This window comes from Pantherophis guttatus, chromosome 2, assembly GCF_059756535.1.
Source record: "Pantherophis guttatus breed Tessera chromosome 2, ASM5975653v1, whole genome shotgun sequence".
Lineage (NCBI taxonomy): Eukaryota > Metazoa > Chordata > Lepidosauria > Squamata > Colubridae > Pantherophis > Pantherophis guttatus.
In genome coordinates, this window is record NC_142064.1 from 100,526,532 (window position 1) to 100,587,479 (window position 60,948).

The 60,948-nt window shown below is 37.2% G+C and overlaps 1 protein-coding gene across 1 annotated transcript; it reads right to left on the minus strand.

The window, feature by feature from the left end:
* Window positions 1–22,827: 22,827 nt before the first annotated feature.
* Window positions 22,828–56,353, minus strand: LOC117661776 (transient receptor potential cation channel subfamily V member 6-like). The gene is made up of 15 exons (XM_034410901.2): window positions 55,515–56,353; window positions 43,831–43,928; window positions 42,847–42,969; window positions 41,349–41,489; window positions 40,367–40,465; window positions 39,611–39,786; window positions 38,515–38,661; window positions 32,890–33,102; window positions 32,139–32,225; window positions 30,903–30,979; window positions 30,292–30,457; window positions 29,628–29,694; window positions 27,730–27,998; window positions 24,069–24,175; window positions 22,828–23,316 (listed from the first exon to the last, which is right to left on the minus strand). The coding sequence occupies exons 1-15, from the start codon at window positions 55,649–55,651 to the stop codon at window positions 23,046–23,048; spliced, it is 2,178 nt and encodes a 725-aa protein (XP_034266792.2). The 5' UTR covers window positions 55,652–56,353; the 3' UTR covers window positions 22,828–23,045.
* Between the last annotated feature and the right edge of the window lie 4,595 nt (window positions 56,354–60,948).

The following is a 60,948-nucleotide window of genomic DNA, read 5'->3' on the forward strand; positions in this document are numbered from 1 at the left end:
TGGGGGTCAAAATTATACTTTCATTCAACGTCTTTCAAAGAAGCCTTGCAGCCTTTGAAGCAAGAGGTATAGTACAGAAGTAAAATGGATAACAATGGAGCCAAACCATTGCTGGGATATTGAAGTAATATAATAACTTTATAATCGTGCCGTAATGGATTTTTTTTTTTAATTTGATTTATATGCTGCCCTTCTCCAGAGACTCAGGGCGGCTTACAATGTGTTAAGCAATAGCCTTCATACTTTTGTATATTTATACAAAGTCAGTTTATTGCCCCCATAAACTGGGTCCTCATTTTACCTACCTTAGAAAGGATGGAAGGCTGAGTCAACCTTGAGCCTGGTGAGATTTGAACTTGCAGTAATTGCAGGCAGCAGATGTAAGTGGATGTTAATTAGTCTGCTGAGCCACCAGAGCTCTTCTATTTTTATTCGACTACTTGCATTTCAGAGAGAAATTGAAATGAAAATATATAGCCAGTAATACAATTGGCAGCCAGGAAAATTTAAACCCTGATTATAGCTTGGTAAGAAAATGTAGAAATCAGATTTATATATCCTTGGAATGATCTTCTTTCCTCAAGGGGGTCCTCGTAGACTCGTGATTGTATCCAAAGAGCAGGTGACAGTCGTGGCTTGGAGGTCTTTTGCACAGATTTGTGTTGTGCAACAGTTGTGCCCATTCCTGGATCAAGAGGCTCTTCTCACAGTCACTCATGCCCTGATAACCTCCCAGGTGGAGTACTGTAATTTGTTCTATGTGAGGCTGTTCTTGAAAAGTATTCAAAAGCTCCAGCTGGTACTTAATGCAGTGACATGGGGAGTTACATCTGCCCCTAGAACAGCACATGTTACATTTCTGCTCTGTAGCTGAATTGGTAGCCATTTACATTTGGGGGCAATTTGTTCACTTTTGGAAAAAACAAGCATACTCTCTTCCCATAGAATAAAGTGCAATGTTAGACGAAATGTAGTTTGATCTCTAACACAAATAGAATGCTTCTGAAAATTTAACTCCTCTCTTTAATCTTTAACATTCATGGACTTGATTTATAAGATGAATCATCTTGTTACCTGGCCAACAACTTTTTCCAGGTTTATTCTAGAGAATAACACCATTAAAGAGATGTTATGGGTAAAACATACAATTGAGCATTGTACTCTTTAACCTGCCTCTAGCTTTTAATAAGAAGCCTAAGACTCTTATGTCACCTAAGGCCAGAATCCAAGTTGCAATGCATGGTCTTCATTAGTACACATTCATAATATGTAGAATCATGGACTTTGCCAATTATCCTTGCTGTCATTATCATCATTATCATCGTCGTCATCGTCATCTGTTGTATCTTTAAAACATTTAGCTATTTAGAAAGGTCCAAGCAAAGTCAAGTGAAAGTAAAGAAGCATTCCTATAAGGGCACCATATACTGTACATTAGCAGAGTTTCTAGCGAGGAACAGATGCTGTTAAAATTTCTGCTCCTCTGTTCATCTCTCGACTTGGAGTTAAAATTAGGTAAATATTGCCCCAGGCTTTTCTCCAGAGTTTTTTATTTGTAATGCAAAAGTGAAAAGGGAATCAAAGTGCATTGGATTTAGTTTGTTAAAAAGGTGCAAAGTTGGGAATATGTGAATGTACTATGGTGTATCCAGGGCATGAGAGCAAGGGACTACCCTAGGGGTGTTATTCAGCAGATTCTGACAGGTTCTGGAGAACCGGTAGCGGAAATTTTGAGTAGTTCAGAGAACTGGCAAATACCACCTCTGGCTGGCCCCAGAGTGGGGTGGGAATGGAGATTTTGCAGTATCCTTCCTCTGCCACGCCCACCAAGCCACGCCCACAGAACCGGTAGTAAAAAAAGTAGTCCAGTGGTAGAATTCAACCACTGGACTACCCTGCTCACTAGACACATTTAACCAATTTGAACAAATGTTGGAGTGAATATTGGCTTCTTCCAAAACTGCATCTAATTATTTATTTATTGTTCCAGACAAAAAAAAAAACTACGTTTAAAATAAGAAGGAAGCTGATCAATTTCTGTTAGTCATAGCTATTGCTAGAAATTTGATCATGTTTATATGGTAGTAGTTGTCTAGGTTAGGTTTTGCAGAATGAAGACTGTAATTTCTTAATTAGAAGGACAATTAAATTTTCTGATATTAGGATTTATAAGTGCCAGATGTTATGTATGATCCAAATGGGCAATGGATTGTTGACTTAATCTCTGCATCTGACCAGACACATATACAATTGCTGCATAGGAGGCTTATATCTTTGTCTGTAGAGGAAAAAGTTGGATTTTGAGGAAGCAGGATAAAGCCACTTGGATTGTATATAATATGGTGATATTCTGCAGAAGAGGATTAAAATAGGATGGTAGACAAGTGTTGAGGATAGAATTCTTCTTTAGAAAGGTTCATAGTGATGTCATTTATACAAATGTTTAATAGTAAGGGAACAAGAGTGTTTAACTGTTTAACTTAATCTAAAGATAGGGATGGGGTGGTTAAATCATCACTTCAATTGCCTTTAATCTGCATTGTTGTATTTTAATATATTTTGATTAACCTGAGAAGGTGACTATCAATGGATGTGGCTAATTTACTCCATAGTCTCCTAAAGAATTGTGTGAAGACTGTCCTTAAATCAATAAAAGTGTCATAAAGGGTCCCTTTGATAGGGCTAGAACATTTTTTGTCTAACTCTAAATGGTGGAAAATTACACATGGAACCATGGTGGAATATCCTGATCTAAAACCTGCTTGTTCTTTTCATTTAAAAAAAAATATTTATTGAAATTCCAACATTTAAAAACACAATACAAAAATACAACACAAAAAGAAAAAAAAAGAAAAAACATTAAAAAAACTGTCAGATGTAAATGCCTTATTCTCCAATGTGTAAATAGTGTACAGACAGGGTATCAGGGGTTAACTTATTCTTCACTTCTTAATGTATTCATAATTCACCACTCCCACATATAGCTCCACCCATTGTATATATAAGGAGCTACCTACACCATTTCCCTCGCTTCTATCTGTGAATATTCAGTGAATATAGAATGCCTAATGTAAATAAAGAATATATAGTTAAATCTTTAACTCTTGTTGATCTTATTGAGTCTGATCCTGAAAATATTGCAACAAACTGGTAGCAGAGGATGGTTAATTGACTCAATAAAAAAGCTTTAAGATGTCTAAGAAAGATAGGCCCAACACCAGGGCCTACAGCAAAGAAATGGAAACGGAACAAGAAATAATCAACGAATCCACCAATGCAATTTCGAGAGAATCCGAAGAATACACCACTGAAGACGAAGAAATAATTGATGACCAGGAGGAAACCGAAATAGGAAATAACGAACTCAGGTCAGAGATATTAAAACTATTAAAAAGTCAGAAGAATGATGAAAGCCTCATCGCGAACCTCCAAGATATGCTGAAGAACAGCGGAGCAGCGAGAGAGAAAAACATCACCAATGAAAAACCCAAAGATCCAAAAATAGTGAGTAATATGACTGCGGAGAAAATCATTACAAAGAAGAAAAACGATGATCCCGCGCAAAAATTTGAATGGCGGCCATCTTGGTTTCAACCGGCCTCCAAGATGAACGAAGCAGAGCCAATCAGCAAGCTCAATTCAAAATTTCTGGCGCGAAAAATATTATCAGACAACGAAAACAAATAGGAAGATCCAACAAAACACCAAATAAAATCAGCGATGAAAACGCTCTTTGCTGCATTTGGGCCAAAACTGAAAATTACTAAAAAGACACCAAAAAAGCGAACGAGCAAGCCAATGCCTCAAGACCTGCCCGCTCCCATCCTGACTACTAGAACGCTGACGCCGGAACCCAGAGAGCCCTGCCGATACCGCCCTACGCCGCAGACCGAAGCAAGCACCAACGCTCTCAATAGAAGAGGAAGAACAGCCACCGTCGCCAGAACCCCCAAAGTCGAACCAGAGACCGACTCATCTGAAGAAGAGCAGAGCGAGCAAGCCACAATGAGGAGAACCTTCCACGACGACGCCGAAGAAGAAATGAGCAACGCGCATGCGCGAAACTACGCTGACGATCCGGGAAGACATGAACAGGAGAGAAGATCATGCAGACTCGTAGCGAGCATCCCCACGCCGTTTTGCAATTTTCTGCATTTACGAGACCACGGACTACCTCAGGTTGTAAGTAATGAACCCAATAATGTCGGAAATTTACCCAGTGACTTCCCAAAACTAAGGGTTGATGGCATTAATTTACAAGAATGGTATCAACAGCTCCAGGTTGTCTTTATGAAGGAAAACTTACTGTTTTTTATCACTAGTCCCCCAAAAAGACCTTGGACACTAAAAATAGATTGTTTACACCATAGAGCTTTTTTCTTAATAATATCTAGTGTGTCTCCTGCAATGTATCACAGCATTAAGCCAAATTTGACTGTTTCAGAAATTATTCAATGCATGTTTAATTTGTTTCACAGTGACAGTGTAGCCACCACCACAAGGATATCTAAAGACTTCTTTTCATCTAGGATAAAACCAGGGGTTTCCATAAGTGAACATTTAATATCTTTGAACAAAATAAGAGCTGAACTGCATTTGAGGGGGGAGGTGATTTCAGACCAAACAATGAAAAGTGTCATTATCAACTCACTTGATCCATCATGGGACAATTTTATGTCACATTTAGACACAATCAATCTAGGGTATTTATCCATAGAAAGTCTATCTAACAAATTGATAACAGAAGATAATTCTAGAAGGAATCGTTCTAACAATCACACAGAACATAAACCATATAGGAAAGTAGCTCTCCAAGAAAAATATAGTGGAACATTTAAATGTCATAATTGTGGATCCAGGGAACACAATAGAAGAGATTGCCCAAAATTCTTAAAAGAAAGATATAGATCAGAATACAGAAACAAATACGATTATAGACAGCCTTCCATAGAAAGGCATAGATATAGGAGCCCACCAAATCACAGAGAGAATAGAGGGGGCAGAGACAATTCAAAGGATAGAAAGTCTGGTTCACTGAATGGATTAAATAAACAAGACAACACTAACACACAACAAAGTGAGAACAATAATTGGCTTATTGATTCTGGAGCAACTAATCACACCACTAATAACAAAAGTATATTGTCTTCATTTGCAGAAGATAAATTTGTAATTAAGGTAGCTAACCAAGAAAAGGTTCAAGTATTAGGTAGAGGAAATGTAACCTTACCTGGTTTAGGAAAAATAGAGGGGGTATTACTAATACCTGAAATACCTCATAACATATTAAGTGCCATAAAACTAAGCAGAGATTCTGACATTAACATTGTCTTTTCAAAAGGAAAGGCAACTTTGGAAAAGAATAAAATAAATGTAGGCACTGTGGTGACTAAAGGAGGACTACCTTACCTAATAACAAAAGAAAAATGGTTACATAACATTGATTCAAATATGGAAGATTGTATTGAGATAGATGATGAGAATGTTAGCAACAGTGACAATGATGAATGTAAAATATCTCATGATCACACAGATGCACACAACGATAAGAAGCCAAAGATAGGAAAACCAATTCATGATGAGTGTGCTCACATATTGCATAGGAAGTTAGGACATGCCAGTTTTCCTGTAGTGCAAAAAATGACTGAACACGCAGAAGGTGTCAAAATAAAAAATTGTGAAAATTATCTGGAATGCTCAGTATGTAAATCTACAAAACTAAAAACTAGTCCCAGGCCAAAAAAATCTACCAGATCAACTAACAAAATTTTTGATTTAGTACACATGGACTTAGTTGGTCCATTAACCCCATCAATCACTTATAGGAAACGTTACTTCCTGACAATAGTGGACGATTATAGCCGCTATGGATTTGTTTACACATTAAAACACAAAGATGAAACATTTCAAAAATTTAAAGAATTTTACAAACGCATAGAAACACAACACAACATCAAAATAAAACAAATTATGACAGACAGAGGATGCGAATTCATGTCTAAAGAATTCTCACAATGGTTAAAAGACAAAGGAATGTTACATTACACATCTAGTCCATTTTCTCCGTTCCAAAACGGGATTGCAGAGAGAAAAAATTCCACATTACAAACCATGATTAGATGCACATTGGAAGATGCTGGCTTAAGCAAACAATTCTGGTCAGAAGCCTTACATTATTCAAATTACACACAAAATAGAACATGGTCCAGCATTATAAATAAGACACCATATGAAGTGATGTATAATAGAAAACCAAAATTAGCACACATGCATATATTTGGAGTCACAGCAGACGTACACATACCTAAACAATTAAGAAGAAAGGGAGAAAATGTGTCCAGGAGACTCAGATTTATGGGATATGAGACTGGCACTAAAGGATACAGATTCATTGATAGTAACAACAAATTTATAGTCTCCAGAACAGCTGTGTTCCATGAACAAGCTAACTGGTCTAAATTACATCTTAATGAGATATTCCCAAATAAACATGAAGATACAAAATCTCATGAGAAAGGGACTATAGAAAAACAAAATATCAACAAATATAGAAACAAAACTAAAACTTGGACAAATAGCCAACTCAAAATAAAGACAGACACACTAACAAAAAAGGAAGCAAGATATTTGCATGATAACGATAGTAAACCCGAGAAAATCATTAGAAACACCAGAAATCAAATGCCAAATAAATACAAGGATTATGTAATGCACATGAATGGTGAACCAACAACACCCAATACATACGAGGAAGTGTTAAAACTTCCTCACGAAGAAAAAGAAAAATGGGAATTAGCAATGAAGAAAGAGATGGAAAGTTTACAAGGACTAAATGTATTTACACCTGCATCTGCACCTAAAGATAAGACAATTATTGGTACCAGATGGATATATAAAATTAAGAATTTAGAGGGAGGAAATACTCTATACAAAGCTAGATTGGTTGCACAGGGTTATGCACAGAAATATCCAGAGGACTATACTGACACGTATTCCCCCACTGTAAGAACAGAGAGTGTCAAAACAGCTCTAGTGGTAGCTTCAGCACTCAATCTAGATGTATTCCAATATGACATACAGACTGCGTACCTACACGCAAAATTAGATAAAGAAATATACGTGAGAGCACCTCATAGTCCATACACAAACAAAAATGAGACTTGGTTGTTAAACAAGAGTTTATACGGGCTAAAACAATCTGGTAAACGGTGGTATGATTGTTTAGTAAAAGTACTTAAGACCATGGACTTCAACGCTACCACTGCTGATAATTGTTTCTTTGTCAAGAGGGGTGATGATTACATTGAATTTGTATTGATTTATGTGGATGACATTTTATACATAGGAAAACATAAAGAAAGAAGAGAAACTTTTGTAACTAAACTAAATGAACATTTCTCATTGAAATCTTTAGGCAAGGTAAACAAATACCTTGGTGTCCAAATTAATAAGACAAAAAGGGGATTCAAACTTACCCAGAGAGATAAGATCATAGATCTTTTAAATAAATGCAACTTAAACAATGCCAAACCTTGTGATACCCCTATGCAAACTGACTTTCTAAGGAATTCTGATGAATCTTCTCCCGAGTTCAAGGACAATACATTCTATAGATCAATCATAGGTTCACTCCTTTACATATCTAATTGGACTAGACCGGACATCGCTTTACCACTCAATTTATTATCTAGGCATGTCAGCAAACCAACAATGTACCACTGGGAAGCTGTTAAAAGAATTTTAAGATATTTAAAAAGTACACTAGACTTTTGTTTAATGTTAGAACCTAATGATATTAAAGAACCAAAGCTTACGTGTTATGCAGATGCAGATTGGGCTGGAGACACCTCATGCAGAAAAAGCACATCTGGTTATGTATTTCTCTTAAATGACTGTCCAGTTTACTGGTACACTGGTAAACAAGAACTAGTGGCTACTTCAACAACAGAAGCGGAATATGTTTGTTTATCCAAGGCCGCAAATAATCTTGTATGGTTTAATGATTTAATTTCAGATGTCTGGAAAAAACCTGCTCTGCCTTTTGTTATGCATGAAGACAATAAAGCAGCCATTGAAATATCTAGATCTGATGCCATTGGACAAAGGTCCAGACATATAGATATAAAATTTAAACATGTGAGACAATTATCTCAGGATGGATTTATTAAAGCAGTGCATTGCGACACTTCAGAACAATTAGCTGATATATTAACGAAGCCTTTACCTTCTAAACAGCATAAATACTTAACCTCTAAGTTGTATGTTTTGTATTGTCCTGAATCTGAATGTAACTGGTGTTGTATAACGAATCGGCATTTAGAGGGGGATTTGTCAGATGTAAATGCCTTATTCTCCAATGTGTAAATAGTGTACAGACAGGGTATCAGGGGTTAACTTATTCTTCACTTCTTAATGTATTCATAATTCACCACTCCCACATATAGCTCCACCCATTGTATATATAAGGAGCTACCTACACCATTTCCCTCGCTTCTATCTGTGAATATTCAGTGAATATAGAATGCCTAATGTAAATAAAGAATATATAGTTAAATCTTTAACTCTTGTTGATCTTATTGAGTCTGATCCTGAAAATATTGCAACAAAAACATAGCAAAAATTTTCCACTAATAACAGCTTTTCTATATCGGTATCTCTATCATTGCTTGTTCTTTTCAGATATTTTCTGAAAACATCAAATCTAAATGTTTATGGTATAAAAATTTGTCATAGAGTTTGCTAATCATTGACATACAACTAACTGGGTTAAAATTGATTTGGTCTATCACTTTTTGTATATTGGGAAAGTGATAGAATTAAGTTACTCTTTGATTGCAATAATGAGTTATTAATGGCAGTAAACAGGAAGACTAAAAGAGAGGCCAACCAACCAAGATGTATTTTCAGTATTTTGGCAAAATCCAATTTTTTTACCAGGACCCTTGTCTCTTTAAACTGAGAAATTAATCTGAATCCAAGAGATAATTGTGGCTTTTTCATATATGCACACATTCAAACTCAAACATTTTTTAAAAGGGAATGTCAACTGTGATTTTCTGCATCAGAGTTCTAGAAGGAACTTATCTCTTAAGGTCTAAGCCCTAAAATTATAATTTGCCACCAGAAAAATAATTATAGAGCGTCTCACACCTAAAGTCATTTGAGAAAGTGGCTGTATAAATCAAATGAATTAATGAATGATTAAGTACATAAGTAAATGAAGTAATCCTTCATGAAAGAACAACTGCACTGAAGCACTAGTCCAATTTTAATTTCTATTGTAAACATTGTAAGCTGCACAATTTCTGCCTACTTATACCTTCCTACAGAGACAAAATAAACCCCAAAACAAACACTATGTATAAGAAAATGCAAACAAGCAACAAGTCAGCAGTTAAAAATTCCTTAAGACATGCATGGAAATACATTTTATGAAATCGGTACAGTTTCTTCTTGAGACCAAGAAGTTAGCTTTCCCTTCAACAAGGAGACCTCAGTGAGGAAGGATCTTAGCAGACCACCTAAGATAATGCAGCAGAAAAAGAGGCTTTTGAATTACATAGGACCCAAAATTAGAAATCTAAAAGCCAAAAGAGGGACTTTAAACTGAGCCCACCAACAAAAATACACTGACTGGCATTTTTCTAGACTGACGTGTTGATAGGATTGGAACAGAACATTCCTATTAAAATTATACTTATTATATCCTGTATTAACCATTTCAATGGCAACCTCATTAATCATTTTTGAAATGTGTTTTTGAGTCTTCTGCTTTCTTTCCCAGCTTTGAAATATTCATAGAAATTTACAACATGGTCTTGTTTCTCACTAGAAAGGCAATTCCTTCAAAGTACATAGTGAAGGAAATAGGGACAATTCAAGAATGCTCACCCAGCTAAGAATAGCTGGTATCTGGAAACTATCCGCATAAGTTTGAAACAACTATTTAATGACATAACAACTTCATTGAGATGTGCTTGAGCATGATCAAATCATATCAAGGACATTCTGTGTCACCAACTTATTAAAGGAATGTGTCAGAAAGAAATACACAATTTATTTGAGATGCAAACACCACTCCATAATTTAATTGGAATAAAAGCTGTGTCCTTGTAGCCTTCCTTGATCTGTCTTTCTGAAAAAACAAAGACCCAATTCTAATATTATGCAAATGTGCAAGAGCACCATGACTACGTGAGACTTAATTCAATTTGATCAGGCAACTTGATATATAAGTGTCACTCACATATACATCACTGACTTTTCAGCTATTAGTATTAGCAGGTATATTTGCACATATCTAGAAGCACAATATCTACTAATATCAGATCTAACCACAGTGAGTATGTTTCTAGAAGAATGGCTCTTAATCTTTTCCCATTCAAGCTAACCACAATGACCAAATTTGGATTCATGCCACCCTGAGACAGAAATAAATGGCCTGTAAATACTTTACTAGTTATGAAGACTGTCATGATGTACAGTGAACAAACTGGTTGTCATTGCAGGGATTATTGTTCAATGAACTCTATGCAGCTTGAAGTGAGTGGTTGAAAAGTGAACAAATACAAGATGACATTGTGGGATTCAAGCTCTTTTAATTAATGTTAAAGATAAACCACTTGCTTCTTTCTCTTCAGCAGAGTTTGTTTACCAAGGAACTATATCTCATGAAAAAAAGCAGTATTTGCTGAATAAATTAAATTGGTATTGAATCCGCCTTGCTAGCCCCCAAATCTTGTGCTTTAAATATCCATCATCAACACCAACAACAGCAACAATGAAAACAATGACATATTGTCATGATTTGGAGACATTTAAACCTTTTCTGGATGGTATTTCCCCCATCCTCAAATTGTTAGTTTGAAAACAGGTTGCTCTCTGGCTTTATGACCAGAAGAAACTTCAACTAAAACAGCAACAGCTGTCATAAAATGAGGAAGAATTCAGCCCCATTCATGTATGTGTCTCCTTCTAGCAATTGAACTCCAGGAGCCCTGGATTTTGACTATTGCAATAATTCCTACCAAGTTAGGAATTCAGAAATAATTGCTAGGTTGAGCCTGGGAGCAGAGCTGGATGGGTCTGGTAGATTATAGGAAAAACATGGAATTTGTTTCTTGGTTATTTGGTAAACAATTGGCTATTTCAGAACCAATCATTTGGTTAATAATTTGTTATTTCAGAACCAATAACATCTGGCAAAACAATGTTTACTACCAAGATCAACAGAATATTGGCTAACTGGAAATCATGGGTGCCTGGGCTGCAATTTTGCAGCTTTTTTTTTGGATACAGTGACCTAAAATGATTATATTTTACCTTTCAGATTGCGCTAATATTTTAGTGTATTGTTACACACGGAAACCGCTCTGGTCTTAAAAACATGAATCTTGGGACACCGGTTGTCCCGAGTGCCTGAGGCTAGAACTGTAAACAGAACAGCCCAAAGGCCATTGGGTGCAGAGATGGGAACTTTCCAGGGTTTATTGGGGGTGGATCGCCTGCAGTTGGGGAGAGGCAAGTAAGTTACAGTTTACCCCTATTGCCCTTAAGGATCCAGTTTGCCTAGAAGATAGGTTTGCACTCCATTACCTTCAACAGAAAGGAGTATTTAATGACAGACTCAGCTGGCTTGGGTGGGTTTTTTTGTGTTTTTTGTTTGTTTTGGTTAATTTATTGCATTTACAATGTTTGCCAAGTCTCTTGTAAAGGATTCAGAAGTCGAGGAAAATGAGACCATTTAGATTAAAAAAGAAGAGAAGGAAAATGCAGTTTGGCTCTAAGTCTAAGTTCTTTGGTAAAGATCATAAATCATACTATCACCTTAAAATGTCACCTGACTTCATTTTTCCTCCCATTATGCTATAATCAGGTCAATCTTATCATTTAGGTGCTCCATTTCTGGACATAATCTGTGTTTTCTGGACAATGATGAACATGCCCTCGATACAGGATAGAATGTATAAAAATAGCTGGTATCTACAGCTATTTTTAACATGGGTAATTTTAAAACTGCCATTGATGTAGAATATAAAATAGCATGTCTTCTAGAGCAAATGATTCCACACTTTGATGAGCTTCAAATGATTTTGGTTGGTTTTGGTTGACTAGTTGCCTTTTTATATGCAGGCCAGAGGTGGTATTCAGCAGATTCTGACCAGTTCTGGAAAACCGGTAGCGGAAATTTTGAGTAGTTTAGAGAACGGGTAAATACCACCTCTGACTGGCCCCACCCCCATCTATTCTCTGCCTCCCGAGTCCCAGCTGATCGGGAGGAAATGGGAATTTTGCAGTAACCTTGCCCTGGAGTGGGATGGAAATGGAGATTTTACAGTATCCTTCCTCTGCCCTGCCCACCAAGCCATGCCCCGCCCACAGAACCAGTAATAAAAATTTTTGAATCCCACCACTGATACAGGCATAATACTTCCTGTCAATTGTATAATCATGCTAATTTTGGGGGGAAAGTTAGACTGAGAGAAAGGAACTCATTCAAAGTCATTCAGTTAATTTCATAGCTAAATGAAAACTTCCCAAACATTATTGAGCTCTTTTATCATTACATTCTACTAGTTCTCTATCATACTCTCTTTCTCCATTATGCAAAATACTGGGTATATCCTAAAATCAAGTGAGCAAAAATTTGTGTTTTGTTGCCTAAATCACTTTGCATTTCTGTTCTTCCTTTGCATTTTTTTTTTTTTTGGTAAATTATAAACCATTGAACAAGGAACTTCTTTTGTTAAAAAGCTGCTTAATCCTTACTGCATTTTAGGCATTTTAGACCCTCCTTAATATAAACAAAAAGAACAGGTCTAGTTTCCCCAGATTCCATGGGGAGAGTCATAGAATAAACAGTGTCGCACACACATACACACAAAATGGCACTACTTCCGTTATTGGGAAACAAGTGCCCCAGAAAACAAGAGATTGATCCAGGGACCTCTAAATGACCCACAGACTTCTGTGGGGATTCCCAACTGCAGATTCTTTCTTTTTCCGCTTCATGGACAATGGCTTTCCCTTGAATGTCAGTTGGATAAAGAGAAGTGCTAATGTTGCTGTTGTTATTATTATTAGCATGCATGAAGGAAGATTGGTGTTAGGGTGATTGAAATGCAGCACAGAGGAGGGCTTGTCATGTTGAGCAAGCAGGGCTACCCGCCCAATATTTATGCAAGACCTAGTGGAACTCAGGGCTTCGTATTGTTAAGAATCAAGGCTTCATATTCTTATTTTCTATTGAAATTTGAGCTTATACTTCAGCTGTAATGCTGTGTTATCTGCATTTCAGTACCAGGCTAAAAAAATTCCCGACTGAACTCTGGAGCAGTGCTTGGAACTGAATGATAAGAATGTTGGTGTGAAAGGATAGTAAAGGTTGTTTAATCCACCTGTGTCCAACTCTTTCATAAATGTATGTTTATGTCACATGTATATTTGCTTTTCTAGAAGTTAAGAAGTGAAGGCAGTAAGTTTTAAATAAGGACATCAGATTGCTAGGGTTTTGGGGGGTGGGGGAGAGGTTGGTTGTGCCATCAGAAGCTCTCAGTATGGTAGAGTGGAGGTGGCTGCTGAAGAAAAGAAGCTAGAAGAAAGCTAACTAAGAGGAGAGCAGAGGGGAGGAGGGGAGGGGAGAGTGGCGGAGAGAAGAGGGCAGGGGAGGACAGGAAAAGAGAGGAGATGCTCTGAAACAGCCCTCCAAAGTGATGTTTCTGAATGCTCGGGAGATGTCCAGGAGAGAGAGTAGATGAGGGAAGTCAACAAAGTATACATGGCAATAAGTACATTATTGAGACCAATTAATCCAGCATGCAAGAGATGTGAAAGGAGAAACATCCAAAGTAGGGACCCTTGGAGGAGGGGATCAAATATATTTTTCTATACTGTGTTTTTATTGTTTGCAAGCTGCTTAGAGTCACTGTGGGCAAATAGGTGGTTCTCCTCCTTTCTCTCTGACCGGTCGCAGTCCATGTTGACAGTGTTGTGGCTCCGACCCCCGAGCCCATCTTATCGGAGGAAGAAGGCTCCGAACATGAAGGAGAGGAGCCGGCCAGGCCTCCCTCTCCAGGCCCCTCCTCTCTGGCTATGCCTCAGGTGTCTGCCGAGGGAGAGGAGATTGGCCAGGAGCCAGGTGTCTCCGAAGACAGCGATGACAGTGATATGTCGTTCCTGAATCCACGCCAACGAAGGCGAGATAAACGTTTGTAGCAGATGAGGAGGCGTGCCAGGGATTAAGCTGAGTCACTGGACCACACCCCACAGGCTATATAAGAGAGTGTGGTGGCCATTTAGACTCTGTGACGGACAAAGCTAACTTCTGGCTAGTCACTTTGTACAACGCCTGAATCTGCTGAAGGTTTCTGTTTGAGCTGGACTGTTTTGAAAACTGTGTGTATTTGTTGGTGATTATCTGGTGGAGGAAAACTCCCTCTTCTTGAAGTAAAGCACTTGGCAGACGGTTATCGTATTGCTGCCAAGTTCCTGATAACGAACCTTGTGTGTGCCAAGTAATTCTTTAACCCCCGGCTGGCTGTTTGTGTGTGTGCGGGGACAGGGACAGAACAGACAGGGGGCAGAGGTCGACCCCGAGGCCCCTTCTTTGTGGGGTGCCACAAGGGTCGGTCCTCTCGCCCCTTCTGTTCAACATTTATGTGAAGCCGCTGGGTGAGATCATCCGTGGTTTTGGGGTGAAGTACCATCAGTACACTGACGACACTCAGCTGTACATTTCCATCCCGGACCACCCCAATGATGCCCTTGAAGTGATGTCCCGGTGCCTGGAGGCTGTGTGGATCTGGATGGGGAGAAACAGACTCAGGCTCAACCCATCCAAGACCGAGTGGCTATGGTTTCCGACATCCCGATATAGTCAGTTGGTTCCATCACTGACTATTGGGGGTGAGTCATTGGCCCCCACGGAGAGGGCTCGCAACTTGGGTGTCCTCCTGGACTCATGGCTGTCTTTGGAAGAGCACTTGATGGCCATGGACAGGGGGACTTTTTATCAGATCCACCTGATTCACCAGTTGCGTCCCTTTCTGGATCGGGACTCGTTAAATACAGTCACTCATGCTCTCGTTACTTCCCGCCTGGACTACTGCAATGCTCTCTACATGGGGCTCCCCTTGAGAAGCACCCAGAGGCTCCAGCTGGTCCAGAATGCGGCGGCGTGGGTGGTTATGGGAGCGGCGTGGTGCTCCCATGTTACCCCCCTTCTGCACGAGCTGCACTGGCTCCCGGTGGTCTTCCGGGTGCGCTTCAAGGTTTTAGTTACCACCTTTAGAGCACTCCATGGCATCGGACTGGGGTATTTACGAGACCGCCTTCTGCTACCAATAGCCTCTCACCGACCAGTACGCTCCCATAGAGAGGGGCTTCTCAGGGTGCCGTCGGCCAAACAGTGTTGACTGGCGGCCCCCAGGGGGAGAGTCTTCTCTGTGGGGGCACCTACCATCTGGAACGAGCTTCATCCAAAGATACGGAGGATCCCGGATCTGTGCACGTTTCGTCGTGCTCTCAAAACATTTTTATTTCAGCAGGCTGGCCTGGCCTAACTCTCCCTTTTAAATTTTTAAATTGTTTAATTTGTTTTATAAATTGGGTGTTTTAAATTTGTTTTTGGCCAAAATATTTAATAATTTTAATGGATTTTTAATGTTTGTATTATCTGTATTTTATCTTGGCTGTTCACCACCCTGAGTCCTCCGGGAGTTCACCGCCCTGAGTCCTCCGGGAGTAGGACGGTATAGAAATTTTATAAATAAATAAATAAATTTTATAAATAAATAAATGAATAAATTATTCAATTATTCATCCTCAAAGGGAGGATGCTTTTATCCTGTCCAATAAACTTTTCTTTTTTAATTTCCATTGGTGTCTTAACTATAAAAGAGAATGTAAGATGAGTCTTGAGGTTCCCTCTTTGGGTGAGATTCTTTTTATCAGAACATTCTGAATAAATTATAATAAAATTATCTTCCTATCTCAATCTGTTTTGTTGGACTCTGCATGAGCCTAAGGCCAGATTTGACCATCACCCTTATGAAGATACAAACTGATAAAGGTAGAATTTAATTAAGACTGAACTCCCATAGCAAGATGGGGAGAAGTAAGTCTTTCTTACTTTCAGACTGGCTTGGTAGAGACTAGAAGTGGAGGGAGGGGAAGCCAAGTCAGTTAATGTTATGGCTCACCAAACTCACAGTAGCTTTAGGGAGAGGCAGCAATAAAAAAAATAACCAGCAATAGTGTGATAATGGATACCATCTCAGGTGACTGGAGGAAAGTGCCAGAAACTGGGCTGCATTGTCAAAACCAGTGGCATACAGGGGCACAGCAACAGTGAGAGATGAGTGCTAAGGAAGGCTGGTAACTCTGTCTTTATGGTGGGCAACAGACTTCATATTTAATTCATACTTATCCATGACATTCACTACATAGTATTTATTATTATACAATACTGTATTGCTTTGCAAGCTGTTGAGATTTATTTCCCCCCGTTTCCAAGGATTTCTTCATCTACTTTACATAAATAAATTTACAGAGAATAACTTCCTTTTGTTACTGGACCCTGCTGCAACTCCTGTGGGACCAAGATTCACATTCTTTCTTAGTCATAAAGTTTACCTTGGACATGCTGATCTACCTTGATAGGATATACTGTAGTAAAGATGCAGTGAGGGAAGGCATAATGCTGCATGGGCTCTTATGAGGAAGACAAGTAAAAATATATCTAGCTAAATAAAATTCTCAACATTCTCAACATTCAGCTCATAATCCAATCTGTGAATAACAGACCAGGTAGGCATCAAATAATGAGCATTAATTTGTGAACAGGCCCCAAGGGATGAAGAGGTAAGAATTTGCAAAATGCACATGCATTTTGACTTGACCTATTAGAATCTGAGCATTATTCTGACTGATTCTGTGAAGCTGAACTGGATCCTGAAGTCATTCAGGTCTAAATGTTGATTACATGTAGAATCAACCTAAACATGTAGGTAAATTGAGTAGCAGAACAGAGTTGATGACGGTGATGCTAAATTATGCACAACATAAATGGCTCTAGATTACCCACAAAGGCAAGTAACTCAGTAATTGCTATCATTTACAAGATGATAATATGTCTTAACATAAAAAGTAAACAACCTATCCATCTCATGCAAGTAAGATGGAAGATAAAAAAAAGACGTCAGCTGGGAGAATCCTGGGTGAAGGTTAGATTGCTGCTACCTCAATTAGGTGTGATTTAATATGATTCTGCTATGATTTTGTTGCAGCAATAAACATGCAAGCCCAGGTAGTCTAGTGTGAAAAGCTTTCTTCTCATCTTTCATATCACTTTCTTCTTCCACCTCAAACAGATGTTGAGAAACTGTAATATAAAACTGAATAAGAGAACTTTCTGGCATCTTAACAAATTTTCAATTTATTATTATTCCCATCTTTTGACCAGTCTCTGGGGAAAAAAAGAATAAATCATATCACACATATGGCTGCAAGCAAGCTGAGGGACTGCTGGAGCCTATATCTCTGTTTCAACTCTGTTATTCTATGATACAATGACCATATATCCATTGTAGGATATATGGACAGCTATTTATTTCAGAAAGCTATCCTTTAGATTTATTCATTTTTCAATAACTCACTTTCGTCCTTTATTTTGAACATTTAACTTTTGTGGTATGAATGGTACCACTTAATGCAGCTTTTCATATTCATGTGGAAAAATATGGAAATTGAATTGACTTTTTAAAATAAATTTCTGTATATTGTTTGATATTTAGACATCTTTATTAAAATATGCATTTTGGAAAGGTTTTGCTCCTGAATTAAAGTAAAATTATAAACATAAAAAAGTGCAATTCTATGAACTTCTTTGTCTCTTTTTCAAGCTTGTCCTTTATTTTTTCAAAAAAATAAGCTCACTATACATACAGAACATTAGGTTGAACAGTTTTTCTCATTTTGGATTAATAATTTATATAAATATTCTTTCTTCCTTCCTCAGTCTAAATAGGTTGTATCATTCTAAAAGTCTGCCATTTCTATTTTATTTATCAGAAGTTGTGTCTCTGTTTTGCTTAAAAGGTTTTTTTTTAAAGAATAATATGCATTTACCCAAGAAATAAATATAATACAGAAAATAGGTAGATATATTCAAGAAGGTTCAATAGATTTATTCTGAATATTTTTATTTTGTGGAACATGGACAACACCACCAAAGATAATTCGCTTTTTTAAAAAAACATTTTGATCAAGGATTGTTGATTTCTGGATATTGTTTATGCACATACTTTGGGATTATCTCACTAGGAGAGATTTGAAAACTTTCCAGTTAAGACTCCTGAGTACTACTGAATGAAATGATAATGTAGCAAAGATTTGTTTTTTGAACTTTTTTAAATAATGTGTGTCCTCCATGCAGGTTAGACATAAGTGCTGATTTTCTTAAACAAAGCCTACTGTTAATAGCTTTTACATATTATAGATAGAATCATAGAATCATAGAGCTGGAAGTTTCCTCTGGGGTTTTATAGACCAACCCTCTGCTCAAGGCAGAAGCCTTATACCATTCCAGTCAAATGGTTGTCCAATCTATTTTTGAAAATCTTCAGCGATGAAGCATCCACAACCCAGGAGGCAAGCTATTCCATTAATTATTCTGTCAGAAAATTTCTCCTTACTTTAGATCTCTTTTTAACAAGGTTCCACCTATTACTTGTCTTGCCTTCATGTGCCCTCAAGAATAAATCAATCCACTTACTTTGTGACAGCCCTTCAAGACAGTTGCCATCCCACCCCCACTCCTTCTCTTTGATCTCTTTGATACCTAGGTTCTTCAACTGTTCATCATGATTTAGCTTCCAGACCCTTTATCGTCTTCGTTGCTCTTTGTGCACTTTCCAGTGGCCCAACATCTTTTTTGAATCGTGGTGACCAGAACTGTATGCAGTATTCTAAGTATTGTCTTGACTCTATCCCTCTGTTGATGCAGCCTAGGACTGCATTGGCTTTTTGGCAGCTTGTAAGCATACTGCTGGCTTACTAGGGTGATCCAATAGCAATAGCAATAGCAGTTTAGATTTATATACCGCTTCATAGTGCTTTACAGCCTCTCCAAGCAGTTTACAGAGTCAGCATATTGTCCCCAACAATCTGGGTCCTCATTTTACCGACCTCAGAAGGAATGAAAGGCTGAGTCAACCTTAAGCCTGGTGAGATTCGATTTGCCAAACTGCTGGCAGCCAGTGATCAGCAGAAGTACTGCAGTACTGCACTCTAACCACTGCGCTACCGCAGCTACTAGGGTACCTAGATTTCCTGCTTAAAAGTGCAGGACCTTACTTTTCTCACCACTGAACTGCATTTTGTTGGATTGGGCCCAATGTGCAGGTTTATCAAGATCTTTCTAAATCTTGAGTCCATCTTCCAAGGTGTTAGCAATTCCCCCCAGCTTTGTGTCATCAGCAAATTTGATGAGTTCTTCTATCCCCTCATATAGATCATTTATGAAGATGTTGAAGAGTACTGGGTCCCAAGACTCAATGTTTCCCTCCATTAGATGTAGTTCCGTTGAGGACTATCCAGAGTTCAGTAGGTCAGCCAATTATAAATCAATCTGATGGTGGTACTGTCTACCCCACATTGTTCTATCTTACCAAGAAGTAGGTTGTGGTCAAATGCCTTGCTGAAGTCCAAGTATACTACATCCACAGCGTTTTGCTGACCCATTAATTTATTTTGTCAAAAAAGGCTTGTCTGATATGTTTTTAACAACCCATGCTGGCTTCTAGTAATCATCTTGTTTGTTTCTAGGTGCTATCCAATCCTCCACTTGATTATCCTTCAGAAAGTATTCAGATGTGTTTGGCTGTTAAAATTCTCCAAGTGACGTGCAAAACTGTGAGAAAGCTTGTTCTTCAAGTCACACCATTAAAATATATATATCACCAAAAAAACAATTGCACCATACAGAAAACATTGGATGAGGCTTGTATTAAAAATGTACATATTGCTAAAAATTATGATGTAACATATATACAAATAGATAGCTATTTCTACAGAGCTCGAATACACTGGGCTTTTTCATTTGTTATTAGTGGCATTCAGAATACGCCCTGGCTTAGTTGTAAAGTTCAATTAATTGAAGGTTTTGAAATGGCTTGTGGCAACATAGCAAAGTCTTTAAAAATTGCTAACTCATTAGGAATCAAATTATATGTGAAATCTTAACACGATTGTTGTAACTTCCTAATTTAGACCGCAACATATTTTGTAGTATAAAATTATACATTTATTTTGATTGAATCTCAAATTTTATTAAATGCTTTTAGCAAAGTGTAAAAAATGTCTACATTAATATGACACACAAAAGTAAGAAAGTGCAACTTCAAACAAAATGAACTCAGAAAAACCAATCTACAAATTAAAACAATTGTTTGTATTTATATTAGCTTAATTTACTATAAATGATTAAACCGTTGGGAGCAAAAGGGATTAACAATGTGATCCCTTTAGACTCATTTCCCTTGAGAGCTAGGGATGGTTAAAACAATATTCAGTTCCTCTAAGGCAAATCTTGATAAGCTTCAAGAGATTTACAATGTGATTTATATTCATATCTTTCTGCTTACTTCATCAATAAATCATATTTCTATATAAAAAATGGAAGCCTGAAAGTTAGCTCAAAGCTGCTGCAAATTTGCATTGCATTGGACATCTTCTGCCTTGATTTAAGATCTCAGCTCAATGTGCCATTTTTTCTGGATTATGTTACTTTCGACTTGATTGCTGCCTTACTAAAAAAAAAATCACCACTGATAAAATCCTGTATCTCCAAAGGCTGAACGTTAGAAAGAAGACTGAGCTGAAATTATGCATTCTATTCCTGTTAGGCAGCAAGATTATATTTTAATCAGTGGATATTCTAAAACATAATTTCCTGGCAGAGTCCAGGAAAAAGGACCAATGCCACTACCCCAAATATCCTGGTATCCCATTAATTACATCATAGATGAAGTGAGCCATGGTGCAGGCCCTTGTTCAGTCATGCAGTCCTTGGGGGTCTCTGAGCTTGATTATTCGCTTCCTTTATTTTGTTTTATAGTTGTTTTATTAGCAGACTGGGTAACATCTTCAGTGCTTGTCCAATCATTTCTTGTCCAAACCAATGTTCAAACTAATTCAAATCCTTGTCCAATCACTTGGAGAAACTATAAATCTGTGCCAGCTAGAGAAATTACTAAACTACGAATAACCCTTAAGGAATTTCTTTAACTAATACTTCATTTGAGAGAATATGAAATCAGAATATTAAGGCATGAAATGAAATTGCCTTTCAAACTCCCTAAAGCATCACAGATCAGTTTTATACATGTGCAAATTGTATTTTCACAGACATATAGTGCAAAATTCTATAAAGGAAATACATATAACCATAACTAATCAAGACTTGTTCAGTTCATCACAGTGATTTGACAAATCTCCAACTTCAACTTGAAGAGGTAGTTTCTCAACTTCATCCTTGGATTAAAAAAATTCATCCCCATTTCTTTAGAAATCCTTCCCTCACCCCAAGTCTGAGTTCAGAGAGGTTCAGAGGGGGCAGAGAGGCATCTTCTGGGTTTGAAACCAATTTAAGTGGCACCCTCCCAATCCAACATTTAGTTGGCCTCTGAAGGTAGTCCGAGAATGCACTCATAGCTTTCTTTTCTCAAGCCCAACCAAGGGCAAGATCATTCGTAGCAGTACCAAGCATCCAGGAACCCTTGGCCACCGTGACAAACCTTAACATACAGCTGGAAATTCCTGAGTTGCCAGACATCTGTGCATAGAAAATGCATTTTTGTTATGGAATGAGAAGCCAACTTATCCTTGAAGGCCAGAGCCAAATTCGTGCAATAGTAGATCAAGCAGGAATCAGACTGACAATGCCTGAAAACTGTATGCTTTGATGCTACATAGTTCAGGTCAATATACGAGGGCAATCGAAAAGCAAATATGACCAGTTAGAACCGTCGCTCATTGCTCCTGCTACAAAGGAATTGGAGTAACTTTCCACTCAGCTGCTGGAAAGGCAGTAAGTCATTAATTTGCTTTAAGTGATGAAATATTGGCTTTTTCCTTCTGGAGTAAAGTTTGAAGTGATAGCTAGAGATAAATTAAAGAAACACTTGCTTTGTTTCACTTTATATTTGGAAAGATGATCTTTTCAAGTTGGATTCGTAGGAAAGGCCATCTTTGAACCACTACTTTGGAAGTAGAGACTGCGAAAAGAAGCCCTCTGAAACATTTCACTCAAATTAATTGCAGTTATTTTTGGTTGAGTAAAAATGTTTAGTATTACTTTGTATTCCACTTTAAACAAATCTTGATGCCTTCTTAAGGAAACACAATACTTTTGGGAAGTTCAGCTACAAAGGTGACTTAAAGTTAGGGTTTTAGTTAATTAGGGTTTTATTTTTAGATTTCCTCTAAGCAAAATTCTGGTCCTGTATAATAGCTGTCAAACAGGTCAAGAGTAGTAACAGGCTGGATTCCAAGCCAGCAAGAATAAACAGAGGAGGCTGTATATTAATACAATTAAGTTTGTAAACCTTTTCGTTATTCCTCTCCCCAAGGGAAATATTAGAATTCAGTTCAGCTAAGAAAAGAAATCCTATCATATTGACTACAAAAATTGTACCCGGGATAAAATTCCATGTCACCTATTTAACTTAAAGTGCATTGGAGTCCTATATAAAAAAACAGTAACTTTTTTTCAGTCCTTTTGGTGGAACTGACACTCAGCTTCTTAAAAAGTTTCTGGATTGCTAGAAGTTAGCTAGTTTGTTTATTTTTTTTCTTGCTTTAATCTAAATTTTCTGCAGAGTTGGTCCTTCAGAGAACAAGGGAAAAGATGAACTGAAGCCATCTGAACTGAAGACAGAAGTCATCCTGAATCCTGAGATTACTGCTCCCAGATCCCACCAACTACTGGAAGAATTTGTGAAGTAGCCCAAAGCACCAGTAATGTGACCAGTCATTCAAGAGGCATATCATACGTGATAGATCTCTTCTTCCAAAGCGTGATTTACTTCCCCACGAAGGTGGCTGAAGGTGTTGTTCCGCAGGATTTGCCAACCACGGTGGAAGCTACTTAGAGTAGTGCTTCGTGAGACCGATGGAGATGTTTCTTTCTTGAATCGGAAAGGTTCGGGTTGGTATAGTTTCCCAGAATACTTATCAAAATCCTCTTTGTCTTGGTTTTTAAATGCTTCTGCATAGCGTAACATCTTGTGCTTGCTGATATCCAGACGCTCTTCCACCCTGTGAAAAGGAGAGCAAATAAAAGTAATGACTTGTTTATTTTAGAGACCACCCAATTCCAGATGACCCTGGGTAGCCTACGTCATAATGAAAAAAAATCCTAAAAGAACAAATGCCACACTCCCACCACTAAAAACTTAATGAAACTAACATGGCAGGTTTAGCCAAGATCACTCATTATGAAAACAGGTTCAAGGCCAGAACTAATCAATCTAACTCTCCAGCAAGCATTAGACTCTGCAGCCAGATTCCAGATTTTGCTGCCGTTGATAAAGCTCTCTTATTATTCAGCTCTCCAGGTCTTGAGCCACAAAAATTCTGGTTTGAACCTAGGACCCAGTTTTGATAGCATGGGAATGGGTGTACACCTGTCTGTAGGGCATGTAAATCTGGACTTTGTAATAGTTAGGCAACTTGAATCCCGCAAAGTAGAAAGCAGTAATAGAATTACTGGACCGGGTTTGTATTATTATCCTCTGACTTCACATTTGAGTGCCAATCTCAGATTCTGTCCTTAGTTAGAAAACCTAATTTCCAGATTGAGATTCAGTCACTGACATTTTCAAGTAAAAAACGAAAAGCCTGTATTTAAAAAGCTGGATATCAATTTAGCAAGAATTAAACAGATTATCTGTATCTGCTTGGTATAAACAGCTTTTTATGTTCTTATATCCATGTGCCTAGATATATTTCATTAACTATACTGGAGACTATTCCTGTAGGCAATATACAACTAGGTAAAAGGAGTTCACCTGAGAAACCATTTGTCTCCTAACCCATACTCTTGGCCACAAATACCAGAGCGAGGCCAAAGACATCGCGGGAGTTTCCGTTCAAGCATGACTGTAGTAGCAACAACCTGTATGAAAGCAAACAGATTAATTCAACCCTGCTACAAAACCAGGTAAACTTTTGTATTCAAAAATAAAATAGAAAATGGTTCAAATACATCATTAGGTTTAATTTATTAGAATTCAGTATGTGGAACCAAAGTGGAAAAAAACCCATACAAATGGGACCAGACACAAAATCAGAAGCAACCATCTATTTTACAGTGCAATCTTCTGCTACAGTTAGAGATAGACAAGTACTCAAGATGGTTTATTTGGGAGTCTTGATCATCATCTGGCTAGGTGATTTTTTTTCATGCTCTATAAGGCACCAGCCTCTGGATCAATCTGAGGCAGCAACTGGTCCAGAATGTGGCAATAAGATTTTTGGTGGGCAGTCCATCCTTGCACAATAACATCTCTCCTAAAACAACCTCTGGGCTCATTTCAAAATGTTGATACTGACCTATAGAGCCTTATCTATGTAGCTCTAAGTCTTATCAGGCACTGCTTTGTCAGAATTAAATCCACCCATCCTGTGGGAATATCTCAGGGAGGGCTGGAATTAGGGGACATGGCAATTCTACATCCCCAAAGTTTGTAAAGCTCTCTCCCCATAGGATTTTTAAGATGACTAGAGATGGTCCATTTTACTAATCCTTCAATTGTACTAAATGCTAACGGTGTTGAGAGTCTTTTGATTTGGTAGGGAATAAAACTGTTTTTTAAAAAATTAACAAATTCTGTACTGTAGTGGAGGCTTCATGTGAATATAAACAATTCAGCTTTTGTAAAGGGAAGCTGAGTTTTGAGGGAAATACCCATAATACAATCTGCACACAGCAGGTAGAGCCAGGTGCACTTGGCTTAATGGGACTCCTTCCACTTCACAATCACGTTCAGTAGCAAATGTGGTTATGCTTGAATTAGTTTTTTATTATCTCTGTGAAGTAGTTCTATCTTTATATATTTCATACAAACAAACAGTTCTTCAGATTTGTTTAATTTTGCATGCACTGAATAAATATTGGTATTCAGTTAAAACCACAAGCTAGCAAGTTATGTAAAATAAAGTTTCATGTATAAGAATTCTCGCTGACATAATTAGATTGTAGGCATGTGATTTCAAACTGTTCAGATTTCAGCTCAAAAGCCATAGGCAAAAACATCCTGAACATAAAATAATCCTTTTGTGTGTTCCAAATTAATAAAATACTCCATGTTTTGAAGTTTCATCTCCAGTGAAAGAATGTTCTTTGATTGGTTAGTTTTTTTTTTAAAACCCTCCAAACCAAGAAGTCTGGTAAGCTAATAAGGCAAAGGCTGCATCCCCGTTGTCTTTATCTAGAACTGGTTGAGGAGGGAAAGGGAGAAGTGAGGGAGAATTAGTTAGGCAATGTTCTGAGATTAAGAACATTAAGTACATGTTATCCTATAGCAAAATTAATTGATTGTTGATAATAGAATGTTATTGCTCTGGGTTGTCTTAGCATGTGCACTGTGCTGCTGTACTATTTAGCTGTCAGGTTGCCAAATGGAAAAATTAGGTTGCCTTGATTTTTGAGATTTACAATGGTTACCAAGGGCAAAATGTATACATTGCTCATGTGCATTAAGTAGATACTCTCTGTGTGTGTGTGTGTGTGTTTGTGTGTGTGTGTGTTTGTGTGCATTACCTACTGGAATATGTTTTTCCTTTGTTAATGTTGTTTGTAGGCTGTGTTGAGATTAATCTATTGCTCTTGCTTCCTTTCTTGAATCATTTCTGTGGCTGTTTGTGCAAGGATGACTGCACAGTCATCCTTAATAGGTGATTCTGTTATGTGCTATGAGAGGGTTTTTTAAAAAAATATTAAGTGGCCAATTTTTCTGTAGCCTTGATGATAGGCACTCAGCATGAATTACTATGCATTCTAAATGGGTGTTCCCAGGATGAAAAATACGGGGTAGAAGAGCTTGCTTTGAGTTTCTTTGTTCCCTATGGTAGAACACCCAAACTGATTACTGGTTTTTGAACACAGCCCTCTCAAACATATTGATAGAACATTCTTATAAAAAATGTTTCATCTTCTCAAAACAATTTCTCCCCTTTCATGCATAGGACAAGAAATAATTCTCTATATTTAGAGGGGTGGGGAGAGGAAGATAGATTAGACTTTATTTTCTGGATAGTTAATTAATCTGTAACAGAAAAGAATTTGACTGACAAAGCATAATACCACATGAAGTGGCATTTGTAGTTTGTAGAGTACAACATGGACACAGCATTACTGCATTGGCAGGAATGAGAAAAAGGATATGTGGGAATAATCACAGTTGTATATAAGTATCTTTCAAATTGGTCCATGGCATTGGACCTGGGTACCTTCGAGACCGTCTTCTGCCACCAGTAGCCTCCCACCGGCCAGTCCGCTCCCACAGAGAGGGTCTCCTCAGGGTGCCGTTGGCCAAATTATGCCAGCTGGTGACACCCAGGGGGAGGGCCTTCTCTGTGGGAGCCCCTGCCCTTTGGAATGAACTGCCCCCGGAAATACATAAGATCTCCGACCTCCGGGTGTTTCGCTGCGCATTGAAGACCCTGTTGTTCCACCAGGCCGGGCTATCAATGTAAAGATTTTAATTGGTTTTAAATGTGGGATTTTAAATTTGGGGGTTTTATAATTGAGCCAATTATTTAATAATTTTAATTATTTTAAAATTTTGTTTGTCTTTGTGCTTTTAATCAGGCTGAGTTCTTCGGGAAAAGGGCGGTATAGAAATAAAATTATTATTATAATTTTATATTATTTTATTTTATAAAATAATTAATTTTATATAATAATTATATTATTATTATTATTAAATTAAAATTATTATTATAAATTAAATTATTTTTAGCTTTAACTATTCAAAAATAACCTCAACATTACATTGTGTTGTTATGAACAAATTGAAGACTTTTCAGCTATTAAAACTGCACGGACCATAAGCAAAAGGGAAATGGATTTGAATGTAATACATAGAGGTGAGTTCCACCATGTTTGCTGTTTGTTGTGAGCCTGTTACACAGGTTGCAGCCTTGATTATAGAAACTAATTGTGAGGTCTTTAGATTGTCTCTGGACTCAGTTCTTTAAACATGAGTACACTGTCATTTCTTCTTTCACTAGCCATGCATAACGGATCTGAATCCTTAAATTTTTCATTCATATCTGCAAGCCTCTATGCTGAAAAGTATGCATCCATTAAATGAACTGGAATGAATTAGAAAGTGTTAACATTAAATTAGCATCCAACTAATAGTAGTGGCATCCATAACAAAACTTTACAGCATAAGGGCATATCAGTATTATAATTTTATCTTAACATAGACTAGTTTATTTAATTGTTATGATTTCTTCCAAATATACTGTATTGGAAAATTATAAAAGATAATTCTGGGACACTCCAATCCCTTTTAGAGTCACAAACCCCAGAAATGCTTAATTGGGAGCCATGGCAACTAAATCAGTTGCAAGGTGGTCTAAATTTCCACTGCAGACATGTCCAAAGCTGCAAAAATATATGACTTCTCAACAGACTGCACTGCATGACTATAATCTCACCTGTGCTCGCCAAAGCTCATCCCGTTCATTGGCTACTCGCCAATGAGTATCACCCATCATGGCAATGAACAGGTTGAGCATGAGCAAAGCAGCAATGATAGCGAAAGCAGCATACACCACACAGAACATGAATGGGAGATCCACATCATAGTTGGCTGGCCCATCTATGATGGTAAGGAAGAGCTCGAACGTACTGAAGAGAGACATGGGATAATTGTAGAATTGTCCCAGATTGCTTGGATTTTCTGTCTGAAAGATGATGTAGAAAGCTGTTGATGAAACAAAAATGAGGAGTCAGCTACATATACATAGTATATACACTCACACACATACAACCGGATAATGGCATCCACATCTTCCACTATTCCTTTCAACTACTTTGCCACAAGAATCTTAATTCCTTATCTATCTTTCTGCTGATGTTTTCTCTATGAGTTTACTTGTCCTGAAAGTTAATAGCCTCTCTTAATTCTCATGAAAAATCTAAGGCCGGCATGTAAATTCTTTTCTTTCTCTTCCATAACTTGAATAACTGGATGCTGATATTCAACATCCAGAATATGGATGCTGAATATGCAGAAGTCCCACAAAAGCAGATGAGAAGCAGGCAATTTTAAACAAGTGATATGCAGATATGGATGAAAAGGAGCAAAATCTGTCATTGGGTGTGTTCGGTAGGCAACAATGTGCAATAGTATATTTTCTAAAAATATATAGAGAAGCCAGAATAACAGAAGGCTCAGGGTAAACCATCATCTAAAATAATGGCTTTTAAACTTTGTATCTTAAGAACATTCTGTTCTTAAAAAATTGCACAAGAAACCTCAGTACATTTCCTATAGAATTCCCAAACATAAGAACCATGCTAGATTAGAGCAAAGGATCTGTTCTTCTCAGTTTTAACAATGGCCATCAAAAGATTGACAACAATTTATTCTGCTATTTATTCCTCCATTTCTTCCACTAATATTCAGGAGCATGTTGCCCCCAAATTATATCACATTTTGGATGAATTCCTTTTAACAATGGCTATCAACAGACAGATAACAATATTTCCTGCTATTTATTCCTCTATTTCTTCCAGTGATATTTAGGAGCATATTGCCTCCCCCTCCAAATTATAGTGCATTTTGTTCAAAGAAGACACCAGTCAATATTTCTAAGTTGGTATACTGATCACACATGGACGCGGTGGCTCAGTGGCTAAGACACTGAGCTTGCTGATCAGAAGGTTGGCAGTTCAGCGGTTTGAATCCCTAGTGCCACGTAACGGGGTAAGCTCCCGTTACTTCTCCCAGCTTCTGCCAACCTAGCAGTTCGAAACCACGTAAAAAATCCAAGTAGAAAAATAGGGACCACCTTTGGTGGGAAGGTAACAGTGTTCTGTACGCCTTTGGCATTTAGTCATGCCGGCCACATGACCACGGAGATGTCTTTGGACAGTGCTGGCTCTTCGGCTTTGAAACAGAGATGAGCACCGCCCCCTAGAGCCAGAAATGACTAGCACATATGTGCGAAGGGAACCTTTACCTTTACCTTTATACGGATCACATTCATTGAACGTATGTCCAGCACTTGAGGCGCACGACAGTGAAAACTCAGCATTGAATACCAAATAATTTATGTTTTAGATTGCATTATCTGCTATTGATTGCTTGCTATGGCACTCCTTTAAAATTCCATAAAATTCCAGGGTTCTTATGAAAGCCACCGCTATTACAAAAACATGGGTACAATTTTTTAAAAAAACAAAACAAAAAACCTGGAAATATATAGGAAAAAATTTTTTTCACTGGAGAAATGACTAGCATAATAAGGACATTAACAGATTCTCAGACTGCATATTCAAAGAATACTGGGATAATTCTTGGAAGTTCACATCTTCCTTTAGAGCTCACCTGAGGCAAAGCCAAATATGACAACGGCCATTAGCCCACAAAAACGTATAAGGTCACCAAATATCATCTGCAGAGAAGATAAAACAATAATGTTATTATGTCTAACTTTTCTCCAGCTCTCCTTTTCCCACTATTGTCTGACCTTTAAATTCTCAGTTCCAATTATTAGAAAAGGGGTACTTCTGAGAGAAATTCAAGTAGTTCTCAATTTACAACCAGTCACTTAACAACTATTCAAAATTACACTGGGCCCACCCAAAAGCTACTTACAACCCATTTTTGAAGTTACAATAGCCACACACACCCTTGCAGTCATGTGATTGCGTTTTGGCTGCTTAGCAACCAGCTCAGCTTTACAGCCATTTGCAGCATTCCTTGCCATTGTGACAGAAATTGTGACATTTCTTGCCAGTTTCTGGTGTTGACTTCCAGTTTCTGACAAACAAAAAATCACCCACTGGGGAAAATTAGTTGGTTTAATCACTGCGACATTTGCTTAACAACTACCACACAAACAATTGCAAAACTGATTCAGTCATGCAATGCCTTGACTTATGACTGCATCACAACCATTAATTGTAGGCCCACTTATAGTTGTAAATTGAGGACTACCTATGGAATTCTTTCTCAGTTTGACTTCAGTTTTTAGCTTTACTTTCCTTACCTTCTGTATCATGATGGTGAAAGGCCCAAGCATCTGAAATCCTCGTGCAAAGTACATGACGTTGCACCAGCCCAACACCAGGGCAAAGGACATGGGGACCACTTCACCTTTTGTGCTGGTGAGTCGCATTACCATGGTTATCAGGATCACACAGGCATATGTGATGCTGTAAATGGATAATATAACTAAGTGAAAATGAGTAATTAATTAATACAACCTAAAATTAATTAAGATAGAACTGAGCCCTAAACATACATGAGCAGACAATACATGTAAATATATGCTCATGTGCATTCACAGAAAGGAGAGTGCCTCTTTGTTCCCTTTTGCTGGAACAAGGTATTTCTTGTGAAAAATTGTTTGTTGTCAATTTTAATGTATCTCAAGTTGAAACATCTGAGGAATTTCAATATTTTCAGGAGATTCAGAGGTCAACCCCGCCAGACAGAATTTAAACAGATGTTAAGAGACACAAATTTGCAAAGAAAGAAATCTAGATTTGAAGCAGATAGAAATAGAAGGAAAAAATGGTGAAAGGAAAATTACAGAGTGGCAGAATATATATAAGAAAAAAAAGAGTATTTGTGAGTTTTGGAATTGTAGAGTCTCACATTATTATGTGAAAAGGTCCTCCCAGGATGGTTTGTCCAAAGTACTTTGTAGCTCCAACTCTTAGAATATCTGGAATCTATTAAAAAAATGAAATATATATCAAAAGTTTATAACCAACTGAGGACTGAAATCATCAATGTGCTGAGTCTACCTCTAGAAATTGACTCAACGGTACAGAGAGTTCAGAACATATTTTGTGCCCAAGTCAAGGAAAAAATAGAGAAAAACAAGCCATTATGAGGACAATGTTGTTAATACAGGTAGTCCTTATGACCACAATTAAGCCCAAAATTTCCGTTGTTAAGTGAGACATTTGTTAAGTGAATTTTGCCCCATTTTATGACCTTCCTTGCCATAGTTGTTAAATGAATCACTGACAAATTAGTAATCCAGTTGTTAACTGAATCTGGCTTCCCCATTGACTTTGCTTGTCAGAAGATCATTAAAGGTGATCACATGACCTTGGGACATACCAACAGTCATAAGATGAACCAGTTACCAAGCATCTAAATTTTGATCACATGATCATGGGGATGCTGCAAAAGTTGTAATTGTGAAAAACGTTCATAAGTCACATTTTTCAGTGCCGTTGTAACTTTGAATGGTCACTAAGCGAACTGTTGTAAGTCAAGGACTACCTGTACCTGACATGATTTTATAAAGAGAAACCTATACACTACAACTATCAGCAATCAAAAATGTCACCTGCTTTTCAGTAGTTAGCAACACCTTGATAAGTCAGTGATCTAAACTTCACGTTAAGAGTAGTAATTTTGCAGAATAAAGACATTCAAAAAATATTTTAATATTGGTGATTAAACAAGCAAAATGTGAAAAGATGTTAAAATGCTCCAAACAGGGTACAATTTAAAATATAAAATGCCTTAAGCCTGTAAAATTTAGTAAGACAGTGATTTTAAAAAATGGATTCAATTATTTTATTACAGTATATGCAGATCCTGCTAACAATTACTGGCTATATTCATCCACAATCAGCTCATCTGTAATTATTTTAACTATTTCCAAAACAAAAATTAACTCTGGATACTTCCCAATAGGGAAGTCAGAAGTACAGGTAGCATAAGTAGCATCATGTTTTTCAAGACAATTATATTGATTTCAGATAACATATGATTGCTTAGGTATACAGTGTCTCTCCAATGGCAGATAGAACTGCCAATCTGGTATATTTTAATGAAGATCAGTTTAATAGAACTTTATTCTTTTGTCCTTACCTCTAGGAGTAAAATTGCCATGGCTCCTATCACTGTAATTAACTCTCCCACAAGCCTGAGTTGATCCTCATATGTCAGATATGATTCCTAAAAACAGGAAAGTGTCCTAATTAAGGAGATGTTAGAGATCTGAAAAATCTGGAACTGGTGTCATCAAGACGTTTAATTTATTTAGTGTAGTTTAATTTAATTATTTCTCTTTTGGCAGCATTGTTTTGATAGTGAAACTGTTATTGGAAAGGTGAACCAAAAGATGATCTTGCGCAAGTAACGTGTATTACCCCACCCCCAAATCTTTGCTGAAAACATAGAAACCAATACTGTAGGCCAGTGAAAAAATAAGAATAGAATCTTTCCTTTGCTACCTTGCTTTTATAGCAGGGAGTGTTGTAAATAAATGCTAATTTCCATTTACAGACTGAAGAGGTACAGTTGAATACCAGGAAAGATCTTCCGTTTTTTAATCTTCCATCTAAGAAATGTAGATTATTTGTCCTTGGATCAGGGGAGAATGACTCATTCAAGAAAGGCTAGTGAAAGCCAGAGCCTTGCTGGCAAATTCAGTGATTTTTTCCCCCTTATCTTTAAGCTGTTCTCACAATTGAGGCAGCCTTTGTCTTCACGGCCTCTTGGAGCATTTTCAAAAAGAGTTTTTGCAAAGTTTAAAATTCTTCTGTGCAGCATTTTGAAAACAGTTATTTTACAATTTGCCTAGATTCACAGAGAAACCGGTAGTTATACACCAATATACCTGCAATGTTTTCTGCACAATGATGGTGTTATCCCGCTCGTTCGTTCGATTATCTGAGCGATTTTTCAGTGGTCTATAAACGCAGCACATGGTAAAGCAAATCATATAGAGGACATAAAACAAAGCCAGGAAATAGAAATAAGGGCGCCCATATGTGTTCCACTTCAGGTTCACAAGTTCCTTCACAGGAGTAATATCTAGGATACGGCGAGCCTGGAAAGAAGCGGCAGGGGAAAAAAAACCACCTGGTAATTAACTCTAAAAGTCCCACATTTCAAAAATCAGCCACTGGTGTGGTCCTAATAATATTTTCTTTCAAATTTAACTTAATTTTATATATTGGGGGCACTTATATACCTTCTTTCACAAAGAACTGCAAGGCAGTATTCCAAGAAAAAAAAAATTAGAAGATAAGATTAAAAACAGGAGAAAGACATGTGAACTTTCAAAAGAAAGGGTATTCCTTAATTGGAGAGCACTTGGGAGAAAAAAGATCTTCATGCACTCCTGATAAAACTATGCATCTTCTTTCAAAAGGCCTCTTCTGCAGATCAGCAGGTTCATAACAAGGCATGCAGTTTTAAAGATATTTTGAATTAAGTCCTCAAACCATTGGCAATCAATGGATGTCTTTTAAAATAGAAGGATGTGATCATTGGACAAATGATTGCATAAATGTCAACCCTGAAGCTGACCTGACGGAGGCCATTATGAGGCTTCAGTGTTGCCACACTGGAGCTGAGGGATAGGGAGGGGGGAATAACCTGACAGTAAATGAAATGAAATGAATATGAAATTGGCATTCTAATTTTTTTTCATGCTGAACTAAAGCCTTTAAAGAAAATAAGTTCTTAGAAAATATGTGACTTCCAAAGGTGTGAATGCAAGAGCTAAATTAAATTATCAAATTATTACATCAATTACTGGGATTATGGAGTGGGAAGCTTCTATAGTACTTGGGCTTTCTTAGTTTAGCCATGGATTGGGGGCTTTTTGCCATGAATTTAATTGATGAATTACCTTACTTGGTGGTGACTATCCTTTTCCTTACATAATCCTTCCTAATACTTAATATGTACACTTTAATCCTACCTGAAAGTTAGCCTAAGTACACATAATGGTTATGGTTCATACGTATCTCTTTTGACCCTTCTGATTCTGGTGCATTTCTGCCTGGCATCTAGCATTTGGCACATGCATATTCAATCTATATCAAAAAGCACTTTATTTAATAGTATATTTTGCAAAATCCTGCACATTAGTATGTAGACAATATACTTGTCAGTATATGCTAAAAAATGATCCATAACATGAAAAAGCATGTCTTTGGAATTTAAAGAAACCTCTAGACCATATTCTTATTATATATTCTGTAAATGAATATGAAATTGGTTAAAGGGTTCAATGGTTTAGTCCTTTTAGCTAGTTTTGTGCTTGAGTTTTTTTAAAAGCAAACTCTCCTGCAAATATTACTGTACTGTAATACAGTAATAAAATATTACTGAACTGACAATCATCAGTGTTTTCCAATGAATGTACCCATCAATAACTTTGTATTGGATTGATCTGTCACTTCAATTGCCTATCGTATAGTAAGAACTCAGCAACAATTTATATAGTATATTTATGAACTAAACAGCCCTTTGTCAAATACCCAATCCAGCAAACTGGTGTTATGTTTGAAAACTTTTTTTAACATAGATGATTTGATTTATAAAGATACCTCACTTTTTTTCAGCAGGTATGTCCCTACTAGAGCTCAATTTGTTATACTTTCCTCATTCGTCAGGCACTCTCACTGTTTTATTTAAGTTAATATGTATTTTAAGGTCTCTCCCTCTATCTTCAAATCAACTGCTTGACAATATGCTGAATTGATTAGCCAATGATAAATAAGGGGATTTTTAAAAAAAGAATTGAATACTTTATTTGATCAAGTGTAGTTAGTCACACAAGGAATCTGGTCTTTGATAAAATTAGATTGAGCAATCTTGGCAGGCCTGGGCCAGATGATTAGCTCCTCTAAGCTCTCACTATTTTTTTAAAAGATTGGATATCATTTATTTCCTGAGTCTCACTCTGTCCCTGCCTCCGAATCAGAATTTATTCTTATTACTGGTATTTTGTTTTGCATTCAAATGTCTATCTATTTGTATTTCAATTCATATAACTTTCAAGATGGGTAATATTGTGGGGCCCAGAGTCTGACATCTGTATATTGCAATCACTGATTACTTAGTATGATCCATTATTTTATTATCCCAGGTCTCCTGAATGCAGGGAAGGAAAACTAGTAGATCATTCATTTATATGGAATTGTTTACATTACGAATCATGCCTACCCATGACTATGAAATTTGATTACAGTTTGAAATGAAACCTGAACTGCAAAGCCATGTTTTGCTCTGACCAATAAACAGAATCAGAAAGCTTAATTGAAGGTATATTTTCTAATCACAGTTTGAAATAACAAATTATGTAATTAGGTGTGATGCGCCATTATAATCAGAATGCTAAGTGGATGGATGATGCAAGTCATATTATGACTTAGAATTATATGTGAATCATATAAATCCTTATATTACATGATTTGGTATGATGCTAATATTAAACTAATTAGATCAGTCACCTTTTTCTGCATTAGAATTTTAGAATTAACTTTGATGTATCTTTAGAGAGAGATGATAAAATGTAAATGTACTTTTAACTGCTGCTAAGAAGATTCGGAATGACTTCTATTTATTCTATTTTTCTTCTTTTCTACATTTTTCTTTTTTTCACTTTTTGATTATTTTTATTTCTCTTACGTTGAACTTAAAATTTGTACTGTTTTTACTCTGTCGAAAAACTTCTTTATATATATATATAAAGAATTTTAGGATTAATTTACTGCATTCTAAACTACGGATCAATACAACAAATATTATTCACTGAACTCAGTTACACTTGTAAAATGTATATCATTTGCCTGGCATAAGAAGAAGGGGTGAACTGATTCTATTTTAAACACACAAATTAATAAATTTGCCAGCTTCCTTTAAAATATTAAAAAATATATGTTGCTAACTTCATACATATGCTAAGGAATGGGTTTTCTTTTTTAAGTAAGCTGAATTGAAATAAACCAAGGCTTATGGCAATCTATGAGTCTAACCAGTGTAGAGCTACACTCCTCAATGGATAGTGTCTGGGATCTGTAATGACACTCAATGATCAGTCCTAAACCTGAAATTGACAGAACAGGGGAAAGATTAAAAATTTATTTAAGATGTGGAATGATCCCCAGTGAATAAAATATATATATAAGGACAGAAATTTGAAGTGAATTGTCTCATTACTCAAGAGTGCTACCATCTGTGAATATGATTTTAACTAAATGCAGTTACTTTTTTTCTGATTATGTTTATGGTTTGAAGAAGTCAAAAGCTGTCAAATGTCATATATAATCTTCACAAAAGTAAAGTTGGAAATTGGTGTTGTAAAGTTAATGATGACCGTAAGTTGTTTTAAAAAAAAGAACCTTCCCATACGCTTCACAAGTTATTAAATTTAACATGATGACAGCCAGATAGCACATGCAAAATCCAGTATGGTTAACAAGGTCTTAGTAGGCAAAACAATTTATCTTTCCAGGACAATTGATCTGTTTTGTCAGTTACAACCAGAGATGGAATGAACAATTACAAGGTGGCAAAGTTGACTAACAATGGCTTACTAACATTTGAGAAAGCGTGATCCTCAATGGTATCTCCATCATGCCAGGAATTAAAACCAAGAAAGTTTGAATTCAAAGTAAATTATTTATCTCTGAGCTACAGCCCTTGCCTTAAAATAAATAGAGGGTGCTACAATGCTTAAGTTATTACCAAACAAACTATAAAATAATGGCAGGATATAAATCTCTTCACCATCTACAGTTCCATAAAGACTTGTGAAGCTTTTTCTATTTTGGGAATAACATTTCAGAGACTAAAACACTTTACTGTACAGTTGCATCTCTTGCATCCTTAAGTACAATGCAAATTTGGAAAGTGGGGGTGGAGGAACACAAGAAGGGGCTTTTTGGCACAAGGTCAAAAGGCAAATTACAACTTTGTAATGAGAAGTTAACTACAGGAAACAAATAAACGGGCGGGGGGATTCAAATAAGGCTAAATAAAGGAACGAGTTCCAGATTAATCTTTATCATATCACTAACTCCATTACAAACAGTAATACTGTTAATGTTTTATATAATTCCTGGGCCCTTAAATAAATCCTGCTGAATACTAGCCATCCAAGTTCTGTGGAACTCTGGAACCTAGTGTTGGGAGAGACAGCTTCAAGTCCACATTGACCTAGGGAACTGGGTGCACTGAGCCAATCCTTTTTCAACCCAACCTACGTCAAAGGGTTGTTTTGGAGAAGAAAAATCTGGAGGTGGAAACATTGTGTAAATCACCTTCCCACTCCAGGAAGAAAGCTGTTATATAAACAAAATGAACCAATTAACTATACATTATTTGAAGGAAATTTTGAACTTTCTAGGATCATTTTCAGAAATGAATGAAAAATAAAATTAGCAAACAAATAGAACCCCATGCAACAAATTACTTTCTATAAATCAAAGAATTATATAGTGGGCTCTTCTAAATTGTTATTTTAAAAAAAAACATCAGATAACATGCTGTAAATACAGAAGGAGCAAATTTTAAAATAGGTGATTTATGTTATGAATATTTTGACTACAGTCTAATTCTTTATTTGAATGAAAAAATGTAACAAGAGTACAGGAGGTTTAGCTTATTCAATCAAATTGTCCACCTGTTGTATTAGTAATTGTAATCAAGATATTAGTAATCTCCGAGACCGCCTGCTGCCACCGACGACCTCCCATCGACCCGTGCGCTCCCACAGAGAGGGCCTCCTCGGGGTGCCATCAGCCAAACAATGCAGGCTGGTGACCCCCAGGGGGAGGGCCTTCTCTGTGGGGGCTCCCACCCTCTGGAATCAGTTGCCCCCTGAGATAAGGAGAATCCATGACCTCAGTGCCTTCCGCCGTGCCCTTAAAACCTTCCTTTTCCAACAAGCCGGGCTGGCCTAATTCTTTTTAAGTGTTTTTAATTGTTTTGTTTATTGTTTTAATTAATGGGGCCAAATTTATATATATTTTTAACTGTATTTTAATATTTGTATTTGATGTTTTTATTTGGCTGTTCACCGCCCTGAGTCCTCAGGGAGAAGGGCGGTATACAAATTCAAAAATAAAATAAAATAAAATAAATAAAAATAATTGTACAATTTGCATTGAAAGACTTTTCTCTTAATCTGATCCCTGAAGTCTGTGATGTGAATTCCATTATCAGAATCTCAGCAATCTTTGCTTCTTCATCAGCTGGACAAAAGGTTCATAGACAATGCAATTTATATGAACATCTAGGACAGGGGCCAAATTGGCGGCCCGCAGGCCAGATGAGTCACATGCAGGCCACACCCACCCCAGCTCCACAAAGGAAAAAAGTCACGAAATGTCACGTGATGTCGTGAGTTTGACACCCATGATCTAGGAGAACATTCAAGTTCCTTGTTCAGTAATCAATAAGTCATCATTCTACAAAGATTAAAAGTAGCTGAGCTCCATAGTACCTCTCTTTTCTTTGTTGATACAACAAGTTCCAGAAAAGATTGGTCTTCACCCCAGGAATCAATTTCTGTAAGGTCATAGAGAATGGTAGTAATAGGTCCCAAAGACCACATTATTTGTTTACGCTTTAGCAAAAGATGCTGGAACATCTGAAAAAGAAAAACAGCACAGAATTGTTTTACATCAGATTGCTGATAAGATTCAGTATTAGAATGTATTAAAGATGGCATTGTGTTTCAAAATAAATCAACTCTGGACATTGGAATTGGATGAAAGTGCAGAAATTCTGAAATACAGCCTGAATGGTTCAAAGGGAAATAAGCTTTTAGGATCCAGAACTTTATCCATCAGGATCTTGATTTATCCATTAGGATCCTGATTAAAGGCACTGATCTAGAAACTAGGAGTCTGTTTTCTAATCTACCAAAACCAAGTCTTGCTTTAGATATGAAGTCAATTGTATGACCTTGAGCCAGTCATTCTGTCTCTCTTTAACCCCTAAGAACAAGGCAATAGCAAAATCATTTCTGAAAAACCATGCCTGAAGGGAGCTAGTCCATATAGTTGCCAGGAGTCAAGACTGACTTGAAACAACACCCAAAAGAAGAAAAAAAAAATCACATTTCCATTAAGAGAAAGAGGTGTTCATAATAAAAATAAATTTGAATTACAATTACATCAGAAAATGATCTGAAGGAATAAGATTTGCTTATACTACCATGAGTATACTACTCAGACTTAAATAAGTACCAAGTATGTTATTATATAAATGAGACTTGGGTTGTATATTTTCCTTCCATTCCTAGGTAAAACATGAAACCCGTAAATGGAACTTTAAATTTTGGTGCTTTGTATATGAAGAAAAAAGGATCTAAATTATGAGCCTGCTACACCACCAAACAATAATCCACAACAATCCAATATTTAACTTCTGAATCTGGCTTTTGGTCTAATTAGTATTTAATGTCAGGGAGCCCAATATAAATGTTTAGGGCTTTTCTGAGGAGAAAACAAGATATTAAAACTAATTATATTCTTAAAATTCTCCCCCCCTCCAAAAAAATATTCCCATAGGGATCAACTAAACCATGTGCTCACCACAGTGTTACCCTCAACTCCAGCCAGTTTGAATGGAGTAAGACCTTCATTGTTGGGAATCAAGTCCAACGGTTCCAAGTTCCCTTCTTGTTTGTCATAGGAAAGGATGAGATTGTACATCTGGCATGCAAATGTCCTGTTTGGCTGAAGAACTAGAATGTGAAGAACCGTGTTTCCTGGAGACAAAACAATGTGAGAACTGCTCTTACACCACTGCACAATTGGTTAATACTTACTGAATTAATCCATTTTAGTAATGTCTCACAAGCATTATTCAGATTTTGTTATTAGCTCTTCATGAACACAAGTTTCATTTTTATATATCCATTTTGAATCAGTGGAATAAATTTATTGGTGAGGCTGAGAACTGAGGCATACTTTATTATATAGCATTTTGACAGAGGTGTGTTACAGAGAAAAAGAAAAATAAAACACCAAAAAATTCCTAAGAATTAAAAGATAACTACCCTGTTTTCCCCCAAAATAAGACATCCCCTGATAATAAGTCCAATCGGGCTTTTGAGCGCATGGCAATAAGGCCAAGCGCTTATTTCAAGGTTAAAAAAATATAAGACAGAGTCTTATTTTCGGAGAAACACGGTATTAAAAAAACATATTAAATGCTGTTATATAATTGTACGTAAGTGCCAAGTGTTTGATTACTTAATGGTCTATCAAATTCAAACCAGGTATAATTCCTTATTGTTTCTACCAAAAACAATCTATGTTTTTACATGTTGATTGTGGGCATCTTACCTAGAGAATCTTGTGCCCTGATATCAGCTCCATTTTCAATTAATAGACGAACAATCTCCTCATTGCCCACACAGGCTGCAAAAGATAAAACATGCTCCCCTATGGAAGAATTTGTGAGGGAAAACAAAATTAAAACAAAGTTTCAGTAATGAAATAAAAAACTATTCTGAGACTCATAATTAGGGTTCACTGTTTAGCTGATTCCATTTATGTTGGAGGATCAATGAATAAGTAGCCCTTGACAAATCAGTTTTCATTAAATAGTTTTCTTTTGTTTTGTACTTTTAATATGAGAGCTGCGTATTTAGGAAAGCCATGCCTCTGCATACATGATCTAAATAAAATAATGTATTGAATCCAGACTAACCTTAGGGTTCACGGTAGTGGGATTTAAGATATTATTTCAAGGATTCTTCTTTAATTACATGTTGTCCTCAATTGATCAAATTTGTGGCTGTAAGTCAAATCACCATGTGACTAGGCTCAATTTTACAACCATGTTTATGATGGTCATAAAGCAAATCATTACGGTCATTAAAATTGTGTACTTGTAAATCCAAATTCAGCTTATCCAATAGACGTTGGATAATGGAAAATGGAAAAAAAAGGTCACAAAAAGTGAACAGGTGACTTGCAAGATATTATTATAACTTGTCATAAATGAGACCTGGTTGCTGAAATGCAGTCATGTGACTGCATACTGCAGGTCTTTTTTCCAAGGCGGTCATAACTTTGAGCAGTCATTAAATGACTGGCCATTAAGCTGAAAATTACCTGTATGATTAAATATTGATTCATCCCATTATATTTACTCATTTGCAGATAAAACCAGTCTAAGATTTCTTTACTAAAGTGACAGATCCAGCAGTAACAGGAGGGATAGAAAAGAACTTTTGAGGAGCAGAGCTAACTCTGTGGAGCGCTGACTCTCTTCTGCTAATGAAGTTAACTCTGTCCTCTGGAGCAACAGATGGAATCATACCAAAATAGGAGCGATGTGAGGAGTTATGACTGAAGAAGTGTCCTGTAGCTCGAGGAGTAGAAATGTGAGCCCTCTTCTTCAGCAGACATTGCACCAAGTGAACATTTTGATTAACTGCTGCAATGTGGAGTGCTGTTTGTCCTGCAATTAATATATTTAAAAAATTCAAATTAGGACATTCTTTGTACCCAATAGTGGCTTGTTTCCAATTATGAGATGCTAAGAAACTAACCATCATTTTAGATTCATTTTTCAACAGGGAATTTAGAAAGAACATCTTTCATATTCTGCAAAACTTTCCTAACTTATCCAGATCCAATACAGAGTTCAAACACTCAGATTTCAGAAATGAAAGCCAAAGCTCCAGTTATACTAGATATGCCATTAATAACATCTGTGAATCCTATGACTAGGATTCCCCCTCTTTTAAATTCACTGCATCTGAGACTGTAGGTAGAATTAAGGGCTTTTTAAGCATTCCTTTCTTTACCATCTTCCCACTGAAAATCCACTTCCTAATACGGTCCTAATACACTCTTTGCTACAAAACATAAGATTTAGCAGCAAATTTCAGCTTTGATGCTTTAGTTTTTCAGGCAGTAAATAGTTCAGGAAAAAAGATAAAAATCCCCATTCTTACTATACACAATAGCTGTTCAAACACTTTGTTCCTATTATCATTCATTCTGTTTTCTGATTTGATATCATGAATATTTGAAGCAACAGCCAGTGTTACATCAGGTGTTCAATCATGTGTTACAATTTTTTTTTATTTATTAAACAATTTTTAAAATTTGTTTAATAAACCTACATCTAACTCGCACATAGATGATTGCAGATGGTTTACAACATTAAAAATTCACAACATAAAAACCCATTAACACTCCCCACTCCTTGGCAGCAGCAACAGAGTCAAATCAACCACTGGATAGGCTCCATGTTCACTTGTGGTCCCAAGGCCTGCTGACAAAACCATGTCTTCATGGCCTTTCAGAAAAACAACAGGGTGAAGGCCAATCATACCTTCGGGCAAATGATGGTCCATAGAGAAAAGAGCTATATCAATATATTGCATCATAAGCTCCACTTCTAACATATTTTTGTATCATGTGACACAAGTGTAAAAAAGCAGAGTTTATATCATGACATTGCTGTGGTGGTTAGAATGCAGAATTGCAGAATGCAGAATTATGCTGACTGCCAGCCGACTGCCGGCAGTTTGATTCTCACCAGCTCAAGGTTGACTCAGCCTACCATCCTTCCAAGATTGGTAAAATGAGGACCCAGATTGCTGAGGCAATATGCTTACTTTGTAAACCGCTTACAGGGGGCTATAAAGCACTATGAAGCAGTATGTAAATCTTATTGCTATTGTATTTTATGTCATCTGGGCATCGTGCTTAGGTATGGAGGATCTCAATAACTATATGTATTTGCTATCGATATAAACTTTTAATTTTTAAAAAAAATCCTAGATCAGCTCTTTAATAGCGATCACCTTCATAAAGTGCTGATGTCATTTTCTCATTGATGAGTTCTGGAGCGACTTCCAGAAGAAAATCAGCAGCTTCTGTACAATCATAGAGGGTGGCTAAATGGAGAGCCGTCTCCCCAATCGCTCCTGCACAGAATAATAAAAAAAACCAATGAGTTTACAACCAAGTCTTGCTTGTTGATTCAGACATCTGTCTCATACACATGAAAGATATACAGAAAACATGTTGTTATCAACAGCAGCAGCTGAATCAATCAACTACAGAACAAAAACTTCTTTATTGAGGGTTATGGACTATAATCTACCATATTGACCCATTGCAGGTTAACAGATATGTAAGTTGAGAAACATCTATCTATTGTCTGTCTTTTTAAAATGAAAGGGAAAGGGAGAAAGTTTGGCTTGCCTTACTTATGGATATCTTTTAATATAAAATTTAGAGCTTTGCAAAGAGGCCCAAAACAGAAGTAGGGCTCTGTGATGGTGAGGAAACTATTCCATCTTGCTATGTAACGTAGGTCAGAGCACTGTAGTTTGGCTGTGAATTGTACACCATTCTTCCATCTTGTCGTCTTCTTTTCTCATCCAATGGCAATAAGCATGCGTCTGGGTGTTCACTAGTCTTGGGTGTATACTAAAGGGTTGCAAAATGTTAAGTTATAGAACGTTCCGACCTTGGAATGGATTGTTCCAAGTAATCTAGAAATGTTCTGCTTCAAAATATTGTTTTGTACCAAAATGTTTCTTAATGGCTATTTTGGACACCCCTAGTGGAGTGTTTCTCAATCTTAGAAACTTTAGGACCTCTGGACTTCAATACCCAGAACTCCCCAACCAGCATGTAACAACAACATAATGTGAAAGAAGAGTCACATTTCTATATACAAATGCATATATGTATTGCAGAGGATCAAAGAATGGAGAAATTAATGCATGTAATTTTAATGCAGCACTTGAAAATTCTCTTTTCAGAATAGGTTTAATTACCTCTTTGATAAATGTCACAAGAACCATCTTGGATTAATTTCCTAAGACTTTGAACATTGTTCTCCTTGGCAGCCAAGAGAAAAGGAGATTCCCAGATCCTGCAGGAAAAAAAGCCCAATAAGAAAATTACTCTTGAGGATCAAAATAACCCATGTCAACAACAAACAGAATTTTAACGAAAAGATAGAAAAGGCATGATCAGGAAGTATTATATGTTTGAGGAATCTGACAAAAAAGCAAAATTAGTAATCAAACTAAGAGCATCAAGAGAGCAATAGCACTTGGACTTATATACAGCTTCACAGTGCTTTACAGCCTCTCTATAAGCAGTTTACAGAGTCAGCATATTGCCCCATCATCTATTTGTTCCCTTGGTAATAGATCTTCCCTCCCTCTGTCATCTGCCATCCTCTGTACTCTCCACACATAGTATTATATTTTAGTAGGTACTCAAATATGAATTAAACTGTTCTGCTTTTTACATGCCTCCTCTGATAAGTTTATTTTATTAGTACAGGTAAATCCATGGACAAAACTAATATAAATAATTATCAATTTAACAAAGAAAGTTCCAACAATTGCAGATCTTCAACAATTGTATTATTGTTATGCTGACCAGCTTTGTAAAATGAGTTGGGCTTTGGAAATGTGAGACAGCATCTTTTAAAATTTTGAATTATCATGCAATGATGACAAAAAGATAATGCCATGAATTTGGAGAAATCTGTCTCTGAAGCTTCAAGTTCTATCAATGCAGAGGGCAAAAATAACAAATTACTGGTCTAATTAACCTTGAGAATCAAGCAGGAGATTACTGAGAATCAACATAACTTGGACTTTTAACATTTGAAAATGTTAAAAAACTGTAGAGTGAGAGAGATTGGCAGCAGAACACCACTTTGCTTTTAAAGAGATAAACCAGAGCTACTTTTCTTTACAAGAGAACAGGATATAGCTTCCTTAAAAGTAAAATAAAGAAAAAATATATAAACTCAGTTTTTACATAGATATAACTGGGAAAGAAACCCCTGACAAATAAAATAGGCCTCTATTCCTTGGATGTGATTTCCAAAGGATATGCAAGCTCTAAGGGTTTTTGGTAGGGATGTGGTAGCTCAGTGACTAAGACGCTGAGCTTGTCGATAGAAAGGTCGGCAGTTCAGCGGTTCGAATCCCTAGTGCTGCGTAACGGGGTGAGCTCCCGTTACTTGTCCCAGCTTCTGCCAACCTAGCAGTTCACAAGCATGTAAAAAATGCAAGTAGAAAAATAGGGACCACCTTTGGTGGGAAGTTAACAGCATTCCATGCACCTTTAGCGTTTAGTCATGCAGGCCATGATGGAGACGTCTTTGGACAGTGCTGGCTCTTTGGCTTTGAAACGGAGATGAGCACCGCCCCCTAGAGTCGGGAATGACTAGCACATATGTGCGAGGGGAACCTTTACCTTAAGAGTTTGTGGTTATCCTTGCTTTTTGGATAGAAAAAAACAATAATGAAACACTCATACCAAGCATACATGTCATGGTTTCTTAAATGGGTAGACAGCACTTCAAGAATAGCTTTGGGGAAAATCAAGAAGAGGCCTTACAGCTCTTTGCCTTGATGAAGAGTGCTGTGTGGTATTCACAGCATGAGATTCTTTGTCAAGATGTACAGTACTTAAACTGCCTCATCCAAGCCTACTAAAAACATTCACACATTTCCTACATGAGAGTGGGTTAGGCAAGAATACGACAAAATGCAATTCCCTCCTTGAAACCAGCTTCATTAGTGGTGATGTTTATAGAAGTCAATTTCTTACTGGTAGATGTTATCAGTAAGGGCTTCCCTCTCTGGAGAATTACCCAGTTTTTCATTCCTGCAATTCCTCCTCTGTGCAAAGATTATGGGTGATGCCTGTGTATTAAGTATATAAATACATGATAGGAAATGTTTTATTTAGAACAAAGTCAAATGGGGAATAGACTGCCAAGAAAATCAGTGAGAAGGCACTGATCTTGTAAGGGAAATGACACTTGGGCAGAGCAATGTTATTATTTTCATTCAAATGTATCCTTAGGACTAACTCCTAAAGTTAGCCATGAGTAACCAAAGGAAACAATAGTAAATGATATCCACCTTCTCCAGGTTGTGCATCTAGTATTTTCTGGGCCAGGGCTTCGGTTACACCTGCTACAGCCTCAATACCCAATTCCTATAGACTATGGGTGTCAAATTAGCATCGTCACAGCATCGTCAAGTGACATTTCGAGACTTTTTCCTCTTTTGCTAAACTGGGCGGGGGCGGGGCCAGCACGTGACACATCCAGCCCACGGGCCGTGAGTTTGACATCCCTGATGTAGACCATTTCTCTTCTCTATCTCATTGCTTATTCATAAGTCTCCTTTTTGTCTTTCTTCTTGCTTGCTACCCATGCTCGTTCCATTTCTTCTTCTCTCCTGTATGTCAACCAAATGCTGCTGTGGTGGCCCAGGCAGGCAGTGATAGGAATGCCTTAATACAATTAGATGGCTCCAATATTTTTGCAGCTCCATTGGTTACCAATGAGCTTCCCAATGAGATTCAAGGTACCAGTCGTCATGGCTTCACTCTTGGTTATTTGACATTCCTCTCCCATCCAACTAGAACTCACAGAGTCAAATACAGGTCCCATCTGAGCAAGATTATCATCTGATGGACCTCAGAGCCAAGTTTTATCCAAAGTTACAGAAATTTGGGCTGTTTCATCTGTCCTTTGTTTCGGAAACTTGTAAAAAAAATTTCCTTTTAGTTCCTTTTAGTAGGAAGCTGTTTATAATATGCATCATTCATGACTTATTTATATAGATTCTGTTTTTGCATGCATTTGGAAGGGTATGTTTATTAAATTGTTTAGTTAACCACACAGAGCCTGTAAAAATGGGTGGTAAAGAAGGAGAGTAAATAAACAACTCCTATGTTACCTTGGCAATGGTCAAGGACCATTTGCATCCTAGATATTATGTTAAGAGCCCAAAAGGAATAAATTCTGCAGAAGTACAATGAAACATATTTGCTACCACATTTTAATGGTAAGTGAAGAACATTATTTAAATAATTGATTTGTTTTTTTTTGAAAAGCAGTTTATACTTGCATTTAAAAGTATAAAATATTGTTTGGGAAAGGTAACATTTTAAAAAACTAGGGCCCTGAATCAAAATATATAACTTCTTTTTGACTCCTGGTAACTTCTTGAATACAGCCACTGAAGAAGTGTTTTGCCACCATCTTCTCCTGGAATAATTTCCCCCCCCCCCCACCAATCTATTTATGCATTTATTTGCTAGATTCGTATCCTGCCCTTTCCCCCAGAGGCAGTTTATAAAGAATATTCTTTTATTTTATTCCTACAACTGCAGGTTTTGAGGAAGGTTAGAATGCAAGTGAGTAATTGACATAAAATTGTTGAGATAGTGTTCAGGATAGAACTGAATCTGGATTGCCCTACTTCTAGTCCAACATCTTAAACACTACAACCAACTAGTACAAACTGGCCTACAGAAGTGGCATTTCCTGCTCTCCGGTCTGTCAAAATCCAACCTTGTTTAGCTTTTGCAATTCAGCCACCATGAACTAGAATTGCTATCTAGAGTTGGGCGAATTAAAAGAAGAGTAAAGAGAATATACAATATACTTGGCATTAAGTGCTGGAATATTCCACCTTAATATGTTCTTAGAGAAAGATTTCTTCTGCATACACCCAAGTAAGAGCCTTCTCCTGTTTAACTTTCTGGCATATGGCCAGGCAAACTCTATAAGTATCACATATAAACGTCTGGATTATTGTAATGCTCTCTACATGGGGCTCCCCTTGAGAAGCACCCGAAGGCTCCAACTGGTCCAGAATGCGGCCGCGCGGGTGGTGATGGGAGCAATGTGGCGCTCTCATGTAACCCCCCTCCTGCGCGAGCTGCACTGGCTCCCAGTGGTCTTCTGGGTGCGCTTCAAGGTTTTGGTTACTATCTTTAGAGCGCTCCATGGCTCAGGACCAGGGTACTTACGAGACCGCCTCCTGCCACCAATAGCCTCTCACCGACCAGTTCGCTCCCATAGAGAGGGACTCCTCAGGGTGCCGTCGGCCAAACAATGTCGACTGACGGCCCCCAGGGCGAGAGCCTTTTCTGTGGGGGCACCTACCATCTGGAATGGGCTTCCCCCGGAGTTACGAAACATCCAAGACTTATGCATATTCCGCCGTGCCCTGAAAACATTTCTATTCCAACAAGCTGGTCTGGCCTAACTCTCCCTTTTTAATTGGCTTTTAAACTGGCTTTTAAATTGGGTTTTAAACCTCTTTAGATAAATTTGGATGTTTTTAATCTTTGAGCCTAAATTACTTAATCTGTTTCTTAATAGTTTTTAACTTCTATATGTATTTGTATTTATTATGGCTGTTCACCGCCCTGAGTCCTTCGGGAGTAGGGCGGTATGCAAATATGAAAAATAAATAAATAAATAAATAAAAATAAATCAGGTGTTTAGTATATAATGTGACATTCTTCCTGGAGCAATTAAAATCACATTTCCAGATGTCAGAAGTCAGGTGAACAAGTTCAAGAGAACAAAAGAATCATCAAGTGCACTCAGAGAATTCACAGTCTTTGATCCACTAAAGATGCATTTAGAGCAGGGTGTCAAACACAAGGCCCACGGGCCGAATCTGGCCCACAATGTGGTCAGATCCGGCCTGCAGGGCAGTCCTGGAAAATATAAGGGGCCGGCCCGTGATACTTCAGCCAGGTCTATCCAATGCGAAGAGGAAACATTGGGCCAGCATGGTAATTGAATTGAGAAGGTGGAAAAACAAAGCTTGATCTTAAAACATATCAACTACTTTATATAGGGAAGAGGACTATGTGTATAGAGAAGTAGATTCATGTCCTCCACTGCATGGAAGGGTCTTCCTCTAAATGACGCCACCATAAACTTATTTTAGCATTAAAAATAGTAGGGCAGTTGCACATTATATTATTATTAGATTCCTCCTCCTAAAGCAAGTTATGACATGAAAATAGGAGTTTAGACCAGTGGTGAAATGTAAAATTTATTATTACTGGTTCTGTGGGCGTGGCTTGGTGGGGGGGAGTAATATGACTGAGTGGGCGTGGCCAACTTTTTTTTTTAACTTTTAAAACCATTTTTTCTATAACCTCTTCGGATGAAGAGGTTGTAAAAAAAAAAATGCTTTTAAAGCCTCTGACAACTTGCCTGATCTGCAGAGGCTTTCTTTTTTTTTTTTAAAGCCTCTGACGATCCCAGCTGATTTGCCTGATCGGCAAAGGCTTTTTTTCCCTTTAAAAACATTTTTTCTATAATGTCTTCGGCTGAAGAGGTTGTAGAAAAAAATGCTTTTAAAAATTAAAAAAAAAAAAGCCTCTGATGATCGCGTGGCTCAGCTGGGCAATGGGGGGGGCAGGGATCTTTGTACCGGTTCTCCGAACCACCCGCCTCCATCGCTACCTGATCGGGCAATCCGGTCAGAACCAGGAGCATTTCACCCCTGGTTTAGACTCCAGAGGAAGGTATTTTAAAAGGTAGGGAAAAAAAGAGAATGAAGGAATAGAAAGTCACAAAGGAATATATGGATAAGTTAACAAACAAACAACTTTCAGTAGAGATGATTCAAAGTGACAGCAAACAACTATTTTCTAGGGCTCCCTTCTTGCTCAACTATAATATTGGCACACAGTTTAGTTATAGAAAGCCATGTTCTTATAGAAGAATACTTTAAATCATAGTCCTGCACAAGACTTCTTCCAAGATGTTATTAAGAGCAAAGCTACGCATTTGGGAATATTATATTCTTGGAGCAGCTATTCCTATTTAAGAGGATATTTGAATATTTTTTTTTGCCAACCTATCATTAAAAAAAACCAACCCAATTCTGAAATATTTCCAACTAGGTACTTTCCAGACACATTTCCTAGATACAACAGTCAGGATTCCCTATCTGTCTTGGTCATTAAGCTAGTTGGGGGTTCTGAGAACTTTCTTTCTAATATATGCAGAGATGACCATGATGTAATAATAGTACAGTTGGGAGTTCTACACTAAACCAAACAATGCTGTATAATTCTAAAATTAAAGAACTCATAAACATTGTGTCTTTTCAGTAGGTGTGATTTGCAACCCAGGAAGGAACTACATCCAAGCTCCTTGTATTATGTTGTCCACTCCTGCTAGCCATTTGATAAGTCACGGGACTTCTCTGCCCTTAAAGTAAACTCTGTCAAGATCTTTATTAGCCATAATTTGCCAGTTAGAAATAACCCTAAATATCTAGGGTGGCCCCACAGATTCTTATCTTGTAGTATTTGAAATTAAATTGGTAGCTAGTTAGAATAGCCATAAAACCTCAAATAAATCAGTGATTGCACTGATGAGTTACTAATTACAGAAACTATGGACAATTCTTGTTTGATGCTGGAATTCTTTTTCTTTTTCCCAGAAACAATCCATAGCCAAACTTATCAAGAATAATTGCATATGAAAGCCCTCTACTGCTTTAATTACCTTGTCTGGAAAAAAATAAGATTGGTCATTTGCAAGATCTTTCAAATAAAGGATTGGAATATCATATATTCATATTCAAAGGCTAAGAATCTAAAGGAATCTTAAGTATGTTTTTAAACTCTTAAAATGGAATTAATTCAGCTAAAGATTTCCCTTTCCCCCCATGTTTACAGAATACCTCAGAGAAAGCTTAGAAAGGCAGACTTCCAGGAAAGAAATAGTGCACTGAAGATAGCTCCATAAAAAGTAGAGCTGACAACCATGGTGGAATGAAGAATCAGGAAGTAGAACAGCTCTTTGTAATTCGTTTCTGAACAATGAGGACTTGAAATCACTCACAATTGCTCCTTGTGCAAGATGGAGACCACTGGGTTTAGAACCCCAGGAGACAAGGGAATAACTATCTTGCTCAAACCATGGTCAGTGCTTTTGAAAGGCATTTGGTTTACATACTCCCTTTTCTAATCGCTTTCATAAATTGGTTGTTAATTGCTTTTTAGTTATAATGAACCTTTTGATTGATAAGTCTAAAAATGCCTGGTGAATTTTCTTCAACCCTCAGTGAAAAAAAGTTTGAAATACCAGTTTAAGAGGTCAATGTGTTATTATATATTGAAAATTGGGAGTTTGTTTTGTTATGACGGAAATATAGTACAGTTCTAGATTTACTCTCTTGGACTGCTATGTGATTGTTCTTTAATTATAAACAATCTCTGTGCTGACATAATGGAAAGACTGATCAACATTATTCCATGTGGTTAAGGTTTATTACTATGTTTAAAATTTGAGCTTTTATATGTATTATATTATGTATTTATTTTGCTTTCTGTTTGCTTTTTTCGCTTTTTATACCAGTTTGGTTTTTTCCATTTTTGTATACTAAAGTAACAAACATCTATTTAAAAATGGGATAACTAAAATCCAACATCATCTCATATAAAGCAATTATTTACAATTATGCATTAGTGGTGATATGGCTTGTATTGAAATGCCTATACAGAACACTGTTAATTCTTCTGAATCTTGCACTAGCAGCATCTCTCAATTAACATGACATCGTTATATATATGTTCTTTTTTATAGCCTTAGTTGATGAGAAAAGGAAAAGAAACAACTGAATTTTGAATGTCAGTATATGAAGTTGGGCAGCTCATAGTTGCTCCCATTCTGGAGACATTAATGAGAAGAACTTTTTAGAAACCCATTTTAGAACTTTATATCTAGATTCTCTGACTGAGCACCTTTCATGAGTTGGCCTTGCATTTCCCAACATTTATTATCCTTACATATTTGGAAGTGCCACATTTGAGAGGATTGTTCTATAAAGGTAGTGCTTGCTTAGCAACCACAAATGGGACTGGCAACTTGGTTGTTAAGTAAAGCAGTTGCTAAATGAAATTGCAACTGTGCTTATGATTTACTTCAGCTTTCCTTTATTTTACAGACCTGAGAAGGTCATAAATGCAAGAAGTAAAATGATTGCTAAACAAGGCAATAGCTTAGTAAGGCCTAAGCAAGTATAATTGTTTGCACTCTTCAAATCAAAAGAGAAAAAAAACCTCATAAAACATGTAACATAAAATATGTAACCTGGTTTTGGATACAGAAGTGTAGTTTCTCAGCAAAGTATATGGGTCGTGTAGTTTTTGCTACTTTTATACACAGCTTGCAAGTAACAATAGTTTAAATCGACTTTGATCGAATCTGCAAAGCATAGATGTATTCAGGTCATTTAGTTACCAGAACATGGCTAACTAGTGTTAGTTAATCCTGAATTGTATCTTAAATGAGATTTCTAATCTAATTTTGGAATCCCACCACAAATAGAATAATAATATGATTCATATTTTGATTGAAATTATCCTTAATAAAAGAGTTAATGTGTGATGATTGAAAAGACCTATATCAAAAATGCCTACTAGGTATCCTTGTTTGGAAGGTTTCCAAAATCTTACTAGGGAGAAGCACACATTACGTTAGAACAGAATATCTGTAGCTCAGGCTTGAACTATACAGTTCTCAGATAGATAATAATTATAACAACGTAAGTAGCAACTTTAGCAGCCATATGCTTTACACAGATCTCACCACATCTTTCAGAAGGAAAGCAGAATTAGTAGTTCAAAGAGACATGGGATTATAATCATTTCCAAATCCACAATTTTCTACTGGGCAATATAATTACTTTCAACAGCTTTACCATATAAACACAATGTAAATTTATACTAAGGCTCACAAGTTTAAATCTCATTCCCTCAAGCGCCATCAGTTTTTATCTCCTTGTAATAATTATCACTGGAGGCCAAACTGAATTTACTGAATTACAAATAAAAGCATCTCTCTTTCTCTAGGCAAATTCCTGCCTAATCTAGCTCTAAAGATTAAAGCAGTTGACTGTGCTTGCAATTAACCTTGTAAACAATTCAAATGGAAACAAAAAGCACAGCCAAATCTAAAGGGGAGGACACTCCTATATCAAAATCCTTGTAAACTAATTCAAATACATGGTATGGCCAGGTAGTCTACATCTATAGGAAAGTAATGATTTTATTGCCCCAAGTGTGGAGTTAACTGCATAACTCTTCGCTTTGGCTTGCATTAGGCAGTTAATCCCAAACTCACAATAATACAATTCACATATCACACTATAGTGCTGTACTGTATATACTGAACACTGATTCAAGTTGTATATCTTTGGTCAGGTAAAGTACTTCATACTATAGGTAGAGATATACAATTTGGAGTGCAGGTGTGGAAGTGCCAAATTAATACTTGTCTAAAGTCTAGCATTTTGCAAATCCATTCTACTTTGTGCATAGTAGGCCAGTTTTAAAGAACTCAATAATTTTATTATATGATATCTGATTCTAAGCATGAAATTGTTTTGAAGTATACTTGTTTAGAAATAGCAGCCAAAAATATTGACCAGGAATAATATGAACAGTATTAGGCTGAAACCCACAGAGAGAGAGATACACACACACACACACACACACACACACACACACACACACACACACACAATACATGCAATATGTCTTTGAACATGATATTGTATTTTAGAAGAGATTAACCTGTAAGCAAAGAAGACTTTAAGCAGTGGATTCATGGCCTTTGATACTGCATCTTATGAATCAGGATATTAAAAATCTCCTTGCTCATGCTTCCCTAATTCAGTAATTAAATTCTGAATCTGCTTTAGGCAGCCAGTTATCCTAGTTACACTGAAGTCAGGAATATAAACTTTGCAGTTCCTATGCAGTAATTACATTCCTTACATCCTTATTCATTACTTAACTGATTATTATGCCTAGACATTTTTACACCTAAAAAGAAATGCAAATTTAAAATTTCACTAATACAAAATAGTCAATTCCAAAATAATGATTTTATAATCCATAGGAATTATTTCAAAACTATAGCTAAAACATTACACTGCACTCACTCTAGTATTTCTAATAGTTGTATGTTTCCCTGAGTTTTCCACCAATTTGTTCCCTTACCTATATATTGCATTTATGGCAATTTTTCACCATGGAACTATTTAAAATCTAATCAACATCATTCTACCCCAGCTATAGGATAAATGGAAATTTTCAATGAAACAAATGCTTCGGATGTTTTCTGTAAAATGCTAACTCTTCAATAAATACTCTGTCTGAGTATTTATCATCTATGTACTCATAGATGATAACTCAGGTACAATGGCCACCATATCTTTAAACAGAGATGTGATGTCATATATTGCTTTTCTAAGGGCCTGAAGCAGCCTTCCCCAAACTGTGTTTTCAAATTGTCTGAGATAATTATTTTCTAATTTTCAATTAATGTTGGCCATGAAGGACCATTAAGTTTGCAATGGCTGGGGTAGTTTTTTAATTGGTTTTATTCATATTGAACTTTCTAACATGACTCTAAAGATACTTTCACAAGAAGTTTAAAAATGCATTTCATCTACTTTCTGAGGCGATTCTATCAAGTACAGAAGATTTCATTCATATTCAATTCAAAATTCAATTCAAAGTAAGTTTTCCTGCATCCTCTCCTCTTGCATTATATTTAGACCAATCAGCTGAGGAGGAAGTGAAAAACCATAATCACACAGTATTCTTTTGTATAAATCATTTTACTGAGGTTTGGGAACTATGCAAGACACAGCCCTACAAGAGATCTGTACCTAGGTTAGGGCTGCTTTTTAAAGTATAAATAACATTCATGAAGTGCCTGTAATACCCTTAAAAATATTACATGCAATAAATACTTTGAAATCCAGAACTGTCTACCAATCCTATATGGACAACCACTGGCATCACTATAAAGCTTTGACCACAAAGCAAGGGGTCGCTCTGGTGATTACAAACTTGTTTTATAAAAATGTTGATAAACCAGTCCAGGGCTCATTTTTTTTATAAGCAACAGTAAGAAAGTCATCTAAGGCAACTGATTTGGGGCACCATTAAGCAGTTATTCAGTTCAGACTTCTTTGATACAGTGACTGTAATCCAAGGTGATCTGAAAGTAAGCATTATTATAAGCGGGGCTTATTCCCAGGCAGATGTGTATCAGATTGCTGGTAAAGTATTTGTACACAGTACCAGCACATCACAAGGTCAGGAGGAAGACATTTGTGCAAAATCAAGACTTGGAGACAACTTCTTTCAGGTGGCAGAAATCCTTGCTGTTGCAAACAATTCAATGTTACAACACTCTTTCCCTGGTGCAAAAAATGACCTAGCTTCAGGGATGCAACTATGCCCCTTGTGCTAGAGCAACTTGGGGCCTGAGAAGGACTTATCCAGATCCAAGAAGGAAGAGCAGAAGCAGAATCCTGACTCGAACAGTTTGCAAAGAGAGGGGATGCCGTTTCTGAGCGCTCCCCCCAGGGAACAACAAAGAAACAAACCAGCCTACAAAGAAAAAGGTATTATTATTATTATTTTACCATTTCCCTCCTGTGCTAGCTAGCTTTCCTGCTGCAGGACGATGCCGTGATTGAATCTTCATCAGTAGAAGAAGAGGTGCGCGCGCGCCTGCAGGCATCGGGTCCTGCAGCCTGGAGTAAACTATCCCGCCCAGCTGTTCATTTGCCGGCAAAAGACTAATTTCTGAGACTCAAAGGCAGGAGCAGCCCAATCCGAAACCCGCCTTTACCTTTTCAGATGCAGCAGGTGTATCTCGTCCCAGCTCTGCCGCCCGCCTTTGGTTTGATTGAAGGGTCGTAAGCCGCGACTCAGCCTCTTCCACAGAGCGCCCAAGCGGCCGTTGGCACCTGACACTGGTACCCCCATGGCTCTCCTTCCGCCCTCCTGGTTGGCAGCGCGCCTGAAGCAGCAGAAGCCGCCCACCAGACAGCAACCTGGCGCCAGAGCGTCTTGCGTTGCCCACTCGCTCAGGCTAATGGCGCTTGTCCCGAGCTGCGATGGCGACTTTCCCGGGTAAAGAAGAAAAGTTTGGCCTGCGTGCGCGCAAAAGAGCGGTCCTAACTAGCGCGGCTTATCCCGCGCGCCCGGTCCTCCTTTTCTCCCTTGCGACAGGATTCTCCGCCCTAACCAAGCTTTTAGCAGCGATCCTGGCCGAGGGAAATATAGGGACAGGCGCTGGAGAAGGCGGGGCAAATCGTGACGCGCACTTTCCTTCCCTCCTTCCCCAAAGTGGCCCTGGGTCGAAGAGTTCCTCTGGTCCGTTGGCTTTGGGGGATCGCAAATGTCGAAGGTGGCCTGGCTGCCCCCTCGCTGACCCTGGAGGGCATTTAGTAACCGCAGCCAAGAAGAACGTTATCACTTTTCACAAACTGCACAATTGACGTGGTACTTTCTCCAGCTGGTTCCAGAATAAAAGGTTAGGTTGAATTGAGCTATAAAAATTCCAAGGACTACCAAAGTTGTCTGCATTTCTTTAGGCTATCTAGGTTTTTGCAGCCCAGATATAAATCCCTGCTTGGGTGATCTTCAGCTATGGCATCTCACTCCTCTGTGGGTCCAAATCTTTCTGGAAGACAAATAGGAGAAGACGGTGTGGGAAGCCCCCTCTCTCCCCCCCCCCCCGTTTTCTAGAAGAATGAAATATTTGGGGGGATATTAAAAGAGGCAGAATATTATATTTCCGCAAAGGAGAAATGGAGAAACATGTTCTTAAAGGCAGAAATAGTTTGTGCCCATTAAGAAAGACTGGGCTAGCCTATTCACAAACAAAACACCTTCACCTCCAGCAATAGGATTAAAATTTACACCTCCCTCCGCCCAATTCTAAGAACAGGACATGACCTTTAGGACATAATAGGATTAACACACCACCGTTAGAATAGCAAAAAACACCAGGCTCACTACATTGCACAACCTCTGCAGCATTTCAGAAACTATAAAAATCCTTGCACTTATCAAGCTAATTTGTCAGCTGTCCCGGAACTGCATGCTGTGGTTCTGCTCTTCAATAAATTGAATCCTTCTTTCCAATTAACCTCCATTTTATTTCTCCTGGCTTGCAACTGGACCTGATTTTTTTTCCTACAGGGGGATCAAGAAAGAGGGAAAGATAACTTCTTGCAGGAAGAATCTACCTTGGGAAATGGGAGCCAAATTCCATATGCAACAGCATATGGATTACATAACATCCTTCAGCTGAGACTACTTCTCAAAGATTGGGTGAAGGAGTCTGAGACAACACTGGCTGTTTTTTGTAGCTTTCCTGTTTTTGCCTAATTAATTGCTTCTTCACTGCCTATTCCTCTTTTTCAAGTTTGCATTGTACAATCTTATTTTCTCCAGATAGCTGAAGCAACAAAGGGCAGTTATGAGCCATTCTCATAAGACAGTTTACTATCTCAGTAATCTATGAATGGTAATAAAAAGTTTGCTTTCTTTTAGTTACTTGTTGAACCTGGCTCTAGGCTTCCTTAGAAACTTTAGTTTATAATAATGTCTATGGTTGAATTTTAGAAACTTGCAAGTAAATTAAGCGCATTGTACAGTTCATGCTTGTGTCCTCAGACTATGCCCATATACTGCGTACACTCTTAGTTGGTAGGTATGTAATTTATGATGGCTTGAAAGGTGGTCTCTAGATTAGTAATCTTAGCTGGTATAGAATACTGCTCGGGGTAGACATGAACTTTGAGTTTGTGGCATACTAGTCAACATCTGACAAAAATGACAGCATGGTGACAACCAAGGGTAGTAATATAGGCTATACTGTCCCTGTCACTTTAGAAAACGTGCAAGTGTTGCTGACCAAAGCCACAATGAGTAGCAGAAGTTGGTATTTGGGTCTATCTGATGATGACCATAGTATAGTGAAGACTGGGCTGAAGTATAACAAGAAGAATAAATGATGACAAGCACAGATTAAATTAAACTGAAGAAAAGAAGGAAAAATAGATAGGCTGAACTTTGTGAATTGCAGAAAAAAGGGAAGGATGTAATAGGACTGAAGAAAACTGGTCTGAATGTGCAAACTGGAAATTTTTAATTAGATTTTTACATCACTACTATCATGTGACTATTAACAGTATAATAAAAGAATAATCAGTAATCAATATAATCAATAAAAATTCAACAAAAAATCTAAAACAAGCTAACATATTTTTCAACTTGTTAAGCCCCCAAGAAAATTTTAACAGTTTGGGAATGCTAACAAGGTTGGGGCAAATCTGATTTACAGGGGAGACATTCCATAATGTAATGTAAGGCCTTTAAAACTGAACTATTTGATCTTTGGGCTGTTCCTGAAAACTATTTGGGAAATTTAGATAGTGTAATATTTTTGCAGGTGAGAGCCATTTTACCAATGTTACAATGTTACTGCAAGGGCAGATACTGTGGGGGCTATCAGTTTGAGAAATGAGGTTGGTATAAAGTAAGTATAACTGTATTTCTCTCTCACACACTCACTCACTCACTCATACACACACACACACAAACACACACACAAACAACTTTAATCTTCCTTGTTCCTTTTCTCTGTTTTGCATAATGTTATATACAATGTGCCAAAAGGGGAATATCATGATGGACACACACACACACATGTTAGCATAACTTTTTATTATTGGTTTACTTTACTCCAAAGCTGAATCATTTTCTTTCCTGCATACTATTTTTCTCCTTCCATCTAAAATCATATTAAACAACACTTGAATCATAGGAAATTAATTTATTTCTAATGTATTAAGTCCTTGCCTATAAAAATTCTTGGAATGAAGACTTTTGTTATTCTAAAGCACTATCTGCATGTTGAACGCTACCCTATATCAAAAATATCTTAGAAAAGAAACACAAATTAGTGGGTTATTTTTTCTGTTAGGGTTTTTGCTTTTAGAAATAGTTTGTTTTGTTTTATTTTACATGTTGACTGCTATTTCCCAACTGGAAAGTTTGAAGATATATAGCCTACTCTAGTCTACAACTTCTGGACATCTGCCATTTCTTAGAACTACATGTGTGACTGGAATTCTGGAGTCCTGAATTCCCTCCAGACTGATAGAACAATTCTTTATAGCAGGCAGGTTTATTATATGGATACTCCAACCATGGCTGAATGGAGTTAGAAGGACACAGAGACCATTGAACTTGCTTCTGAATAAATACGTCTATAATACGCTATGAATTCGCCTGATTGTCATTTCATCTACTGCAACCTAGCCCAGCATAGATTTTTCCCAGGCTATTACACCTGTCTTTCCTCCAATAACTGAGTTTTGCCCCTGAAATTTAGAATGGAACATCCTCGTGGTTGGGACCTGCCCTTTTTTGTAAATCATCATATGATCTGTCTACTGTATACACATTATCTTACAACTCAATTCACATTTATGCCTATTCAGAAGTAGGATATTTAAGGTGCTCATTTAAGTTGTAGGCAGAACACAAAATATCTTAGATCACAGGAATTTCATTCATTCATTCATTCATTCATTCATTCATTGTTACCTATTTCATCTCCACAAGTGATGGCTTTTGAAGATTATTTCTGTGCTTTGAAGATCTCTTTCTCTCAGATGGCAGAACACAAAATAACAAAGTTCTAGGAAGACAAATTCTTACTGAATATTATGATTAAACATCCTCAAAAGTAAGAGAAAGTGTTTTATTACCTCAAGACCTAGTGGGATTCCATTTATTGGCTGTGTAGAAGCAAACATTGGACAGTTATGCATAGGGATGTTTTGACTTGAATTCCTGCAGAGAACACCATGGTCATTCCAACTATGATTTATGAATGTGAAGTATGGCACTTGCAGAAATCAGATGCAGAAAATCTTTGAATCATGTAGCATGCAGTGGGAAAATGAATGCTAATGATCTCGCTCAGATATCAAATCAGAAATTCAACAACAGTCTAGCTTCAAAGATGTCATTAAAAATAGGATTAAAGCAGAAATATAAATTATTGTTTACCTGACAAATAAGTGGACACAAAGAGTGATATGTTGGTGGTCTTCCTACAAGATGGAGAGATGCACTATGAAAAGATTTTGGTCCCAGAAGAAACACTATACACAATACCAAATGAAATATAAATATAAAACAAGAGAGCCAATTTGATCTACTGGTTAGGGCACCATGCTAGAAAATGGGAAAATGTGAGTCCAAATCCTGCCCATGAAAGCCATCTGGGTGACCTTGGGCCAGTCACTCACTCTCAGCCTAACTCACATCTCAGGGTTGTTATTGTAGGGAAAATAGAAGGAAGATGTATTGGATATGTTCACCGCCTTGAGCTATTTGTAAAAATAATAAAGGCTGGATATAAATTAAATAAATAATTACCTGTTTATGTTGGTGGTCCTTTTAACTTTCTGATTCTAAACACAACATTAAACATCATTGATATAGCTGGTTGCAAGGCCAGCAGAGAAAAATGTGGGTGCTGATTCTGAAAAAAAAATGCCCCATTGATCATAGAGAAAGAGTCCTAAGACAACACTGGTTTAAAGCTAGATAAGCTCGTGAAACATTCATTGTTAAATCTGCCTTATAAATACCTGAGCCAGATAGGTGAGTAGATAAATTCCTGCACTGTAAACTTGCAGTCCTCACCCTCCCAGTTGGGCTTTCTGGCTCCAAGAGCATAAGCCCTATATTCTTTCTGTCTTTGGGGGGCATTGTCAGATCTTTGATCTGAACAATCACAAGTTATCCAATGTGTAAATGCTACACCTGCAATTTAAATAGTGAATCTATAGGATGAGAGACCTTTGTTTACCACTAATTGATTTAAAACAATGAATGCTGGTCAAGTTATGTTGAGGAATATGGAAGAAAGAGATGCCATGTAGGAAGGGAATTTCCACTAAGGTTGTGTACTAACTAGGAGATTCAGATGTTTTGGAAAATAGTCTTATTTTGAATACAGACTCCCCATCCACTTTCTCTAGGAAATGCCTCATATCTCATAACCTTTTATACTATTGACAAAGATTCTTGGCATTGCCAAACCCTTCCCCATTAATCAGGTAGGTAGTATGAGATGTGAAGTAAGAGACAGAAAGCAAGAAAAAGGGAAAGGGGAAAAACCAGCTATGCCTTCCACCCTTCTTTCTATTGTGTCATTATCATTTTATTCTCTTCCCCATCCTTTTTGGTCTTTT

Excerpts from the sequence above, each read along its gene's own strand:
- LOC117661776 (XM_034410901.2), bottom strand. The coding sequence starts at position 55,651 with ATGGGGGTACCAGTGTCAGGTGCCAACGGCCGCTTGGGCGCTCTGTGG. Across the intron at positions 43,929-55,514 it reads CACCTGCTGCATCTGAAAAG|GATCTGGGAATCTCCTTTTC; the intron begins GTAAAGGCGGGT and ends TTTTTCCTGCAG. Across the intron at positions 23,317-24,068 it reads GGAGACAAATGGTTTCTCAG|GGTGGAAGAGCGTCTGGATA; the intron begins GTGAACTCCTTT and ends TCCTTTTCACAG.